Source organism: Gossypium raimondii, chromosome 8 (assembly GCF_025698545.1).
Source record: "Gossypium raimondii isolate GPD5lz chromosome 8, ASM2569854v1, whole genome shotgun sequence".
In the NCBI taxonomy this organism is placed as follows: Eukaryota; Viridiplantae; Streptophyta; class Magnoliopsida; order Malvales; family Malvaceae; genus Gossypium; species Gossypium raimondii.
In genome coordinates, this window is record NC_068572.1 from 15,247,508 (window position 1) to 15,319,596 (window position 72,089).

The following is a 72,089-nucleotide window of genomic DNA, read 5'->3' on the forward strand; positions in this document are numbered from 1 at the left end:
AGTGACGGTGATGTTAGTTTGAAAAATCACCAAAAATTAGAGAAATTGAGTTAGAGGCTGAATAATAAATGAAATTGAAGCTGAATGAGTCTATTTTCATATGGAAGAAACAGAGTAAGCAAAGGAGTTGTATATTTGGGGATATTTAAATTTTATTGAGACAGGGTTGGATTGATTTCGAAATACCCTCTTTCAAATTTGGAAAATCACCAAAAATTGTACAAAAATAATTATGGCTTGAAATTTACATTCTTGAATTTCTTAATGAGTCTATTTTTAAGAGAAAGAAATGAGAACATTGTTTGAATTTTGTACAAAGAGTTAAATAAATTTAGTATGGAGAGGTCAGAACTGTCAGGCAGTAAAACAGGGGAAGGTTTAAAGAATGAACTGTACTAATCGGTTGAATCAAAAATTCTAAAAATTTTATGATTGAAATGTATATGAGTCTAGTTTCAGGGAATATTTACAGATCTTAATTTGGAGTTCCGTAGTTCTGGATAAAAATAATTTAGCGACTTTGATGTAGAAAAATAGTTTGCTGGAAATTGAATAAATGATAGATTTATGTGTGATAGAAATTTTATTATATATGATATTATTCTAGAAATTTATTTATCGATTACATACATAATTTCTAAGCTATAAGCTTACTCCTCTTTATTTTTCTTTTGTTTTATAGTGATATTAATCAGCTCGGGAATTGGACGGAGTTAGGACATCATCCTCACTATCATCATCATCATCTTTTGGGTATTTTGCAACCAATACTTTTGAAAAATGGCATGTATAGATGACTTTATGTAATGTGGTATAAATATGTATATATATAGTATTGTTCGGTTAAATATGTTGGAGTTTATTAATGGATAAATTATGTCTGAATATATATAACTATAATTGGTTGGAAATATTGAAGTTGGTTGAAATTGTCTTTGGAAATCTACAGGGGGTTTTATGTAAAAATAAGCATAAATGCTGCCGAAATTTTTACAAAAAACAAAATTTAAGTGTTTGAGTTCTATTAATACCTCATACTCTATTTCGGTAAGGAACACGGGTAAGGGGTGTTACATTGTAGTGGTATCGGAGCCAGGTTTAGCCGGTTCTCGGATTAGTATAATGTGTGTAAAATTCTATCTATACATGCCATTTAGATATTGTGATAGTGAGATTATTTCTGAAAATTTAAAATTTTGTTTTATATAGCAAATGGATCCTGATCGAAGTGTGGCAGATGATGTTGAAAGTAACGTGTCGGCTCCCGCACAAGGGACCACGCATGAAGAAAGTAGACATGAGACACATAGTCAGGATGAGACTCGGGAAGCTTTCCTTCGAATGATGAGTAATTGGTATACAGAATTTGTTCATGCAAATCCGAATGTTCAACCCCCTCCACCCCCTCCTATTCCTCAACCGATTCCCGCAGCTCCACAAAATGTTGACTTGGTAAGATCAAGTAGGCCACCCGTTGACAAAATCCGAAAGCATGGAGCTGAAGATTTCAGAGCTAATATAGATGATGACCCACAGAAGGCAGAGTTTTGGCTACTATGGATACCGGAAAGCTTTGGTCACGTATGTAGTACTATGTGAAGGCTACTACGTGAGTTGTAAAACTTGATCACGTGTGTAGTACTATGTGAAGGCTACTACGTGAACTGTAAAACTGATCACGTGTGTAGTACTATGTGAAGGCTACTACGTGTATCGAATGACAAAAATAATATGAGTAGTACTATGTGAAAAGCTCCTAATATTTTTTTATACCGTCATGATGATGAAATATGAGTATGTGATCGGAATGTGATAAGTTGTGAAAAGTGATTGAAGTGATGAATTTTGCGTTGTGTTATAAAATAAATGGTTATAGTGCTCTGTGCATAAGGAATGTTGGAATAGAACAGATTTGGACAGTGACGGTGATGTTAGTTTGAAAAATCACCAAAAATTAGAGAAATTGAGTTAGAGGCTGAATAATAAATGAAATTGAAGCTGAATGAGTCTATTTTCTTATGGAAGAAACAGAGTAAGCAAAGGAGTTGTATATTTGGGGATATTTAAATTTTATTGAGACAGGGTTGGATTGATTTCGAAATACCCTCTTCCAAATTTGGAAAATCACCAAAAATTGTACAAAAATAATTATGGCTTGAAATTTACATTCTTGAATTTCTTAATGAGTCTATTTTTAAGAGAAAGAAATGAGAACATTGTTTGAATTTTGTACAAAGAGTTAAATAAATTTAGTATGGAGAGGTCGAATCTGTCAGCAAAGAAAAGCAGGGAAGGTTTAAAGAATGAACTGTACTAATCGGTTGAATCAAAAATTCTAAAAATTTTATGATTGAAATGTATATGAGTCTAGTTTCAGGGAATATTTACAGATCTTAATTTGGAGTTCCGTAGTTCTGGATAAAAATAACTTAGCGACTTTGATGTAGAAAAATAGTTTGCTGGAAATTGAATAAATGATAGATTTATGTGTGATAGAAATTTTATTATATATGATATTATTCTAGAAATTTATTTATCGATTACATACATAATTTCTAAGCTATAAGCTTACTCCTCTTTATTTTCTTTTGTTTTATAGTGATATTAATCAGCTCGGGAATTGGACGGAGTTAGGACATCATCCTCACTATCATCATCATCATCTTTTGGGTATTTTGCAACCAATACTTTTGAAAAATGGCATGTATAGATGACTTTATGTAATGTGGTATAAATATGTATATATATAGTATTGTTCGGTTAAATATGTTGGAGTTTATTAATGGATAAATTATGTCTGAATATATAACTATAATTGGTTGGAAATATTGAAGTTGGTTGAAATTGTCTTTGGAAATCTACAGGGGGTTTTATGTAAAAATAAGCATAAATGCTGCAGAAATTTTTACAAAAAACAAAATTTAAGTGTTTGAGTTCTATTAATACCTCATACTCTATTTCGGTAAGGAACACGGGTAAGGGGTGTTACATTGTAGTGGTATCGGAGCCAGGTTTAGCCGGTTCTCGGATTAGTATAATGTGTGTAAAATTCTATCTATACATGCCATTTAGATATTGTGATAGTGAGATTATTTCTGAAAATTTAAAATTTTGTTTTATATAGCAAATGGATCCTGATCGAAGTGTGGCAGATGATGTTGAAAGTAACGTGTCGGCTCCCGCACAAGGGACCACGCATGAAGAAAGTAGACATGAGACACATAGTCAGGATGAGACTCGGGAAGCTTTCCTTCGAATGATGAGTAATTGGTATACAGAATTTGTTCATGCAAATCCGAATGTTCAACCCCCTCCACCCCCTCCTATTCCTCAACCGATTCCCGCAGCTCCACAAAATGTTGACTTGGTAAGATCAAGTAGGCCACCCGTTGACAAAATCCGAAAGCATGGAGCTGAAGATTTCAGAGCTAATATAGATGATGACCCACAGAAGGCAGAGTTTTGGCTTGAAAATTTCATTCGGGTATTTGATGAATTGTCTTGTACCCCCGAAGAATGTTTAAAGTGTGCAATATCTTTGTTAAAAGTTTTAGCGTATCGTTGGTGGAAAACATTGGTATCTGTGGTTCCCAAAAGAAAGGGTTACATGGGAATTCTTCCAGGATGAATTTAGAAAAAAATACATAAGCCAACGGTTCATCGATCAAAAACGCAAGGAATTTCTCGAGTTGAAGCAAGGCCAAATGTCTGTGGCTGAGTATGAAAGAGAGTTTGTTAGATTGAGTAAATATGCTCAAGAATGTGTACCTACCGAAGCTGCTATGTGTAAAAGGTTTGAAGATGGTTTAAATGAAGACATTAGAATATTTGTTGGGATGTTAGAACTGAAGGAATTTGTAGTATTGGTTGATCGAGCTTGTAAGGCTAAAGAATTGAATAAAGAAAAGAGAAAAGATGCGATCGAGGCTCGAGATACAAGAAAGCGGCCTATGAGTAAACCATTTCAAACTCAGCCAAAGAAGTTTAAAGAGATGAATCCTAGAGTGACTGCTTCAACGAGATATCCACGTCGAGACCGGGGAAAATTGTATTTGGGTTCCGAAGCTCAAGCTACATCGGTATCAAGTGTGCGTAGTATGAAGCCTAGTAGACCGGAATGTCAGCATTGTGGAAGAAAACATCCTGGCGAATGCTGGTTAATTAGCCGGGCTTGTTTCAAGTGTGGTTCTCAACAACATTATATTAAAGATTGCCCTGAGAAAATTGAAGAAGAAAAATTTCAGAATGTTAGATCGAGTGATACTGTCAGCAGAGGTAGACCGTCGAGAAACACCGAAACTAGAGATAGTGATAAAAGTGGAATGAAGGGTACAGCTGCAAAATCAAAACCTCGAACACCTGCTAGAGCTTATGCCATACGTGCTCGTGAGGATGCATCGTCTCCCGATGTGATTACTGGTACATTTTCTCTTTATGATATTGATGTTGTTGCTTTGATTGACCCTCGGTCTACTCATTCATATGTATGTGTGAATTTAGGATCTAATAAAAATTTACCTGTTGAAAACACTGAATTTGTGGTAAAAGTATCAAACCCTTTAGGCAAATATGTTCTAGTTGATAAGGTTTGCAAGAATTGTCCTTTGACGATTCAAGGTTACTGTTTCCCGGCTAATCTGATGCTCTTACCATTTGATGAGTTCGATGTTATCTTAGGGATGGATTGGTTGATTTTGCATGATGCCAAGGTAAATTGTAGACAGAAAATCCTTGAATTGAAATGTGGAAATGGTGAAACTCTTCAGGTTGAAGCGGAGGAGCCGAATAAACTGCCTAGGGTGATTTCGCATATGTCTGCTCAGAAGTATATGAGAAAAGGATGTGAAGCCTATCTTGCTTATGTGTTGAATACTGGTATAACTGGGTCGAAGCTTGAATCAGTGCCGGTAGTCTCTGAATTTCCAGATGTATTTCCAAAGGAATTGCCTGGGTTACCTCCGATTAGAGAAGTTGAGTTCGCTATCGATTTATTACCTGGTACTGCACCGATTTCTATTGCTCCATATCGGATGGCCCCAACTGAATTGAAAGAATTAAAGGCTCAGTTGCAAGAATTGACGGATAAAGGATTTGTGAGACCGAGTTTTTCTCCTTAGGATGCTCCTGTATTATTTGTGAAGAAGAAATATGGTTCTATGAGACTTTGTATTGATTACCATCAGCTCAACAAAGTGACTATAAAGAACAAGTATCCCTTGCCGAGAATTGATGATTTGTTTGACCAACTAAAAGGAGCGACAATGTTTTCAAAGATTGATTTAAGATCCGGTTATTATCAGTTGAGAGTTAGGGAGTCAGATGTACCAAAGACTGCTTTCAGAACGAGGTACGGACACTACAAATATTTGGTAATGCCTTTTGTTTTAACTAATGCTCCGGCTATTTTTATGGATTTGATGAATCGAATTTTCCGACCGTATCTGGATAAGTTTGTGGTGGTGTTCATAGATGATATTTTAATTTATTCTCGGGATGAATCGAGCATGCGAACATTTGAGAACCGTGTTGCGATTCGAGGAGAAGAAATTGTATGCTAAATTCAGAAAAGTGAGTTTTGGCTTCGTGAAGTTGGATTCTTGGGACATATAGTTTCAAGTGACGGTATTCGGGTTGATCCAAACAAAGTTTCAGTAATTGTTGATTGGGAACCACCAAAGAATGTATCTGAAGTTAGAAGCTTTCTGGGCTTAGCCGGGTATTACAGACGCTTTGTCAAGGGATTCTCGATGATTTCTTCTCCTATGACCAAGTTATTGCAAAAGAATGTCAAGTTTGAATGGACTGATAAATGTCAACAAAGTTTTGAGAAATTGAAGGCTTTATTGACTGAGGCACTAGTGTTGGTACAACCTGAGTCAGGGAAGGAGTTTGTAGTTTACAGTGATGCATCATTGAATGGTCTTGGATGTGTGTTAATGCAAGGGGGCAAAGTAATAGCTTATGCTTCGAGACAGCTGAAACCGTATGAGAAGAATTATCCAACGCATGATTTAGAGTTGGCTGCCATTATTTTTGCTTTAAAAATTTGGCGCCATTACTTGTATGGTGAGAAGTGTCGAATCTTCACTGATCATAAGAGCTTGAAGTATTTAATGAATCACAAAGACTTGAATTTGCGACAACGAAGATGGCTTGAGGTAATAAAAGATTATGAGCTAGTGATTGATTATCATCCCGGAAAAGCTAATATGGTTGTTGATGCCTTGAGCAGAAAATCTTTATTTTCTTTGAGAGCTATGAATACGAGATTAACTTTATCTGATGATGGTTCAATTTTGGCTGAATTGAGGGCTAGACCGTTATTTCTTCAGCAAATTCGGGAAGCTCAAAAGAATGACAGTAAATTGCAAGCCAGGAAGGCTCAGTGCGAAGCAGGTGTTGACTCTGATTTTCGAATTAGATCGGATGATTGTCTGATGTTCCAGGACAGGGTATTTATACCGAGAAATGATGAGTTAATTCGGACCATTTTATGTGAGGCACACAGTGGTGATTTGTCAGTCCACCCAGGTAGTGTGAAAATGTATAATGATTTGAAGAAATTGTATTGGTGGCCGGGCATGAAAAGGGATATCTCTGAATTTGTATCAAAGTGTTTAATTTGCCAACAAGTGAAAGCTGAGCATCAAGTACCATCGGGTTTACTCCAATCCGTAAGATTCCAAAGTGGAAATAGGACAGCATCACAATGGATTTTGTGACAGGATTACCTCTGACCCCAAGGAAGAAGGATGCCATTTGGGTGATTGTTGATAGATTGACAAAGTCAGCTCATTTTATACCGGTACGCATAGATTACTCACTTGATAGGTTGGCGGAGCTATATGTTGCTGAAATTGTGAGATTGCACGGGGTGCCTAAGTCCATTATATCGGATATTGATCCGAGGTTTACTTTGAGGTTTTGGATAAAGTTTCAAGAGGCCCTGGGTACAAAATTGAACTTTAGTATTGCATTCCATCCGCAAACCGACGGACAATCTGCATTCCATCCGCAAACCGCTGTATTCTAGAATTTGAAGGCAGTTGGGAGAAATATATACCATTGGTTGAATTTGCTTACAACAATAGTTATCAGTCGAGTATACGAATGGCACCGTACGAAGCATTATATGGACGTAAGTGTAGAACACCTTTGTATTGGACTGAGCTCAGTGAGAATCAGATTCACGGAGTTGATTTGGTGAAAGAAACTGAAGAAAAGGTGAAAGTAATTCGAGACTGCTTAAAGGCTACTTCAGATCGACAAAAGTAGTATGCGAATTTAAAGAGAAAAGAAATTGAGTTTCAAGTGGGTGATAAAGTGTTATTAAAAGTATCTCCGTGGAATAAGATTTTGAGATTTAGCTGTAAAGGCAAATTGAGTCCACGTTTTATTGAACCGTATGAAGTTATTGAAAGGATTGGACCCGTAGCTTATCGGTTAGCCTTGCCAGCAGAGTTGGAAAGAATACATAATGTATTTCACATATCGATGTTGCGACGCTATCGATCAGATCCTTCACATATAGTTTCTCCTATAGAGATTGAAGTTCGACCAGATATGATTTATGAGGAGGAGCCAATAAAGATTTTAGCTCGAGAGGTCAAACAATTAAGGAATAAGAGTGTAGCTTTAGTAAAAGTGTTGTGGCAAAAACATGGGATGGAAGAGGCTACGTGGGAACCGGAGGAAGCTATGAAGAAACAGTACCCAAACCTCTTTTTCGATAAGATTTTCGAGGACGAAAATCCCTAAGGGGGGAGAATTGTAACAGCCCGATTCTGGGCCTAGTCGAAATAGTGGTTTCGGAACCACAAATCTGACAAGGAAAAATATGGTTATTATAATATTTTATGGTCTACAATTCAACGAAGAAATTTCGTAAAAATTTCGTTCGAAAATTTCGACGTTTGGGCACTCAATTTAGTCAAAAGGACAAAATTGTAAAAAGTGAAAAAGTTGAGTTTTACATGTTAGAAGTGTCTAATTGTTATAAAATTATAAATTGGGGGTCCTTATGTGGTAATTAGACTATTATTTAATTGATGGACAAAAATAGACATAAGAAATGGGTGAAATAGATTTTTTTTAAATGGGGGTATTTTGGTCATTTGGTAATAAAAAGAATAAAAAGGGAAAAAGATGACAAAAATCATCATCTTCTCCATAGTGAACGAAATCAGCAAGGGGGAAGCCATATTTAGGGTTTTCAAGCTTCCAAGATCCATAGTAAGTGATTCCAAGCCCCGTTTTTAATGTTCTTCGCATTTTTGGAATCCTCGTAGCTCGGTTTAGCTTATTTTATCAATAATTCATGTTAGGGTTCATATTTGGAAAAATACCCATAGGTGAAATGTGTTTATTTTGCTATTTTATGGTGGAATATGAAGCTAGAATTTATGTTAAACAACTTTTGCTAAGTGATTTTAAGCAAAAACGAGTAAATCGACATAATCGGTAAAAATATTTATTGTTCATAAGTGTATGTTAGAGTGAGAATTTGATGTTTCCATAGAAGGTAAAAGTGTTCAGCATGTTGTAAAGCATAAGACTAAGGTGTGAAATTTAATTTTTGAGCTTGGGGACAAAGATGTATTTATGCAAAAGTTTAGGGACAAAATTCTAATTTTTATAAAAGTTGAGTCGAAGCTTGTTTTAATAAATGTGAATATTAAACAAGCTCAATTTGCTGTTATAGATCAAGAAAGACGAGAAATCAACCTTAATCGGGGAAAAGAGAAGAGTGAGGATTAAATTGCAAAATCTTTACATTTTGTATCGAGGTAAGTTGTATGTAATTAATGCATTGTTATAATTATTTTTGTTATATTTCTTGAAAATATACGTGAAAGGATCGATATTATAATGTGTTTTGGACAAATTGTAAATATATTTGGAAAGTAAGAATCTTTGTGAAACTGTCGTAATACTAAAAAAATTTGAGTAAGGATATCGATGAACACGTGTGTAGTACTGTGTGAAGGCTACTACGTGTATCGATAAATAATGGTCACATGTGTAGTACTATGTAAAGGCTACTATGTGTACCGAGAAATTTTGAGCTAGTATGTAGTACTATATGAGGGCTACTACGTAAGCCGTAAAACTTGATCACGTGTGTAGTACTATCTGAAGGCTACTACGTGTATCGAATGATAAAAATAATATGAGTAGTAATGAGTGAAAAGCTCCGAATATTATTTTTTTATACCGTCATGATGATGAAATATGAGTATGTGATCGGAATGTGATAAGTTGTGAAAAGTGATTGAAGTGATGAAGTTTGCGTTGTGTTATAAAATAAATGGTTATAGTGCTACGTGAATAAGGAATGTTGGAATAGAACAGATTTGGACAGTGACGGTGATGTTAGTTTGAAAAATCACCAAAAATATTGAGTTAGAGGCTGAATAATAAATGAAATTGAAGCTGAATGAGTCTATTTTCATATGGATGAAACAGAGTAAGCAAAGGAGTTGTATATTTGGGGATATTTAAATTTTATTGAGATAGGGTTAGATTGATTTTGAAATCCCCTGTTCCAAATTTGGAAAATCACCAAAAATTGTACAAAAATAATTATGGCTTGAAATTTGCATTCTTAAATTCTTTAATGAGTTTATTTTTAAGAGAAAGAAATGAGAACATTGTTTGAATTTTTTACAAAGTGTTAAATAAATTTTAGTATGGAGAGGTTAGAATTGTCAGGCAGTGAAATAGGGGAAGGTTTAAAGAATAAAATGTACTAATTGGCTGAACCAAAAATTCTGAAAATTTTATGGTAGAAAGGTATATGAGTCTAGTTTCAGGGAATATTTACGGATCTTAATTTGGAGTTCCATAGCTCTAGATAAAAATAATTTAACGACTTTGATGCAGAAAAATAGTTTGCTGGAAATTGAATAAATGATAGATTTATGTGTGATAGAAATTTTATTATATATGATATTATTCTAGAAATTTATTTATCGAGTACATACATACTTTATGTAATATTAATCAGCTCAGGAATTGGATATTAATCAGCTCGGGAATTGGACGGAGTCAGGACATCATCCTCTCTATCATCATCATCTTTTGGGTATTTTGCAACCAATACTTTTGAAAAATGGCATGTATAGATGACTTTATGTAATGTGGTATAAATATGTATATATATAGTATTGTTCGGTTAAATATGTTGGAGTTTATTAATGGATATATTATGTCTGAATATATATAACTGTAATTGGTTGGAAATATTGAAGTTGGTTGAAATTGTCTTTGGAAATCTACAGGGGGTTTTATGTAAAATAAGCAAAAATGCTGCCAAAATTTTTACAAAAAAAAATTTAAGTGTTTGAGTTCTAGTAATACCTCATACTCTATTTCGGTAAGGAACACGGGTAAGGGGTGTTACTGGAATAGTAAAACTTCCTCGATCTTTCAATTTTTGGGAACCTGTCTTGAGATAACAGCACTACAGGAAGCACTTATATTAACTTGTTCACCTACCTTAATCTTCCTATGCCTAGATATAATTTCTTTTTAAAAAAGTTGGCATATTTAGGGACTCTATCATTTAATTCAATTAAAGGCATGTTAACGTCTAACATTTTGAACAAGTTCAGGATACTTACAAATTCATCTTCATCCCGGTTTGCTTTTCTTCTAGTCTTGAAGGGAATGGAACATTTGCAATGGTAGAATCTTTAGTTGTTTCTTTTTCTGGCTCAACTATTGGTGCAATTACCTCCTCTAACTTTGTTTCATCTTCAGCTTCTAGGGATCTTTCCTGAAGATCATCAGTATTCTCTATATCCACCTTCTGAGTTGGGTGTTCTTGGCTACTCAATACTTTGCCCGATTGGAGCGCTATTGATTTCACGTGCTCCTTTCCTTCCCTACGAGGATTATTTTTTGTATTGTTGGGAATACCTGTGCCAATTTTTCTTTTAGTGTCACCCATCATGCTAATCAATTGGCTAATTTGATCTTGAAGTTTAGTCAATGTTCTTGTTGAGTTAGTGCACTTAGACTGCACTTGCTTCACGTCCGCTCTCATTGACTACACCTCCCCTTCGATTTTATCTAGGCATTAACCACATATAGTATGGTCACTTAGGTTGGTCCTATGCTGAGGTTTCTACAAATAACAAGGTTGATAGTTAGTGTTTTTAACTTGATTTGAGCTATTACCTCCTCATTGGTTTCCTGCCCATCTCAACTTCGGTGATCTCTCCATCCGGGATTGTGTGTATTTGAATAGAGATTTCCACCCCTATCTCTGATGTAGTTCACATCCTCGTTAGGATTATTAATATATTGAAGAGTAGTTTGTCTCCTCCATAGATATCTGGTGGACACTTTACAGCATCTATTCGGTTGATTCTGTCCAATAATTGTTGGTATCTGTCGTCTTACTATAAAACCTTCACTGTAGATGATCTTTGGCTATATGTATGAAGTTCAGTTGGCCACTCGACGGAAGTCATTGCCATACTTTGTATTAATTTGTATACATCCTCATACATTCTATTCATCAAGTCTCCTCATGTTGTTTCGTTTAATCCTGACCTCGAATGCACATCCAACCCATTGTAAAAATTTTATAGTTGTAACCACTCAGGTAATCCGTGGTATGGGCACTTCTAAATCAACATCTTGAAATGCCCTCGTGCTTCGATAAGGATTTCTCCTTCTAACTATATAAACATCAAGATTTCTCTTTTTAGCTAGACCATTTTGTTGATGGGGAAAAACTTTAGCATGAATTTTCTTATGAGTTCGTTCCATGTCGTGATCGATCCTGGTGCCTGTAAGTCAAGCCAAGAAAAGACGTTATCGATTAATGAAAAAGGGAACAACCAAAGAAGAATAGCGTCATCAATGACCCCATTTAATTTGAAGGTATCACAAAGCTGGAGAAACTGTTTTAAATGTTGACTCAGATCCTCTATCATTGTTCTTCGAAACTGCAAATTATTTTGGATCCTCTGAGTCATGGTTGGCTTAATCTCAAAATTATTGACCATGATATCTGGCCTCGGTATGCTCCCTTGAACCATATCTAGATTTGGTAGCCCATATTCTCATAGAGTCCTCTCATTACGTGCCATGTTTAGATTTGTAGGTAACTGTGGTGGTGGTGGTAAGTTTGGTGGGTTAGTGTCGGCTTTGTCCAATAACGGGTTTTTAAGAGGTGCGTTTCCCAGATTAGCTAGTGGGTTATGCATCTATCATTGCTATTGCTACTGTTGTTGTCGACAATTCCTTTAGATAATTATTTCTGGATCGGTAGCTGGCTCTATAGGTGTCCCTCTACTACGAGTCATACACTAACCCAAAAATATAAAATTAGTAGAAAAGAAAATTAAATTCCTAACTATGACCTCAAATTTCCTAATTATTCTATTAAAATGCAAAAAACTAATATAGTTACGTTGCCTCCTCGATAACAATGTCGACAAATTGATCGCCTCCGAACGTACCAACGTTTAGAGTAGAAATCCTGCACAAAAGGTGTGAACAAACGGTATCCACAAGTATACAGGTCAGGTTGTAATATAGTTACAATAGAGTAGGTAAGTACTTCGAGGATCGTACCCAAGGGAGGTGAGCTCTAAATTAATTCTGATTTAAACATAAATAGATCTAATTAATACCTTAATCAAATTATAGTACAAAAGATCAAAAATAAGAGTTTTAATAAACTATGCTAAAAACTTAAAAGGAAATTAAACAAGCGAGAGGTAAAAAATAAAAAAAAAGGAAAATATGTATGAAATCTGGGCATGGATGATTAGCTTGTTTAAGTGATCATAATCAACTATCATCTTGGGCTTTCTTGTTCAATCAACTAGCCAATACCCAGCAGGATCTTTTGATACATCCACTAAACTGCTGAGTCGGCAAGAACGGCTTATCTTTTGACCTCACAGTCTAGATTGATTTAGGGTTAAGGTGTTCACAGATAGGCCATACCAATTTTGGGTTAATTCCACCTTGATGACTTCCTAGGGTTGTAAGGCCTAAGGTTTATGTTGTTCCTTTCCTGGACAACTTATCCGTTAAGAAATCCCTACAAAATAGTTAATTATTCATACCTCCACTTGCTAATCCCCCACAAGAGGATTAGTTCCTCATGAATCTAGTAAACAATATAACCTTAAACAAAAGAATGAACATAAAGAATAGTTTCAAAAGTAAATTTAGAAGAAGCCCGATTGTATTGAATTTAAGCACAAAATCCTCACAGAGTTTGAGAACAATTCTAGAATCTAATTTCTTGCCAACGAAAAATAACAAGAAATAAATTTAAAACCTAAAAAAAGAGAAAATCTAAAATCTAGATCTATAGAGAAAATTATACAGAGTATAAAGTTGTCCATAACATGTGCTAGCTGAGCCTATTTATAGGCTTAGAATGGTTGTCGTCATAAAACCTAGGTCAGTTGACGTTCCCGAGCTTAAAGTTGGATTATGCAGACCAAAACGCCCCTTGCTTCTTTTAATTTTTTGTACAGATGTGATGTCACGACACACTAGGTTCTTTGTCGCGACATTGAGGGCAGTATACTCATCTTCAGGGTATCTTCAAGGGTATGCTGCGACATCCTCAGGCTTTGTCGCGACATCGAAGGGATTCTTGGACTTTTCTTATTTTGCTCCCTATATTGCAACATCAAATGCTTCGTGTTGATACGTAGCGACCTGTATTGAGTTAATACACCTTCTAATGGTCTTCTCTACACTTGTAACGTATATTAGCTCACCTTTAGGCCTCATTCAACCTCTAAGGTCAACAAAAGACTCAAATTACATATTTATTACACTTAACCAAACTCTACTAAAATATAATTAAAATGCAACTAAAATGCTTATGTTCAAGCTCTTAAAGTGCGAAAACTAGTTTAATTTGCTACATCGAATTACGGTAGAACAAATATCTAGATTGGATATAAGTCATGGCATAGTCACACTTGTATAGTCCAATTTCATATTTCTTAATTTTCTAAGTAGGCTACAATAAACAAATAAGTGTGATATCTCATATCAACTTATCCGAGTATGACCTTGCATTTCTAGTCTCACTCCATCAAAAGGCCTAAGATATTGCTCCCATTATGTAGGAGAGGTAAATCCTATCTTGATCAACCATATCCCACTACATGGCCTGTGGTATATCCAACATCAGTCTTTGTAGTACACTCTGTTATTGTAGATGTTTTTATTGCATCAAAATATACGACTCACGATGTTGGGACAATAATGATCTCAAGTCTGAGGATCATATACGTAGTTATCACTATGAGTAATATTGTGAATATTACATAATAATCCAAGAAACATACTCATAGCGGGTCAATCCAATATGTTGTTCTCTAACACATACTCATGGATTGATTTTGACATCACATGTCAATGACAACTCTTTGTCATCATTCAACTACACATTAGTCTCAATGCATTATTTTTTTCCAAGCCCACAATAATACTTGACTAAGGACCCTTTAAGAATAATCATATTTTCTTAGGACTTTATTAAAATTTAGTTTATTTATATATACAGAAAAAAGAAACTGAAACAATAATGGCAATGCCTTATATTAATAAACAAGGTAAAACATGTGATTACAATCATCTCATGGTTGGTCTTTGGGCATAGTCTAACAATCCCCCACTAGCACTAAACTAATCAATCATATATCTAATATCGAGTGACTTAGTGTGACTTCTACTATGTTAGGAGCTTCATCAGTGGATCAACAATGTTGTCATCTATCGGTACTCTACATATGTACACGTCTCATCAATCAATGATTTCTCGAATAAGATGAAAGTGCCTAAGTATATGTTTGGATCGCTAGTGAGATTTGGGTTCTTTTGCATGTGCAATAACTCCGTTGTTGTTACAAAAAAGTTCTATAGCATTTGATATGCTAGGCACAACCTCTAGTTCATATATGAACTTTTTGATCCTAAAAGACTCTTTTGCAATGTCACTAGTTGCAATGTACTCGGCTTTAGTTGTAGAATAAACTATTGTATCTTGCTTTGACCTTTTCCAACTCACTGCACCACCATTAAGGAAAAACACAAAATCTGATTGTGTTTGTGAGTCATCCTTGTAGGTTTGGAAACTAGCATCAGTGTAACTTTTTACACTCAGCTCTTTCTCACCTCTATATATAAGGATTGTATCCTTAGTCCTTCTCAAGTACTTAAGGATATTTTTAACTGCGACCCAATGACCTTCATCGGGATCTACTTGGTACCAACTTATCATGCTTAAAGCATACAATATATCTAGACGAGTACATAGCATGAAATATATGATAGATCCAATAGCTGAAGCATATGAAATCTTACTCATATGTTCTCTCTCTTGTGAAGTTGAAGGACACATTTCCTTCAAGAGTGAAATGCCATGTCTCGTAGGTAGGAATCCTCTTTTAGATTCTTCCATACTGAACCTTTTCAATACTTTATCTATGTATGTACTTTGGCTTAGACCTAGGAGCTGTCTTGATCTATCTCTATAGATTTTGACTTCTAATATGTATATAGCATCACCTAAGTCCTCTGTAGAAAAACAACTTCCTAACCCAGTCTTAACAAATTGTAGGGTAGGTATGTCATTTCTTATAATAAGTGTGTCATCTACATACAATACCAAGAATACAATATTGCTCCCACTAATTTTCTTGTAAACACAAGACTCGTGTTCATTTTGATCGCACAATTAAAGCGAAGATTACAAATTCAAAAAGCTTACTTTAATCCATAAATGGATCAACATGATTTATTATTGATCGAACCATGTCTAACAGTTTTCAATTTCTCCTTTCAGAAACTCCATTCCATTATGGAGTACCAGGAGGTGTAAGTATTCGCCTCCTTGATCTGATCGAAGTGCCTTAATACTTTTACCCAGTTGGTTTTGTATTCTATTTTTAAATTCCTTTAACTTTTCAAGGGCTTCAGATTTATGGCGCATAAGATAAATATACCCATATCTACTGAAGTCAGTAGTGAAAGTAATGAAGTATTGAAAACCTTCTTTGGCTTGTGTGTTCATTGGTCCACATACATCAGTATGTATGAAGACCAATAAATAACTAGCTAGCTCACATTTACTATTAAAAGGAGTTTTAGTCATTTTACCAAAAAAGCAAGACTCATATATATCCACCTGTTTGAAAACAAAAGAATCGAAAATCCTATCTTTATGGAGCTTTAATATGCGTTTCTTACTTATATGGCCCAAACGACAATGCCAAAAATAAGTTTGATTAGAGTTTTTTTTTATCTTTTAGTATTTATGTTATAAATGAGTTTATCTTGATCTAAAATGTAGAGGCCACTTACTAATTGTGCCGAACCATAGAAAACATTATTACGATAAAATCAACAACAATTATTCTTAATAATTATCTTAAAACTAGCTTTGTCTAAACAAGAAATTGAAATAATGCTTCTAGTGAAATTGGGCACAAAATAACAATCCTCCAAAATTAAATCAAGTCCACTAGGCAATGATAAAATATTTGTTAATACAACTAATGCAACAAGTTTTGCTCCATTCCTAACTCGCAGGTCCAAATTTCCTTTAGCCAAATTCCTACTCCTTTGCAGTCCTTTGTATAGAGGTACAAATATGAAAACCAAATCCAGTATATAATACACAAGAATTAGATGTTGAAAAATTAATATCAATAACATAAATACCTACTGCGGACGCTCCATTTTCCTTTCCCCTCTTGACCTCTTCAAGATAGGAAGGGCAGTTCCTCTTCTAGTGTCCGATCTTACCACAATGGAAACATTTTCCTCCCTTAGCAGTTCTTCCTTTAGGTTTCAATACAGCTTTTCCTTTGTTGGGCTTGGCCTTGCCAATGTCCTTAGCCTTTACCTTAGCCTTAGCCTTTCCTTTGCACTTGTCCTTACGGACCATCAGAATAGGCTTAGGCCCAGCCTTTTTCATGATACTTTTAGCAGTTTGTAACATGCTGAGCAACTATGGAAAAGTCCTATTAATCCCATTCATGTTGAAATTAATGACAATTTGGCTAAAAATATTTGACAACAATTGCAAGATGACATCAGTAACCAACTCCACACCTAGATGGAATCCTAGTTTTTCAAAGCTTTCAATATAACCTATATTCTTGAGAACGTGTTCCCATAGGAGTTCCCTCCACCATTTTGCATCGAAACAAAGCTTTAACAGTCTCGTACCTCTCTTGACGTGCTTGCCCTCATATAATTCCTTGAGGTGCTGGATCATATCATAGGCAACCATATCCTCATGTTGCTTTTGAAGCTTAGGTGTCATAGTGTCAAGCATTAGACATCCTATGTCTAAAATGTCATCTATATGCTTCTTATAAGTATCCTTATCAACTCTAGAGGCTTTAGCTACTAGTTCATAAGGAATGGGTTCTTCAATAACATATAATTTCTGCTCTTGTTTGTATACAATCCTCAAATTACGGAACAAGTCAAGGAAGTTCAAGCCATTCAACTTGTACTTCCCAATGATTGATTGCAATGATAAAGAATTTGTGTTGTTTTCCATAACTAATCTATAATAATAAAATATGCTCAATAGTACATTTACCATGTTTATTATAATCATTAAAAGGACTTCATTAAATTATGCTCCCACAATTTAATTCAAAATTAATAAACCTCATTTTAATTTTGAAAAGACTTTCTCTAAAGTTTTCTAGTGGGTAAGGATCCATATTTCACCTCTTCTTAAGTCAGATTTGTCTTTACTCTCAAGATTATGGTTATTTAGGTAAGCAAAATTTGCTAATTACATCACATGTAACTCCTCTATTTTGCTCCAATCATCTCATGATTTATCCAAATCTCTTGCCTTTAGGTATCTAATCCTATTAGAGTAACCTAGTTAAGTTATTAACCAATATCATAATCGAAAAATATTACATGCTTATTCTTCGCATTTGACCAAGATAGATACATGTACTTCTCTTTAGAAGAACCCACATTCTATCGACCAAGGCTTTAATGAGGGTAAATATTGGAAGACAATCTTAACATAATATTTTATTGAGGGGTTTTTTAATTAAATTAATCTCACCATTAATTGTCAACATTTGTTCATTTAATCCTTTAATTGATCTTATCAATATCTTATAACATACATGCTAACATATCATCAAACTGTATCATATACAACAAAAATATAAAGCAGTAAATAAATGCAATGGTTATAGCCATTAAAACAAATGTGGTTCCTCCCAAGCCAGTGGGAAAACTGTAGGGAATCTTAAGGGTTTATGTCGCTTCTCAAGCTTCCTTTCCACTTTAGGTAGCCTAACCATATTTTCCTTTAGTTCGTATTAACTCCTACAATTTACAATTATGAAAACTCGTTTTACATACAAGGGAGTAAGATGAGATGAGAAGTACAAGAGAAATATAGAAATGTACGACATGCATGCTGTATGTATAAAATTACAACCTTTGCAAATAATAAATTAGATGGGTTATCGAGCTATAACCATGCATTTCCAAACACTGTACATATCTAACAGAGTATACAACATCTCTCTCATACAACTGCATCAACCAATAAATTTAATCTCCAATCTATATCGTACAAGTGGCTGTGATACCACTATTGGGATCGGCGTTTCGCCCCGTGGCGCAACGAACAAATTATTCTAGTGATCCATAGCCAAGGATCTATGTACGAGGAATGAATCGAGTTGAAATAGGATTGAAATTATACCTTCTTTAGTGAAAACATTGAAAGGATGATGCTGATTCGATGTTGATTTTAAGCCACAACGAGAACATCTCGGCCTCTATGTAGTCCACCCCGTCAAAAATGAACAGCCACTTTCTCTCAAACTTTTTAGAGATAATTAAAAATGGTTGTTAGACCTTTTTAATTATTAAGTTGGTAAGCTTAACACTCTAAGGGATTATTATCCTTTTGTCCTCTTTGATATCACATATTAAAAAGGAAAATAAGAATTATTCTCTTATTAATAGAGAAGGCAAATGGAAAGTTAGATAAAAGAATTATATTATTTCCAAAAGAATATTAATGTTCATGTCTTTTATATTTTGACCGAAATTAATTAATATAATTATTTATATTAATAAATTTAAGTAAAATATATACAATTAATATTTTTATGAATTAAATTCATATATTAATTATATTCTTTCCAAAAGAATATTAATTTTCATGTCTTTTATATTTTGATCGAAATTAATTAATATAACTATTTATAGTACTAAATTCGATAAAATATATACGATTAATATTTTGTATGAATCAAATTCATATATTAACTATATTTTTCCAAAAGAATATTAATTTCCATGTCATTTATATTTTCATTTGAAATTAATTAATATAAGTGTTTATATTAATAAATTCGGTAAAATATATAAATTACTATTTTGTATGAATCAAATTCAGATATTAATTATATTCTTTCTAAAATAATATTAATTTTCATGTATTTTATAGTTTGACTGGAATTAATTAACATCACTTGTTTATAGTAATAAATTCAATAAAATATATACAATTAATATTTTGTATGAATCAAATTCATATACTAATTATATTCTTTCTTCTCTATTTGTGTACAAAAGTTTGTACATATAATGTGTTTAATTTTTAACTATCAAATTAAATTAAATTAAATCAACAATTAATTTAATTCATGTGACAACTAAATACAACACCAAATGTATTTGAATTCTATTCGTTTCAACTATAGGGTGTTACCGTATATACTCATGTAACGTTGGTAGTAATACTAGAACGTTTCTAACATTACAAGCAATGAGTGGCATCTAGCAATGCATCATTGCCACCCAAGTTAGAAGAAGTCGTGATTCGACATAACCTTTCTGTGATGATCCTTTCAAGTATTATATCATTTTATTCTTAATATCTAAATTGGACACAAGTCATGGAATAGTCACACTTGTATAGTCCAATCTCATATTACTTATTTTTCTAAGTAGACTAAAATAAACAAATAAGTGTGATATCTCATATCAACTTATTCGAGTATGGCCATGCATTTCTATTCTCACTCTATCAAGAAGCCTAAGATATTGCTCTCATTATGTAGGAGGGATAAATCCTATCTCGATCAATCATATCCCACTACATGCATTTTGGTATATCTAACATCAGTCTTTATAGTACAACCCGTTACGGTAGACATTTTAGCTATATCAAAATATACAATTCACAATGTTGGGATAATGATGATCTCAATTCTGAGGATCAAATACATACTTATCACTCTGAGTAATATTATGACTACTACATAATCATCTAAGAAACATTCTCATTGCGGGTCAGTCCAATATGTTGTTCTGTAACACATACTCATGTATTGATTTTGGCATCCCGATGTCAATGACAACTTTTTTTCATCAATCAACTACAAATTAGTCTCAGCACATTATTGTTGTCCAAGCCCACAATAATACTTGACTAAGGACCTTTTAAGAATAATCATATTTTCTTAGGACTTTACTACAATTCAGTTTATTTATATACACAAAAAGAAACTAAAATAATAATGGCAATGTCTTGTATTAATAAACAAGGTAAAACAAGTACGTGATTACAATCATGAAATGATTGGTCTTTGGACATACTCTAACAAAACCTCTCTTCCATTATATCAATAATCCAATAAAGGATGTGAACTACATCAGGAATAGGGGTGGAAATCCTTATTCAAAATCTTGGATGGAGAGGTCACCTGAATCTGAGACCGGGTGGAAACCAGGGAGGAGGTAACAGTTCTAGCCCTGTTAACAATATTAATTACCAACCTCCCTATTTATAGAAACCTTAGGAAAGAGCCAACCTGAATGACCATACTGTATGTGGTCAACGTTTGGATCAGATTAAGGGGGAGGTGTAGTCAATGAGGACCGAAGTGAAACAAGTGCAGTCTGATGACACCAACACTATAAAAACATTAACTAAACTTGAAGATCAAAAGAGCCAATTGATGAGCATGATGGGAGATATCAATAGGAAAATTGGCATTGAAATCCCAAGCAACACCAAGAATTCTCCTCAAAGAGAAGGAGCACGTAAAAGAATTACGCTCCACTCAAGTAAAGTACTGAGTAACCTAGAAAACCTAACTCAAGAGGAAAACGTAAATGATTCCGAAGATTTTAAGAGAACCCTCAACAAGCTAAAACTGTACCAGAACCAAAAGAGGTAGTCGAGCCGACAATTGAGCTGGTGAAAGAGCCAATCAAGGAACCTACTCTAATAAGGGTACCATTCCCTTCATGGTTAGAAGATAAGCAAACAGGACAAAGTAGAGTTCGTAAGCTTTCTAAACTTATTTAAACCTCTGAATGTTAATCTGCCTTTAATGGAGTTAATTGAAAATTTTCCTAAATATGCCAAGTATGTAAAAAAATTATGGTTAGGCATAGGAAAGTTAAAACAGGAGAGCAGGTTAATATAGACGCATCCTGTAGTGCGATAGTATCTAAATAAATTCCCCCAAAACTAAAAGACCAGGGGAGTTTTACGATACCTATAGAGATAGGCGATATTCATTTTAGCAAGGCTTTGTGTGATTTAAGAGCCAATATTAATTTAATGTCCTTTTCTATATATGAAAAACTCGAGTTAGGAGAGCTTAAAAATACACAAATCACATTACAGTTGATGATTGGTCTTCATTACAACCCGAAGGGGGTACTTGAAGATGTGTTGGTTAAAGTGAAAATTTTATCTTCTCGGTTGATTTCATAATTTTAGACTTTGAAGAATATTGTGAAATACCTGTTCTACTGGGTACACCCTTTTTAGCTACATCAAGGTCCATTGGAAAATAAGGAATTAACCATGATAATCAATGGTGAGACAAAAATTTTTAATTGTGGTCACCAAGAAAATGAGGTAAATAGGGAGAAATTAGGGAAACAATTTTACGAAATATCTATACAAAATCCTAATTACCTTGAACCAGGAAAGGTTTTTTGTGTGATTAGTTCAGGTCAAGAAAACAGTTCAAAGAACGAGACAAACGAGGGAAGGTGGCACCGCAAGATGGATGCTGGACGAACACCTATAGAAATGAAACCAAAGGATTGTCCATGTGCACATTAACAAAGTTGACAGATGAATCTGATAGAAAAACTTAAAACTTTGAACTGAATCAAAAACATATGTATATTATTGTATTTTTTTAACTAACAAGTAGTCTAGAATTTAGTTTTTCTTTAAATTCATGTTTAATGTAAATCAAAACACTTTGAAAATTAAAAATCAGGGCTGAAATAGAGTCGTTGTAGTAACACGGCACCACCATGTCGCAACATTGCTCACAGACTCAAAGAATCTAAAAAATCATCCCAATGTCATGACATGAAACCTCTATGTTGCGACATTGAATCCTGATGTCGTGATATAGACATTCTGCCAAGGGTGTTGCGACACGAAACCCTTGTCGCGACGACATCGCTCCAATTTTATACAGGGCCAACCTAACCCATGGCGCAACTCATCGATTTTAAACTTGTTTTAACCCGATTTTAAAGCTTAAAAACATAGAAAAAATTAATCTAAACTCATTCCTTCTTAGCCCTAAACCCTTATTAACATATAAATTCTCTTAAATTCTCCTAAATCTTATAAACCTTAAAATCTTTTTTCTACTAAATTCCTATTTTTGAAATCTTCTCTTCCAGCTTGTGCAGGAACGAATGGGAAACATCAAAAGGAACTACAACAGCAATAGCTCTTTAAGGAATTCAAAGAAATTCATCGAGTTTGAGAGTTCCTAACTTATTTTCACTGCTCCATTGGTTACATTGCTTGATATTTTGCTAGTTCTTGGAATATGATTACATTGAATATGCCACCTAGTATATCTAGAAAAAAAAACCCAAAAGCCACTGACGATCTCGAATCCTTTAAAATTTCGAAATCATAATGCTTAAAAAATATTTTCTTGTACTACAAGGTAAAACATTTTATTCAGGAAAGGGGATTCAAACCATCGATGGTTCTTTGCAATGATATTTTGGTCCCTAGTTTGGTATCATAGATGGGAGTGCTTTTGTGTAACCCCAAAGGAAAATGTTGTTATTCCACATGTCCAAGTATTTTATGCTGCTCTTAGGGACGAAAAGACCAGGATGCAATATAGTGTCCGATGGAAACTGTAATGGTAAGAGCTAAGGATGTACCATTCACCCCGGAAGAAATTTGAGAATTTTAGGATGATTCTTATTATGAAACTGGTTTTTTAAGAAATACTGATTTAAAAAATTTAAAGGCATAGATAAGGAAAGCATCATAAAATATTTGACTAAAAATTGAGGTGAATGGAAACTCCTACCAGATACAAGACTTCCGACGAATTTCAATCAAGCCATAATGTTTTTAATAGCTAAAATGTGGATGCAATTTATTTGCACTAGAATCACACCTATTCTTAATGTTTCTAATGCCAATACATTATGATTTATTTTCTTATATGGCATTTTACAGAAGAAAAACATATACATAAGGGAATAGATACATCAAAATATGAAGCATTGCTTTAGTTGCTAGAAGCTTGGGGTTTTCTTTCCCCATCTCGTATGACACTTTGCAAGAGTACAGGAGTTCTAATGGAGGAAAACGGGCCGATCATGTGCCCAGTGAATAGCTTAATAGGTGATTCTATGTACACCCAGTATGTAGAACTCAACCAGAAACAAATCATAGATTGGAACTAGAGGAGAATAGAAAAGATGGATGTCCCGGCCTCGCTCAAACGAAAAGTAAAATTGACACAAAGATAAGAAATGGGCAATAGCAGTACTGCAAAAATAGACGAGATGATTAGATGGATGGAAGAAATAGGGCACAGTGGAACAACATACGAGTACCTAACGTCCCATCAGATATGTTTGGCCCGATGTATAGCCATTATGAGACAAAAGAACAAGGAAATGAGGAAGGAGAAGAGAGTGAAGAAGAAGAGGAAGGGGAGGAGATAGACTCTGAGGAGGAAAAGGAGGACTGAACAAAAACTTAACTTCTAATTTTCTTTTTAAGGATTGTAATTAATTTTTGGATAATTTTTATTTTCTTAGGACTAGGATTAACAATAGGTTTTTATACGTGTTCTATTTTCTATTTCTAGTTTTCTGTGTAGGAACTCCACATGAAAGAAGCACACCATTTTTGAGCTTATAACGCAGGAGGAAGGAAGCACCCACCATTAGACAACATCACCACCACGATCAATCGGGTAACTTCTTTCTTTATCTTTTCAAGGCTACACATTAGGTACAATGTGCTATCTAAATTGTGAAGGTAACATAGGAAATTTGTTTTTAATGATTATGCTTTTCCTTTAATTTTTATTGTCAAATGTGTGCTTGAGCTTGTAGAAATACAAGTGATTGGTCAAGAGCATGTATTTAGGTTGATTATGTTTACTATAAGTTTGGTATGATAGTGAATGATTTTCAATTTCCAATTTTTAGACTACTAAGTTCTATATATTACACTGTAAATAAGCATTGAGTAACTGAATATACCAAATGACATAGAAAAAATAGGCAAATGAGCATGCTAGTATGTATGATAAATTTTTAAATTTGTGATTGTTTGATTGATTAAATTTTTGAATATTGAAATATCTAGGGATGACATAAGGCATTGTTTGGTATACACCTAGAGCCAAAAAACTAACCTAGTTTTTCAATCCTTGGTACTTATTTTGAGCCAAAAAAACACTTCTTGATGAACCTTCGTATAAAACCAGAGCGAAATCATTAATTTGTACTTACCCTTTTTTCCTTGGTCTTAAACTGCATGAACTTAGACATCTGGCCATACATATTGAAGGTTAAGTAGATACATCATGGTGAATTTTGTAAAAATAAGAGTGAAATAAGAAGAAGTGTGATATAGTGATTATAGGTTAGCCAATATATGAAAAACCAAAGAAAAATTCAAAAAGAAAAATAAGGAAAGAAAGTATGTGAAAATCAAAAGCATTGTGAGTGAGATGTATGAAAAAGATCAAAAAGTGACAAAGTCACAAAAGTTGTAACACCCTTTACCCAGCCTGGTTGCTGAGCCCAAATATCAAGATGCCACACCGTCGTCTCACATCATACACAATATATCTACTCACTTAAAGTAGGAAACATATTTATTTCAACATTCTCATAGTTTTTGATTGAACATGTTTTTAATTATCGATTATACATGTTGAATATACATCAAAAGGTCTTCACATAATAATTAAACATGCATAAAGAACATTTAGAAAAATTTACAACATAAGTACGTAGGTATTGATACTGGCACATAGCTATCGATATTTCCTTCATTTGGTATCGATACCGAATGGAAAATCGATACCAAAGTAGCATTATGTTTCTTGCAAAAAATAAACACCAGAAATTATTAGTACCTTTCGAAAAGTACCAATAATTTTACCCCAAGTATCGATACTCGTGATATGGTATCGATACCAAATTACAATTCCGACTTACTGTGCCTTTCAAAATCACAGAGCTATTGCGTTTGGAACATGAATACCGTTACTTCTGCTCTAGACCGGAAAATTACAATAGTTCAAAGCATGCAAACCACTGCAATTCAAGTCTAATCAACATGCATCTTCCACCATATCGAATAAACCTCGGTTTCAAACATTGAAATTAAGTCTGAGCAATAATCAACATAATATGAATCAAGTCCTTAAGATCTTAAGGAATAAATAAACTATAGAAACATCCAAATATCATGGCGAATACTATCTCTAAGTCTACCACATTGCCGTATTCCCAAAACATAAACAAAAAACAATAACACCTACAAAATGCTGAAAATGGACTTGCTTGGATCACCCATTGAAACCAATCCGCTCACACCGATACACAACTAATTTGCAATGGTTTTAAAAAGAGTGGGTGAGCTAACAAGCTCAGTGAATGCCTAGAACAACTACCATGCAAACATATCATCAAACATTAGTGGAACACATGCATAACATAATTAGGATAATCTCAACTTATTGTCATATTTCACTTACTCATGCACAATTAACAGTTTATACACTAAGTCATCGCGTACATTTTCATGCATACATCACAATACATACAAATATATTTTATAGATAATTTGGCACTTGAGCTTATGAAACGTAAAGGTTGGCATTGCCACCACTCAACAGATACACGGATATCCAACACACCACATAGACTCATAGAGTCAAAAATGTCCCAAAAGTGAAGCATACAACTAACACTCTCCAACACACCAAACATGCCCCATTGAATGGAGCTTAGCTCACATATCCTTATCTCTCCAAACATGTCCCAGGGCCTCAATGCCAAAATTACATATACATATAGGTGAGTACTCACAATCCTATGGCATGCCAACTATATCCAACGGTCTCAAGAATCACAAAGCCAAAATATATGAATTTAAAAACACATATTACTTATTGATTTCCGTCTACTATCACTGCACATTTGTATCATATGCACAATATTATCACTGTCACTTAGCATGTATGACATGCCTACATATACTCAGTCACAACAGTAATCATGAACATATAACACACATATATAGCATCTCATTTCAGTTCACAATTTCACATTAACACAAGCACATATTTCACAAGATAAACATGAGTACAAGGAAGCTTACACTCGAAATTTAGAGTAGGGGTGTAAGCTACTACTAAATTCCAAAATAAAAGCATTGAATTGTGTCTAAAAGTAATTACTCCAAACACTCACCACTATGCTTTCGTCGAAAAGTAGAAAGCTCAAACTAGCCTTTCCTAACTCGTAGATGGTCCTAGCAAATCCAAAGCTTCAACAAAATAATTCACACAACAATACATTCAAAAATCAGCTAAGGACTCACTGCAAGCAATAAACAAGCATAAGCCTAATGCTATGTTCTCATGGAACCAAAACTTTTAACATGACAATCTTTACATTTGACTATCTTGGTCTATACTCAATCTTTTCACCTAAAACTAATTTTGTTCATCTTATAATTCACCTACATCTAATTCCCAACTTCAAACTACATACAATTACTCAATTCATGGTATCGACTTTTTCGACATGTTTATGACTATTTTACGAAAATTCATTTAAACACAATAAACCTTTAAGAAAATTGTAAAGCAAGTTTAGAAACCTTTAATCATGTCAAAACCTATGATTAACACTTTGAAATTACATTTTTACTCGAAAATACAAAATTCACCATTAACTACTCTATTTTTGGCTTTTATTTAAAACATGCAATTTAATAACTGAAAACTCAGTTTCAAAGGCCAATTACCATTAAGAACTAATAAGAAAGTGAATTGTTACCTTTGATGGAAGAATAATCGAGATTTTAATGCAAATCTGAGAAACCCACAACTGAAGAAGATAAAAAAGAGATTAATGGTATTTTAGGATGTTTTCTTGAAGATTTATGGAATACTTGGGGAATGATAGAAATCAAGAGGATTATGCTTGGAAATCAAAATTGAGTTCTTTGAGTTTGTGAAAGCAAGGAACGATAACACTAAGGAGAAAGGACAAAACTGTAGATGGGGTTTTTAAGTTGAGCTTTAAAATTTGGTAAAATTGTAGCAGAAATGCTCACAGTTTTTGACCTTGTTACAAATCAGTCCTTTTTCTAAAATTAAAGGTTTGTAAAACACTTTTTCAAAATTTGCTTTGTTTTTCTAGAAACCTTAGTCGAAAACATCTACGATGTACCATGTCACAGAATTTCGAGCACTATAAGGCAAAAATACCTAAAATACCTCTAAAACTCTTAGACCCTATTTTAAGGTGTTATAATTATCTCCCTCTAAAAAGAATTTCGTCCTCAAAATTTACTTGAGTAAACAAATAAGGATATTGTTATCTCATTACATCTTCGGCTTCCTAGGTAGCCTCTTCAGTCTTGTGGTTGCACCATAAAACTTTAACCAACAGAACCCTCTTATTTCGCGAAACTTTCTCTTCACAAGCTAGAATTCCAATCAGCTTTTCCTCATACGATAAATAGGTTCAAACCTCAATCTCTTCTATTGGCACAATGTGTGGCAGATCTAAACGATACTTTCTCAACATCGATACATGGAAAACATCATGAATTCGCTCAAGTTCTGGCGACAACTTGATACGATAAGTTACAGAACCAATCCTCTCAACAACTTCATAAGGTCCAATATACCTTAGGCTCAATTTATCCTTTCTTTCAAAGCTCAAAACTTTCTTCCAAGGCAAAAATTTCAAGAATACCTTTTCACCAACTTGAAACTCGATATCTCGATGTTTCAAATTCGCATAATATTTTTACCTATCAGAGGCTACTTTCAACCTCTCACAAATCAACTTTACCTTCTCCTCAATCTCATAAACTAAATTTTATCCAACAACTCACCTCTCATCTAATTTTTTCCAACACAAAGGATTTCTACACTTCCTACCACACTATGTTTCAAACGGTTCCATACGAATACTTGCTTCAAAACTATTTTTGTAAGAAAACTTTTCTAAGGGCAAATATTGCTCCCAACTACTGCTGAACTCAATCACACAACTTCACAACATGTCATATAAAACTTGAATTACCTTCTCGGATTGACCATCTATTTGGGGGTGATAAGTCGTACTAAAACTAAGCTTCAACCCCAAAGCCTCTTACAAAATCTTCCAAAACCTCGAAGTAAACTGCGATTCCTGATAAAAAATAATTGAAACTAGAACCCTTTGAAGATGAACAATTTTAGCCATATACAATTTTTCCAACTTTTGCAAAGAATAGTTAGTACGCACCACTCAGAAATGCGCACTTTTCAAAAATAGATCAACAGTTATCCACATTGAATCCTTTTTTGATGGAGTCAAAGGAAAACCTGAAACATAGTCTACAGTAATTCTTTCCCACTTTTGTTTAGGAATCACAATTGATTACAGCAAACCTAAAGGAAACTGGTGTTCTTCCTTAACCTTTTGACAAACAAAACATCGAGTCACAAAATCCATAATATCACACATCAAACCAGGCCACCAGTAAATCTCTCAAAGATCATGATACATCTTACCACTATCGGGATGCATAGCGTAAGGGATACTATGCACCCAGATAAGAATCACTTGCCTCAAATCTATATCATGCGGCACAAACAACCTACCTAAAAAATTCAAGATACCATTATTGTCTACATCAAAGTCTCATTTAACACCTTCCTCAACCTGTCAAATCCTCATTAACAACTCTCTATCTAGCAACTATTTCTCCTTAATTTCTTAAGCCAAAGTCGGCCTCACTTGAAGTTCAGCTAACAAACCACCATCACTAGCTAAACTTAAATGTGTAAACATAGTTCTCAACTTCATCATCGACTTTCTATTCAAAGTGCCAACAATAACATTTACATTTCCAAGATGATATTCTATCACACAATCATAATCCTTAAAAATCTCAATCCAACACATTTGCATTAAATTCAACTCCTTTTGGGTGAGAAAGTATGTAAGGCTCTTATGATCATTGTAAATAACACACTTCTCACTATACAAATAATGCAGCCAAATATAGTTAAGGGAGGTGTTGTTTCTGACAGATTGACTTAGAATTTCTTTCTTTAGGTCTTTAAGAGGAAGTTTATGGGCGAGCAATATATGGAGGCTCGTAAGCATGAGTTTATGTATTTTTTTCAAGGTGATTTATCTATGGCTGGTTCTGAGGTAGAGTTTGTGCGACTTAACCAGTATGCTCTTGAGATGGTACTTTCCGATAGAGATCATTGTAAGAGGTTTTGATTTTGGGTTAATCATGAGATTTGGGTTTACTTGGTAGCTTAGAATGTAGAGATGTTTGATGAGTTAGTGGAGATAACTAAGGCAGTGGAGGAGACTTTAGATGAGCCACCTCGTTCCTTGATTATTGATTCTGGTAAGAGGGCTTCTGATGGTGTTTCTGTTTGACTGCGTAAGAGAGGGCATGATGGTCATAGTATTGGTAGGGGTGTGAGACGTGGGTCTTGACCAAGTCAGTCTAGGCAGTAGAGTAGTGCTGTGGTTAGTACTGGTGGTTCAACAGGTGGTTCTAGATGGTCACTTTGTGCACATTGTGAGCTTAGTCATTTTAGCAAATGTCATAACTTGACAGGTGGATGTTTTAAATGTGGTTTGAAGGAACATTTTCTTAGGGACTATTTGAATAAAGTTAAGGTTTTACAGAATCAGAGTTTGGCACCTGCTTCTGCGTCTACTAAAGATCATGGTCACGGTAGAGGTAATAAAAGACCGGTTAGATAGAAGATTGTTGCTCATACTGTTGCTATACAGGTTGAGTCTAAAGGTCCAGCTCGAGTTTATGCTGTTAGGGAACCATAGTCTAGCCCAATTTTTTTATTTGATTCTGGTTCGATGCATTTGTATATTTTGAGTGAATTGGCATGTAAGTTAAAAATTCATGTTAAGAGTATTGGTTTGGGTATGACTGTCATTATTTCTTTCGGTGATAGTGTAGTAGTGAAAGAAGTGTATCGTAGATGCCTCCTTATGATTCAAGGGAACATTTTCTCTGTTGATCTTATGAAATTTCTATTCTATTGTTATGGAGTGGTTAACTGAACATATGACTCAGGTAGATTTTGAGACTAAGTGAATTACTATGAGTTTTTGGTGATGTCATTTGGTTTAACTAATGCCCTTGTTGCGTTCATGGATTTGATGAACCGAGTATCAATTCATACTTGGATCAATTTACGGTTGTCTTTATAGATGATATTTTGGTATATTCTCATTCTGATTAGGATCACGATGCACACTTAAGGGTCGTTTTGCAGATTCTGCTAGATAAGCAGTTGTATGCGAAGTTGAGTAAGTCTGAATTTTAGCTTAAGGACGTGGCATTCTTCAGTCATGTTTCGGCAAAAGGGATTTGAGTGGATCCAAAGAAGATTGAGGCAATTTTAGAGTCAAAGCTGCCTAGGAGTGTTACCGAAGTTAGGAGTTTCTTGGGCTTAGCTGGCTATTATTGTAGATTTTTCGAAGTGTTTTCTCTTATTGCTGCACCTTTAATGAAAGTGGGTTAGAAAGATGTGGTGTTCGAATGGAGTTATGAAAGCAGAGAAGTTCTTAAGAACTGAAGGCAATTTTGACTGAAGCACCAGTTTTGATTCAACCAGAGCCTAGAAATGATTTTTTGGTTTCTAGTGAATCCTCACATTTGGGTCTCGGTTGTGTGTTGATGCAAGAGGGTAAAGTTATTACTTGAAGACACATGAGAGTAATTACCCCACTCATGACTCGAAATTAGCTATTTTTTTATCCGCGCTTAAGATTTGGCGCCATTACTTGTATGGAGAGAAATGTTATCTATACGGATCACAATAGCCTTAAGTACCTCCTCACCCAAAAAGGATTTGAATTTAAGGCAAAGGCATTGGATTGAGCTTTTAAAGGATTATGATTGTGTGATTGAGCATCATCCTAGCAGAGTGAATGTTGTTGTCGATGCTTTGAGTAGAAAGTTAATGACAGAGCTGAGAAATATATTTGTACACTTGATTTTAGTTAGTGATGGTGGTGTTTTAGCTTAATTTCATGTAAGGCGAACTATGTCAAAATTTATTAAGGAGAAACAACCTTTAAATAGATAATTATTAAAGATGATTCAACCAATTGAGCAAGGTACTTAGGGAGATTTTGATGTTGATAGTGATGGTATCTTAAATTTTTGAGGTAGGTTGTGTGTCGCAATGTGTGGATTTGAGGCAAGCGATTCTTACTGAGGCGCATAGTAGCCCTTACGCTATGCATCCTGATAGTGGCAAGATGTATCATTATCTTAGAGAGGTTTATTGGTGGACTGGTTTGAAGCATGATGTTACATATTTTGTGACTCAATGTTTGGTTTGTTAAAAGGTGAAAGTTGAGCATTAGTTTCCTTCAAGGTTGTTGCAACCAATTGCGATTCCTGAATGGAAGTGGGAAAAGATTACTATGGATTTTGTTTCGGGTTTCCATTTAACTCTGATGAATAAGGATTCTGTGTGGGCTATAGTTGATCGGTTCTTGAACTCTGCTCATTTATTGGCTGTGCATACCAACTATTCTTTGCAAAAGTTGGTTGAGTTGTATATTGCTGAAATTGTTCGTCTTCATGGGGTTCCAATTTCTATTATCTCTGATAGAGATCCACGTTTTACTTTAAGGTTTTGGAAGAGTTTGCAAGAGGCTTTGGGGTCAAAGCTTAGTTTTAGTACGGCTTATCATCCTAAAATTGATGGTCAGTCTGAAAGGGTGATTCAAGTGTTAGAGGATATGTTGCAAAGTTGTGTGACTGAGTTCAGTCATAGTTGGAAGCAATATTTGCCGCTGGCAGAGTGTTCTTACAACAATAGTTATCAAGCGAGTATTGACATGGCATCGTTTGAGACGTTGTATTGTAGAAAGTGTGGAACTCTTTTGTGTTGGACAGAATTGGATGAGAGGAGAGTAGTTGGACCAAATTTAGCTCGCGAGATAAAAGAGAAGGTAAAGTTGGTTTGGGATTGTTTGAAAGTAGCGTTTGATAGGCAAAAATCTTATGTGGATTTGAAACGTCGAGATATCGAGTTTCAAGTTGGTGATACGATATTCTTGAAAGTTTTGCATTCGAAGAAAGTTTTGAGGTTTAGAAGGGTGGGTAAATTGAGTCCAAGAAGTTTTTGAGAGGATTGGTTTAGTAGCTTATCGTCTAAAGTTGCCGCCAGAACCTGAGAAAATTCATGATGTATTTAATGTGTCTATGTTATAAAAGTATCGATCAGATACGTCACATATAGTTCCAGTTGAGGAAATTAAAGTTCGAGATTATCTTACTTATAAGGAAGAACCAGTTGAAATTTTAGCTCATGAAGAGAAGGTTTCGAGTAATAAGAGGGTTCTGTTGGTTAAAGTTTTGTGGGGAAACCACAGGACTAAAGAAGCTACTTGGGAAGCCAAAAAGGCAATGAGACAACAATATACTCATCAATTTATTTTAGGTAATATTGAGGAAAAAATTATTTTTAAAGAGGGAGAATTGTAACACCCAAAATAGGGCGTAAGAGTTTTAATGGTATTTTACGAATTTTAGCCTTAGAGTGTTCAGAATTTTGCAGCATGGTTTATCGATAATGTTTTCGACTACGATTTTTAGAAAATCAAATCAATTTTTGAAAATGAATTTTAAAGACCTTTACTTTTATAAAAAGGACTGATTTGTAAAAGGTCAAAATTGTAAGCATTTATGTTGTAGTTTTACCAAATTTTAAAATTGAACCTAATAAACCTCCCAATCCCAGTTTTGTTTCACGATAGCACTTCTCCATCCCTTGCTTTTTTGTTCCTCACTCTCCTAAGTCTCTCGCAATATTTTTTCATTTCCAAATCATTCCCAAAGCATTAAACCATCATAAATCTCCAAGAAAACACCATAAAATTCCATAGACTTCATCATCCTCTTCGCGTGTGGGTTTTCTGGGTTTTCGATAAAAGTCTATTTTTCTTCCATGAAAGGTAACCAATCGTCTTCCTATTAGTTTTTAATGTTATTAGGCCTTTGAAACTAACTTTTTAGCTATTAAATCGCATGTTTTGATTAAAAGTCGAAAATAGAGTTGTTAATGGTGAATTTTTTTATTTTCGAGTAAAAATGTGATTTTGAAGTCTTGATAAATAGGTTTTGATATGACTAAGAGGTTTCTAAACTTGTTTTGAAGTATCGTTAAGGATTTCTTGGGTTTCAATGAAAAATAACCATTCTGAAAAATAGCCATAAACATGTCGAAAAAGTCGATACTATGAACTGAGTATTTTAGTGTAGTTTAAAGGTTGAGAATTAGTTGTAAGTGAATTAAAAGATGAAAGGAATTGGTCTTAGGTGACAAGGTTGAGTATAGACAAGGATACTCGAATGTAAAGATTGATATGTTAATGGTTTTAGTTATATGGGAACATAGCTTAGGCTTATGTTTTTAATTGCTTGTGGTGAGTTCTTAGCTGATTTTTGAATGTATTATTGTGTGAATTGTTGTGTTGATGTTTCGAATCCGCTAAGATCATCTACAAGCTAGGAAAGGTTAGTTTGAGCTTCGGCATTTCGACAAAAGCTTAGTGGTAACTATTTAGATTAATTGCTTGCGGACACGATTCAATGCGTTATTTGAGAATTTAGTGATAGCCTAAACCCTTACTCTAAATTCCAAATGTAAGCTTTCCTGTACTCATGTTTATCTTGCGATATATGTGCTTGTGTTATTGTGAAATTGTGAACTGTATTGAGATGCTATATATGTGTCATATGTTCATGATTACTGTTGTGAAATAGTGTATCTGTAGGCTTGTCATACATACTAAGTGACAGTGATAATATTATGTAAATGATACAAATGTGCAGTGAATGTAATCAAAAATCAGTAAGTAATAAATGTGTTTAAATACAAATATTTTGCCATTGTGATACTTGAGACCATTAGGTATAGTTGGCATGCTATAGGATTGTGAGTACTCACCTATATGTATTTGTGATTTGGGCGTTGAGGCCCTAGGACATGTTTGGAGAGATATGGGAATGTGAGCTAAGCTCCATTCAATAAGACATGTTTGGTATGTTGGACAGTGTTAGCTTAATGCTTCACTTGCGGGACATGTTTGACTCTATGAGTCTATGTGGTGTGTTGGAGATCCGTGTATCCGATGAGTGGTGATAATGCCCACTTTTATTTTTCATAGCTCAAGTGCCAACTTTTCTCCAATTATCTTAAAATATGAATGTGTGTATTGTGAAATGTGTTTATATCACATGTGATTAATATGGAAATTGTCTATAAATACATTTGTAAGTATTGTGGTGTATATATGATAGTGTATGCAATGACTTAACCAATAAATTGTTAACATGCATGTGTAAATGTAGCATGTCGAGAATGTTGTGATTATTCTAATCATACCATGTATGTGTTGTAACAGCCCGATTCTGGGCCTAGTCGGAATAGTGATTTCGGGACCACAAATCCGACGAGGGAAAATATGGTTATTATTATATTTTTATGGTCTACAATTTCACGGAAAATTTTCGTAAAAATTTCGTTCGAAAATTTCGACGTTTGGGCACTCAATTTAGTCAAAAGGACTAAATTGTAAATAGTGCAAAAGTTGAGTTCTACATCTTAGAGGTGTCTAATTGTTATGAAATTTTAAATTGGAGGTCTTTATGTGGTAATTAGACCATTAGTTAGTTGATGGACAAAAATAGACATAAGAAATGGGTGAAATAGATTTTTTTTAAATGGGGCATTTTAGTCATTTGGTTATTAAATAGAATTAAATGGGAAAAAGATGGCAAAATATGCTCATCTTCTTCATGGTGAACGAAATCAGCAAGGGGAAGCCATATTTAGGGTTTTAAGCTTTCAAGCTCCATAGTAAGTGATTCTAAGCCCGCTTTTAATGTTCTTCGTATTTTGGAGTCCCTTAACTTGGTTTAGCTTATTCTACCATTAATTAGTGTTAGGGTTCATATTTGGAAAAATATCCATAGGTGAAATGTGTTTATTTTGCTGTTTTATGGTGGAATATGAAGCTAGAGATTTTGTTAAACAACTTTTGCTAAGCAATTTTAAGCAAAAACGGGTAAATAGACATAATCGGTAAAATAATTAATATTCAAAAGTATGTGCTGGAGTGGGAATTTGATGTTGCCATAGAAGGAAAAATGTTCAGCATGTTATAAAACTTAAGAATAAGTGATGAAGTTTAATTTCCGAGCTTGGGGACAAAAGTGTAATTATGCAAAAGTTTGGGGCAAAATTGTAATTTTCAAAAAGTTGGGTGGTGGATTATTTTAATAAATGTGAATATTAAACGAGTTAAATTTGCTATTATAGATCAAGAAAGACGTGAAGAGTATATCAAGCGGGAAAAGGAAAGATAGTGGAGTAAAGTGCAAAATTACGATATTTTGCACCGAGGTAAGTAAACACGTGACTTAATGTATTATTTTGATATTATTTGATATATGTTGAGATTTATTTGGAATTAAAATAAATGTTTGGCAATATCCTAAAATGTTGTTAAATCGGAAAGGTGATAAAGGGTTGCAATATATGGGTTATGGGTTGAACACTCGGAATAAGTCGTAGTATGTTGTATATAAAAGGGTTGTTGTGTCTTTGATTCCCCGAGGGTTGCTAAGTCGATATCCACCATATCTTTGAAATGAAAAGGGGGGTTGCTATGTGCTGATTCCTCCGAGGGGTTGCTAAGTGCTGATTCCCGATTCATTGGTGGTGCTAAGTGCGATATCCACATATCTTTGAAATAAAAGGGGTTGCTATGTCTTTGATTCCCAGGGGTTGCTAAGTCTTGATTCTCCGATTCAGTGGTGGTGCTAAGTCTGGGATCCACCAATAACGGCTAACATTCCAGTGTTCAACGAAAAGTGTGGAAGATGAATATTGCCATATGGTGGAAAATTTTATGGGGTAAATATTGAGTTGAATACTAAATCGACCCATGTATGAGATGGGAGAAAATATCAAAAAGCATAAAAGGAACGATTTAATTATAAACTGTGTTGAACAACAGCAATTGGGTAACTTTGAAAAATCACCATAAATGGTGGAAAATGAATGGGAAGCTGAATAATATATGAAATTGAAGTTGAATGTATCTATTCTCATATGAAAGAAATAGAATAAGCAAAGGAGTTGTATTTTGGAGATATCTGAATTTTACTGAAACAGGGCTGGATTGATTTCGAGATCCCTGTTCTAACTTTGGAAAATTACCAAAATTGTAAAAAATAATTATGGCATGAAATTTATATCCCTGGAATCCATATTGAGTCTATTTTTATTAGAAACAAGCGAAACCATTTTTCAAATTTTGTATAGAGAGTTAAGTAAATTTTAGTGAGGAAGGGTCAGAACCGTTGGGCAGTGAAACAGGGGAAGGTTTAATGAATAAACTGTACTAATTGGCTGGGTTAAAATTCTGAAATTTTTATGATGAAATGGTATATGAGTCTAGTTTCAGGAAAATTTACGGAACTCAATTTGAAGCCCTGTAGCTCCAGATAAAAATAAATTAGCGACTATGATGCAGAAAAACAGCTTGCTGGAAATTGCCTAAACAATAAAGTTATTCATGAATAAGTTTATATTTTGGTGTAGTTATGGGAGTAATTACTTATTTATCATGTGTTTACTTACTAAGCTATATGCTTACTCGATTTTATTTTTCTCTTGGTTATAGTGACTTCCAACAACTCGGAAATTGGAACGAAGTCAGACAATCATCTACACTATCCTTCACATTTGGGGTATTTTACTACTAGTGTTCCGAAATTTTATGGCATGTATAGACACTTTATGTAATGTGGGATCATCATGTAAATATATGTTATGGTTCCCTTTTAAATGTAGTGTTTATTAATAGTTAAACTATATGTGTGTTTATACAAATGAAATTGGTTGGTATATTGGAATGTGTTCTAAATTTGCAGGAGGTTTAAGCAAAAATAAGTAGGAATGCTGTCGAAAATTTTTAAAAATTTAGTAATACCTCATACTCTGTTCCGGTAAGGAATACGGGTAAGGGGTGTTACATGTGTTATACTAATTCTTGATGACATGTCTACACTGTAGTTGATACAAACTCACTTACGGAAGTAATTAAGTCGTTAAAATGCCCAATCGTTAAATTAAGTAGTTCTCATTTTTAATTCAACAAAGGTTAAGGACCCAATTCTTAAACGTTTTAAGGTGATTGGCGGAAAGCAGGATAGAATCGAGACCCGCTATCTAGGGAGATAGGAACCTATGATATAGGCGAACGCCACACTCGAAAGTCATAAGTTCAAGAACGGAGATAGGTTGACACCACTAGCAATGCTAGATAAGTCAGATCAAATCACAAAGAACAATGAGAGTGAAAACTCACAAAGTATGAAATATTTCATAAAATATCAAAATGAATAAAGTTGAACAAGTAACCTTCAAAAGGTGTACAAAACAGATATTTATAGGCTAAATATGTTCCATCCAAATGGACTCAAAGCAATCAGCTTAGTTACACTTAATTGAACTCAAATGGTTGTTGAAATAACCAAAAAAGTCATTTGGAAAATTTTATGCATAAGTGATGCAAATGCGCAGGTTGTTTAGTCTTCCAATTCAGCTAATAATTGGCACTAATGAGTTGAAATGAGTTTGTTCAATGTTTGATAAGCTGAAGACATTATGAGAAACTATTAATTCCTACTTGGGTAGCCAAATAAGCAGCAGCCAAATTAATGGCAATTTAAGCACACGAACAGCCCAAATGTGTGAACACTTGAATTCAATCAGCCTCCAAGTGTGAACAAACAAATTTAAAAAGCTTCCATGGTGTGAAATCATTTTGTTAGCAGAATGGACTAATTTGAATGTGTATTTGTCCATTGAACTCCACGAAGAGACTTTTGGAGAAGCTCAAAACTGTAGCTGAATTATTTCCACTTAATGCTCCAGCCAAATACATACTCCTCTTTAATATCGTTCCATGCACTTGAGCTAGCTGAAATCAGCTTGCGTGAACACCTTTCAGCACCAAATAAATTCAGTTAAGGCACCTTCAATAGCTCAATTTAAGTTGTACAAACTTAGGACATCTTAAATTGCTGTAGGACCTAAGACATATTAAATGGTTGTAGTAATCAAAACATATTTAATTACTTAGACAAATTAATGTCGAATATTCTTAGACATGTTAATTAGCTTAAGACACATTTAATTACTTAAACTAAATATTATTTAAATTTATTCCAGCAACTAAGTGAGCTGAAAACGCATAGATTAAGTAAATATAAATTTGAGCTGAAACCGAGTTAAATGTTCCAGCAAATTGATGCACAAGCTAAAACCGAATAATATTGAGCTCAATGAGCTTGGATGAGTTATGAACGAGCTGAATGAGCTTGTAGCAAATTGCATAGAGCACTTAAATCGGACTTCTTTGATTGTTCGATTTTTCTCGCAATGGTTTCCAACCCAAACTTGCTTAATTAAGGCCTGCACAAAAATTAACAAATTAAAATTAAGCTTTATTTTGCACTTAGGCCCTTCGAGCTTAAGAAATCTCGTTGGCGACAAGTTGCATCGTATCATGATGCGACCGGGTCTGCATCATACCCTCCCTCTTGAAAACTATTTGTCCTCAAATTGGGCCAATTGCTCGAAGAAGAATTTTCATCGTCCCAAACCTGGAAACTACACAAAACTCAAAAAGGAAACAGATTAGTTGCTTTCCCTCCCTCTTTAGAAGGAATCCATTTCAAAGTGTCACCTTCGTGAAAATGAAAGAGGTTAGTGACAACATGGATGATGAACTCGAAGGAACTTTTTGAAACGTTATGCACAGAGTGAACATATGCTCCTATGCTGGGATCAAAAACATGAGTTGGCAAGACAAAATCGCAAGACATTCGCAAATTATAATCTTGGAAAAGAAAAATTCTTCGTTCAAATACCTTGAACAAAAACATTGAAGAATAATCTCCGGGATAAAAAAAACAAAGCATTCTATTAGCTTCTCAATATGACATGAAGATTTCATGGCTCGTAACAAAGAAGGAATTTGAAGTGATCAAAAATTATAAACATGCAAGAGAAGCTTAAATGTTGTCGACCACAATGTAGAGCAATGGTTTCCGCAAACAAAGAATTGATTTTTTCTTTGTACACCAGCAAAGTTCACATACTTTGTGTTTGAAACTAATGATAAAACATGAAAAAAATAGAAAAGGCCAACATATCTATACAAATTAAAATGATAGTGCTTACCTTCTCTCATCAACAATTTAGAAAAATATGATCCAGGTTTAAAAACATGATTTGGGTCACTTATGTTCAAAAACAATGCAAAGACATAGTCCATAAACAACGCAATCATGCTAGACAAATAGGATTTAATCGTATGTATGTACAAATAATCATATCTTCAAAATACCTTCGAACAAACAAAGATATCCACAAAATTTCATTGCATCGATTGAAAGAATTCATGTAGCAATCAAAACCAATCAGATTAAGCATTTTACATGAATACTTTTTATCACAAACGACAATCATGTCATGCTGACTTAAAATCAGAGCAATGTCATCAACAACCAAATCAACTTGCAACTCGAGGTTATTTGAATCAACATGGAACAAATGATGAGAAGAACATTCCAAGACACTGATCAGATCAAAATCAGTAAATCGATTCAACTTATAGCAACCAAGCAAAGCATTATAAGGAATTTTTTTAAGATTAACAACATGAGAAGTTTTACCAATGCAAATCAACAAGTCGCAATCGGATTGAATCTCAAAAGATACCTTACCTTGCTTACCTTGAAGGATTGGAAGAATTGCATCTGACTTACCTTCGAAAATTTGAAAAGTATTCACACCATCCAACTTACCTTTTTCAATTAATCAAAAACATCTTTTTTGGAAAGGTAATGAAGTTGGAACTTGTCTTTAGGTGGAATTTTACAAACCTGAAACGAAGAGAAATCACAAGGCAATCTCAAACGGGGGTTAGAAAAAATATTCCTCACTTTTCATTGATTACTCTCTTCACTCATTTCTTTTGCAAATTCTCTCTCTTTTTTCAAACTCGTTTTTGTTTCTTCGATCTCATTAAAAATCTCTTCTTTCACATTTTCTTTCTCGTTTTCCTCTTTTTCAATTTTTAACTCTTTTTCAAAGCTCTTTTCTCAATCACATTCTTTTTCTTTTTCATTTCTTTCAATTTAAGTTTATCCTCATAGACTTGCGTCGGAGTGAGCGGTAATAAAGTTACTTTCCTTCCTTGATGCTTAAAAGAATACCTATTGGCATGGTTGTCATGAACGACCTTTCGATCCAATTATCACGGCCTTCCTAGTAACAAATGGCAGCTGTGAATAGGCACCACGTCGCACATGACTTCGTCTTGATACTTGCTTATTGAAAAGGCAACGCGCACTTGTTGAGTGACCTTAAATTCGCCTTCGTCGCTCAGCCCTTGCAATTCATAAGGTCGTGGATGCTTGGTAGTGGTTAAGCCAAGCTTTTCCACTATTCTAGTGCTGGCCACATTTGAACTACTTTCATTATCAATAATAACGCAACAAACTTTATCATGGACACAACAGCAGGTGTGAAATAGATTTTCGCGTTGTGGTTTGTTCTCCAAACTTTGAAGGGTTAGACTCATCTTGATGTCGAAAGCTTCGTCAACGACAGCATGTGGCAAGTATTCTTTGTCTTCGTCGGATGGTACTTGGAGTTCTACTTCTTATATTTGTCGAAATTCAAACCATACAATCCGTTCCATTTCTTTCTCCCATATTTAAAATTCCAAATCTGAAAGTTCTTGGGACATGATTCAAGAAAATGTTAGAAAACAAAAGATAAAACAAATAGTAAATGAACCTCACCAATTCAAAATCCTCACCAATCTCTCGCAAAGAAAAATAAAGTAATAGACACTCCACTCATGTTTCACTCTTATTTTGGCTTTCATCTTTGATGTATTTTCACTCGTGCCTTTTACCTCTCGAATCCACCTCTCGAATTTCTTAGCAATTTCGTTAGACCTAATAGCACACTTGTGGGCCGGCTTCAAAAAGGCTAAGAAACAAAATATTGATGTTAAGATAATTAGGTAGGCTAAAAGAAAAAAATTTAAAGAGTGTGGCTGCAAAAACGGTTGCTTTCACGAACAAACACAAAGATCGAGAGTTAAATCACTTTTGAAACTAGCTTTTCTTTTGATTGCATTCGAACTCTCACTTTGGAAAATTTGCAACTTATACATACAGCATCTTTTTTTTACACGAATTTTTTTTAGACACAAATCACAACTCCCTTATTGTATTTTCAGAATTGTAATTGCAATTTTTTTAATTTCAAATTTTTTTATATTTTTTTAAGTTCGGGAGTATTAAAATGATAGAAACGTACATAATTTCAAAAGCTCTGATACCAAATGATACGAACTCACTTACGGAAGTAATTAAGTCATTGCAATGCCTGATCGTCAAATTAAGTAGTTCTCTTTTTTAATTTAACAAATTGGCAAAGTTATAAAAATAGTTATTTAGGCAGTGGATAAAACAAAGTAAATATGATGGAAGGATGGTAAATTGAACTCAAAACAAGAATGAACCCGTAACAAAGGTTAAGGACCTGAACCAGTAACAAATGTTAAGGACCCGATTCTTTAACGTTTTAAGGTGATTGGCAGAAAAAAAGATAGAAAAAAGACCCACTATCTACGGAGAGAGGAACCTACGGTATAGGTGAATGCCACACTCGAAAGTCATAAGTTCAAGAACGGAGATAGGTTGACGCCACTAGCAATGCTAGATAAGTCAGATCAAATCACCAAGAACAATGAGAGTGAAAACTCACAAATTCTGAAATATTTCATAAAATATCAAAATGAATAAAATTGAACAAATAACTTTCAAAAGGTGTACAAAACAGCTATTTATAGGTTGAATATGTTCCAGCCGAATGGACTCAAAGCAATCAGCTTAATTACACTTAACTGAACTCAAATGGTTGTTGAAATAACCAAAAAAGTCATTTGGAAACTTCTATCCATAAGTGACGCCAATGCGCAGGTTGTTTAGTCTTCCAATTCAGCTAATAATTAGCACTAATAAGCTTAAATGAGTTTGTTCAATGTTTGATCAGCTGAAGACATTATGAGCACCCGTTAATTCCTACTTGGGTAGCCAAATAAGCAGCAGCCAAATTGATGGCAGTTTAAGCACACGAACAGCCCAAATGTGTGAACACTTGAATTCAATCAGCCTCCAAGTGTGAACAAACAAATTTAAAAAGCTTCCATGGTGTGAAATCATTTTGTTAGCTGAATGGACTAATTTGAATGTGTATTTGTCCATTGAACTCCATGAACAAACTTTTGGAGAAGCTCAAAACTGTAGCTGAATTATTTCCACTTAATGCTCCAGCCAAATACATGCTCCTCTTTAATACCGTTCCATGCACTTGAGCTAGCTGAAATCAGCTTGTGTGAACACCTTTCAGCACCAAATAAATTCGGCTAAGGCACCTTCAATAGCTCAATTTAAGTTGTATAAACTTAGGACATCTTAAATTGTTGTAGGAGCTAAGACATATTTAATGGTTGTAGTAATCAAAACATATTTAATTACTTAGACATATTAATGCCCAATATTCTTAGACATGTTAATTAGCTTAAGACACATTTAATTACTTAAACTAAATATTATTTAAATTTATTCCAGCAACTAAGTGAGCTGAAAATGCATTGATTAGGTAAATATAAATTTGAGCTGAAACCGAGTTAAATGTTCCAGCAAATTGATGCACAAGCTAAAACCGAATAATATTGAGCTCAAGGAGCCTAGATGAGTTATGAACAAGCTGAATGAGCTTGTAGCAAATTGCATAGAACACTTAAATTGGACTTCTTTGATTGTTCGATTTTTCTAGCAATGGTTTCCAACCCAAACTTGCTTAATTAAGGCCTGCACAAAAATTAACAAATTAAAATTAAGCTTCATTTTGCACTTAGGCCCCTCGAGCTTAAGCCAAACTCGATGGCGATGAGTTGCGTCACAACATAATGCGACCGGGTTCGCATCAGTAGTTGTTCTAGGCTTTCTTTGAGCTCATTAAGCTCAGTCACTCATTTTAAAACTATTGCAGAGTAGTAGTGTCTCGGTATGAGCAGAATGGTTCGGAGCTGTGATTCCAAGCAAGTCCATTTCAATTATTTTGTAACACCCTATACCCAGCTTGGTCACCAAGCCCGAATAAAGGATGTCACACCACCGTCTCATGTCAAATACCTTAAGTAGGAAGCTCATTGTAAATAAAATGTCCATCATTTTATTGTTCGTATAGGTTTTAAGTCAATCATGCAAGGTAGTTACCATTGCTACATGTTAAATTTACGATAATTAGTCTTAAAAACAATTTAAAACATGCATAAGGTCCATTTAGAAAAATTCCCAAAACATGTCCGTAGGTATTGATACTGATATTGTGGTATCGATATTTTCTCTATGTGGTATCGATACCACCTGGAAAAACAATACCAAACTTGCATTCTATTTCTCGATTGAAAATCAACGTCCCAAAAATTATCAGTACCTGTCGTGAAATATCGATAAATTTTCTTCGAGTATTGATACTCATGAAAAGGTATTTAAACCAAATTTCTATTCTGATTTCCTTCACATTTCAAAACATAGAGGTGTCGTTTTTAAAACACGAATATCGATACCTCTGCTCTAGACCCAAAAAATACAACATTTTTAAACATTTAGGTCATTCCCACTCGTACTAATTCAACATGCTATCATGTCATCCCCAATAAACACCGAAACAACCATAATAATAGTTCCAAACATCAAAAGAAATCCGATCAATAGTCAATATATTACAAAACAAGTCCCAAAATCCTAAGAGCAATTAAGTCATAATGAAAACTCAAAATATCATATCCAATATAAGCACAAAGATTACCACATTGCTTTATTCCCAAAACATAACCAAATAATAAACACCTACGGATAACTAAAATGGACTTGCTTGGATCATCCCTCAGAAGTCCACACCACTCACACCGACACACAGCTAATCTCCAAAGTTTAAGAAGGGATTGGGTGAACTTAACATGCTCAATGAATGATCAGAGTAACCAAAATGTACACACAATATCAAAGGTCAATCAAGAGCATACTACAACACATTCACGACCATATTTCATCCAAGTCAGAATTACATGTTCACTTCATTAATTCATTTAATAATAATTCGTCAAGATTAAAACAACATATACATGCTTTAATAACTCACAATTTTAACTTATATATGCACAGGCATTCACAAGTTATATGAAAACATCCTAATCTGCAATTACATATGCAATTTACCATGAGAACATACTAACGTTTTCATGTAACATAAATCAACTCATTTAACATATTATTCACAATTAAAAGCATTTGTCTCTTATCGTATTATCATAACATATAAAATCATATTTAAACAATAAATTGGCATAGCAACCATATCCTCATTTAGGAATACATCCCATTGCACATATAAACATTTTAAGATAATTTGGCACTTGAGCTATGAAACATAAAGTGAGCTCTATCATCACTCATTGGATACGCGAATCTCTAACACACCAAACATAGACTTATAGAGTCAAACATGTCCCAAAAGTGAAGCATAAAGCTAACACTCTCTAACACACCAAACATATCTCATTGAATGGAGCTTAACTCGCATTCCCTTATCTCTCCAACATGTCCTAGGGCCTCAACACCCAAATCATATAACACATATAAGTGAGTACTTGCAATCCTATGTCATGCCAACTATATCCAATAGTCTCTTAAGGTCACAAGGCCAAAATATGCATATCATAAGTTTAGAAACCTTCTAATCATGTTAACACTAATTGAAAAACACTTTGAAACCACGTTTTTATGCAAATCTTGAAATCCACCATTAACGACCCAATTTTCAGCTTTTATTCAAAACATGAGATTTAATGGCTAAAACCTTGGTTTTAAAGACTAAATAACATTTAAAACTAATAGGAAGATGAATCATTACCTTAGTTGATGAAAAACCGAGCGTTTGATCGAAAACCTAAAAAACCCGAAAGCTTGACAATGGAGAAACTATGGTATTTTTTGGTATTTTTCTTGGTCTTTTATAGAGGTTTAAGGTTTAAAGGTGATAGAAATCAAAAAAGATTAGGAATTGGTGTTCAAAATTGATTGAAATAGCAAGAGAGAATCATGGGACGACAACACTAGTTTTGGGGAAGAGTTAACGTGAAAAACTGTAGGTGGGAAGAAGAAATAGGTTGGTTTTTAAATTTTGGTCTAATTACTCCTCAAAAACTCACAATTTTGACTCTTTTACAAATCAATCCTATTTTCAAAATTAAAGGTATTTAAAACACATTTTTAGAAATTGATTTAATTTTCTAAAAACCATAATTGAAAATATTACCGGTATATCATGTCACAAAATTTCGAACATTCTAAGGCTAATATTCCTAAAATACCCCTAAAACTCTTAGGTCCTATTTTGGGGTGTGACATATGTTTTGGGAATAAAGCAATGTGGTAGATTATATGCTGGTTTTTACTATGATTTTTAAGTTGTTTACATGGTTATTTTGCTTAGGACTTATGGACTTTCAGTTTGAATTATTGTTTTCTTGCTCAGTAATGATTATGATGTTTTGGACTATTACTTCAAACATTTTAGTGACCATTTAATGAAGTGAATGATACTTGATGATTAGACATTAGTTGGTATGAATTATATGTTTGTAATTGTTGTATTTTTATGTCTGGAGTAGAGGTATAAGTATTTGGGTTTTAATATTGATACCTCCATGTTTTTTTTTGAAAGTGCAAGAAGTCAGTAACGTAATTAGGTATCGATACCTTATCAAGAGTATCAATACTCAAGGTAAAATAATTGATACTTTTCAAAAGGTACTGATAATTTTTTAGACTGCAATTTTAGACAAGAAACATAATACTGAATTGGTACCGATTTCCCAAGCGGTATCGATACCACTTGAGAGAAATATCGATACCTATATTCTAGTATCAATACCTACATAGTAAGTTTTAAGATTTTGCTAAATGAACCTTATGCATGTTAAAATATTGTTATAAGACTATCTGGTGTATGTTTAGCATGTACCAATGATAGCTTAAGAGTAAGATTGACTTAAAACCTATACAAATACTAAATGGAATATGTTTCTTTGATAATGAGCTTTTAATTGTTGTGTATGACATGAGACGGTGGTGTGGCATCCTGATATTTGGGCTCGACGGTCAGGTCGGTTATAGGTTGTTACATCAACTTTATTCAGGCAATCCCTCAAAAAATGTTCATTCGAACCACACTTGGAATAACCACCTGTCAAATTACGACACTCACCAGAATGCCTACACTCACAATGTGCACAAAGAGGCCATCTATAACCACCTTTCAAACCACCAGTACTAACCACAACACTACTCTATTGTCTAGACTAAATCGGTTGAGACCCACGTCTCGCATCACTACCAGAACTATGACTATCACGCCCTTTAGATGGTTGACTAGATGCACCATCAGAAGCTCTCTTACCAGAATCAGTAACCACAGAATAAGGGGGCTCAGCTAAAGTCTCTCCAACTGCCTTAGCTCTCTTAACTAACTCATCAAACATCTCAACATTCTGAGATACTAAGTACACCTTAATTTCACAATTAACCCAAAACCAAAACCTTTGACAATGGTCCTTCTCAAAAAGTATCATCTCAAGAGCATATTGACTAAGTCGCACAAACTCAACCTCATAATCAGCCACTGACAAGTCACTCTAAACCAAATCTAGAAATTCCCACTTATGAGCCTCCATATATTGCTTTCCCATAAACTTCCTCTAAAGCACCTTAAGAAAATATCCCCAAGTCAACGGATCAATAGTAATACCTCTCCTAATCGTATTCCACCAATAATGAGCCTCACCATCGAGTTAGGACACAACCCAACCCAACTTCTCCTCTTTAGAACAAGACATTTGCTCGAGAATCCTTTCTAGTCCCTCCAACCAGTACTCAGCTATGGTCAGATTAGTACCTTTCACTCAGAAAAATTCCTTACCACCCAACGCTCGAAGACGGTCAAGCAGCAAACCTCAGTTAATAGGCACAGGATTAGCAAGTGCAGGAGTAGGGTTAGTACCAACAATCTGCTGAAACGTTCCAATCATAGCTTCCATCAGAGGGCTTACACCCTCATCAAGTATATTCACTCTACACGGTAGCACAGCAGGTGAAAAGGATGTACCATCCTCTTGAGCACTAGTTGTAACACCCCTAGCCCGTATCCGTCACCAGATTAGGGCTACGGAGCATTATCAAAAGTTTACATTTTACAACAAAAATATAATCAACATAAGCAAAGCACAATATAAACATGTCAATTTTGTTCAAACTCAAGCATATAGTCCCTTATACGAGCCGCCGAGGCCCTAAAAAAACATTAGAAACAAGTAGGGACTAAATCGAAAACATATAGAATTTTTTTGAAAAAGATGCAAACTTTGAAACTGCAGGGGTCACACGACTGAGACACACGCCCATGTGGACATTCGAAGTAGGGACACACAACCATGTCCCAGCCCGTATTCGTGCCAGCATAACTCTCTAACCTGGGTCACACGGCCAAGCCACACTTCTATGTTTAGGCCATGTACCCCTCGAAGTGGTCTCAAACGCCCGTGTGCCAAGCCGTGTGCTAGGCCGTGTAACAGCCTAACTTGCAACCCTTTGTAAGCTGTAGGGGACACATAGTTGTGTCACATGGCCGAATCAAAGTCTAGCCAGTTACACGAATAAAATGTACATATTTTCATTCATTCAAATGGCACCTATCATATGCATATACCAAAATGGCACCTCAATCTCAACAATCAAACTTGATTAAATACTTACTAAATTCATCCATAATATAATCAACCAATTGAAAATCCTAAATACTACATTTACCATAATTTTCACATACCATTCTCATGCACAACAAATACCATTATAACCATTTCCATATCTACCATCTACCTTAATAAATTTACAAAATGCGAAACATATTCAAGGCTACCAAAACTAGCTATTAACAACTTTATGTACTATCTCATTCCATACCACCAACATTTCATAACATACCATTATACTCACCATTTCACTTCCATCATTTTAGTACCTAGATGCCAAAATAACAACCATTTAAAGTACCATATATACATGATATCATATCAACTATCTCATCAACCAAAATAAAATATTTACAAGCCACACATACTGGCTAATTTCATCAAACAATATACATGACATTATAACCATGACTCAAACTCATCAAAATGTATCGATATAGCCGATAGATAGTATGATGGATCTCCGACAAGCTTCCAAACCAAACGAGTTGTCAATTATCTAAAAACATGAAAGAAATAACACAGTGTAAGCATATATGCTTAGTAAGTTCGTAAATCATAAACAATGCTTACCATTTCAATATATAAGCTTAAAAGTAAGTTTGAATTAATCCAACATAGCTTGGCACAAGCCTAAGCAACAACAACCATTCAAGTTAGTGATAACCACATAACTTAGCAAATTCTTTGTATAACATAATAGCTTTTATAAACATAACATATAAGCATTCATATTTTCATGAACATGGCTAAACAAATTTAATCATCATCAACTCATACCTATCTCATGCTTTCATAGCATTACTTATCGAAATATTTTGTCATTCCTTCCCTTTGTATACTCGTTGAACGACTAAAATAATATCGGATAAGCAGGAATCTCACACACTGTGTGCTAATATATGGTCGAAACCATTTCTTTCTATTTTCTCATATAAATGCTCACTCTCGAGCCATAACTGGGTTTGCTCACACAAGTTGTCGATCGAAACATAGCTATATGGTGCTACTCACACAAGCTGTCACCTAACCGCAACACATGACGAAAACTTAGCCACCGGTAGGAAGTTCAGGACCAGCACCCGAAACACGGTAACCCCTAATGATATTTCATTTGTATTCTATATATTCCTAAGGTTCAAACGAGATCCGAAAGTTGTCAAAACTTCGTTGGATATTTTCGTAGAGTCATAATATCATAATAAAACATAATAGCATTTAAATCAAGCTATTAAAGCGCTAACTAAATGTACGAACTTACCTTGATTGCAAATAAAGAAATACAATCAACTAATCCGACACTTTTTCCTTTCCCCAATCTAAATCCGTACAATGATTGTCTTGATCTAAACAATCAAATTTAACTCATTCAAACTTCATTCTATTCAATTCAGTCCAAAAATCATATTTTGGAAAAATTATGTTTTTTCCCTTATAATTTTAAATTCATTACAATTTAGTCTTTAAGCTTATAAAATGAAATTCATGCAATTTAATGCTAACCCACAATAGCCGAATTTTACTTAAGTCCTTAGCAAGCCCTACATTTCCAAACCTTTCAACTACACAAAATTACTCAATTCATGATATCAACCTTTTTGACCTATTTATGACTATTTTTACGAAAATTTATTAAAACTTAAGAAATCTTTAACGAAATTACAAAGAAAATTTAGAAACCTCTTAATCTTGTCAAAACCTACTAATGAACACTTTGAAATCACATTTTTACTTGAAAATCTAAAATTCACCATTGCCGACTCTATTTTTGACTTTTATTTAAAACATACAATTTAACAACTTAAAACTCAGTTTCAAAAGCCAATCAACAATAAGAACTAATAAGAAAGTTAATGGTTACCTTTGATGGAAGAATAAACCAATTTTTGGTGTAAATTTGAGAAACTCACAAGTGAAGAAGAAGATAAAGAAATTAATGGTATTTTTGGATGTCTTTTTGAAGATTTATGGACGTTTACTACTTAGGGAATGATAGAAATCAAGAGGATTGTGTTTGGAATCAAAATTGAGTTCTTTGAGTTTGTGAAAGTAAGGGACGACAACAATAGGGAGAAAGGAGAAAACTATCGTGAAAATAAGCTGTAGATGAGGGTATTTAGGTTGAGTTTTAAAATTTGGTAAAATTGTAGCATAAATGCTTACAATTTTGACTCTGTTATAGATCAGTCCTTTTTTAAAAATTAAAGGTTTCTAAAATAATTTTTCAAAAATTGATTTTTTTCTAAAAACCTTCGTCGAAAACATCTACAATGTACCATGTCACGAAATTCTGAGCACTCTAAGGCTAAAATACCCTTAAAACTCTTAGGCACTATTTTAGGGTGTTATAAAAGTAGAAAAACTCAATCATTGATGCACAAAAACTCGTGAGCTAGCCTAGGTTATGCATTATGTTGTGACGTATTATGTTGAGAAATAAGGAATGTGAGAGAAGGAGAAATAAGACGATGAGGGAATTAAGGTTATTAAAGGGGGGAATATGGAAAAATACGATGTGTCAAAATATTTTCATGATTGAAACCATTTAGATCCTTCTTGTTCTTAAATTCCATACCTACCCTAAGCCTCAGAACATTACAAGCAGAAAAGCCCTATGTGACCTAGGTAAACTTATTCATGAATTAACATTATTTTGAGCAATTACATTAACGAATGTTAGTATTCTTCTAGGATAATCAAATTACCTATATGATTTATGGACAGATTCATATATTTGAAAACCTTAACGTTTGTATACTTTGTAATATACTGAACTTAGGTGTTTGATGTTGAAAGCGGTAAGTCATTTATATATCATGACAGGATTATGTGTAAAACTGAAAATACCTAGTTATGCACTCTGAAACCAATCTTTGTATTATATTTGCTCAAGTGTCATATTTTTTTTATGTTTCCTTGTTTAAGGACAAGCAATGACTTAAGTGTGGGGGAGTTTGATTTGTCGTAATTCAATATATCAAATTAAACTAGTTTTCATACTTAAGGAGCTAGAATACGAGTGATTTTAGTATGTTTTAGTTATGTTTTTTGTAGTTTAGTTTAATTCCAATAAAAAGTGTATTTTGAGTCTTTTATTGACCTTCGTGGCCGAATTAGGCCTAAAGGCAAGCTAACATACTTAGTTAGTGTGTAGAAGACCATTACAAGTCATAGAAACCCAAGGTTGGTTGGTCGCTGTCGTTTACGACTACCGAATTTAATCCGCTATTGAACCAAAATTAACTGGTAATATAGAGTAAATAGGGAATCGTCCCATGAAGAAGCTTGCGTCAAATATATTTGAAGAGATGAGTAAAAAAATGCATGCGAGAAAGAAAATAATGGGGGGGGTTTTGTTTTTTTTTTTAAACTGATCTAAGTTGTGAATAAGTTTTGGCTCAAACTGTGTATGCTGAAAAATTATCAAGAGAAAGAATACTTAGTTAGCAACGCCTTAATCCACCAAGCACAAGTTCTTTGTGACTTTAAATTATTTTAATAAACTAAATTAGCAGCAAGACTGAAAAATCACTTACGAAGCGACTTCCTATCTCTAGTAATTTTTTTTCAATTAGAAAACATTCATAATTGAGAATCTTCCTTTAATTACCTATTTGTTAACCAATTAAAGGTGCATTAAGTATTTTAGAGACACCACCTTGCATTAATCAAAGAAAAATCCTCCAGCGGTTTCTAAAATTAAATCCGTAATTGCTCTAATTAGCTGCACGCCAATTAATCATCACCAATTCTAAGTCTAATTAAGAAATTCCATTACTCAATTTTCACATAAATGATTATCAGAAAATTCCTAAATTAAATAGCTCATCAATCTAATTGATTTAGAAAAACTTCTCTGAACATTAAAACGAGCAATTCAAGAATGCCAAATTCGAATTTAAAACAAAATAAATTTTCAAATTCCTTGTGCGAGGTTTCATAAGTGTCTAACTAAGCGTAGTAATTTAGCCACTCATACCAAGTAAAACAAAACCAAAATCAATTGTAAACAACATGAATTACAAATTGAATCTTGGAAAGAAAAAAATTCCTCAAGTCGTCGAGCTTCCCTTCTCTCAATTAGCTGAAACTTTGGGCTGCTACTCCAACTGCTTGATAGGCTTTTGCTGGTCCAATCTGAGATTCTGCTTGCTCGAGTTCTACGCCCTCCTGCTCTGTTCTCTCCCTTTTTTTTCTTTTTCAGTTGTCGATCACCTCTATTTATGGAATAATAATAACCTCCAATAATTCAAAATAAAATTTGATCTTATCCCCCTTTATCCTAGCTGAACTCGTCACATAAAAATAGCTTCAGCCTACTAGAGTTTTACTTTAATTAAACTCTTTAAGGCTGATTTGATTCCCTTGTTTCTATTAGAGTCGGCCACCGCTAGTAAGAAGGAAATTGAGAGAATTAATAATAATTCCCTTGCTGATTTTGTCGCATGTTTGGCCTGCTGTACTTCTAATTGGACCGAATTTTCCTCTCTGTCCCAATGACTTTTGTGGTAAATTTGGTCACTTAGATTTTATATTTTGATCATGTCAATTTAATTCTTCCAAACCAGCATGTCATCAACCTTCATCCAGCAGCTTTATTCATGAAAATTAATTTTAAATCGAGCTCATACGGACATCAAAATGTTCCTTACCTGCACATGAATTAAAATTAACAATAATTTGTTAAATTGGAGTGAAATTAAATTATTACGGCATGGCATGTACTTAATCAATTTAAGCTAAATTATAACTTAATTGACCAAAGATTAATCAACAATTTAAATAATTTAATTGAATAAGTTAAGCTCAAATTTGAACTTAACAAACTCCCCCATACTTAAGTTATTGATCGTCCCTGAGCAATTAAACCGAAAAGTCAGGAATCGAAGCCCATAAAAGCATGATAAAATCTTAAAACAAACTCAAGTCGACTCATGAATTGTTGCATCTTTCATGCTTTGGAGCAAATTTTGGATTCATCAATCTTGAATTTTGGTTCGTAAAGAAAAAAATATGCTTTAAATCCACAACTAAATCCAAAGTTTAATCAAAATTTAAGAATGCTTTCTTAATCAATCCCTTCCAGAAAAAAAATCTTTAACTCATATCACTCAATGTGTTTAGGCTAATATGCTGCTCTCAAATTGAAATCGACAGTAATTAACCACCATAGGCTTGCTTGTCCATCTTACCTTAAACATAAAACATAAAATGTCATAAATATAATCGAGGCTAAATAAAGGTTGTAATGGGGCCGAGGTAATGTGCAGTGGACAGAAAGAATTTATTTGGGTGGTGGAACTAATTTTCTTAAGCTAGGTAATCGTCTGGAAGTCATCAATTCTCTTATTTCTCTTCTTTTTTTTTCTTTTTTCTTTAGTAGATAACTAATTCAATCAGCCTTTTATCGTTTCCATATCACTTGATTCGGCCAATCCACCTCATTGTGATCACATAACGCTTCGTTCATTTAATTCAATAGGAAGGCTGCAACTTGTTGATTCTTTCTCACGAAAATCAGCCCTTAATTTCCAGCTAAGAACCACCCCAAATTGGCCAACATATGTCAAAATTAATATCATCTCCCAAACTGACTTAACTAGCCTAAGAAGGTGAGTTGATTTCAGTCTTTGGTTCAATTTCTGGAGGTACATAAAAATTGGGAAATTAAGGCTTCAAATTGGCTAACTAATTGGAATAATGTCAAGGTTGTCTTTTATATGTAATCGTGGCTTAATTCCTAATGCCTCTTAAATCATATTAATGTAAATCAAATGTATTACTAGACTTAATAAGATCTAAAGCAAGTTCTAGAGTAATTGACAGTCGATAACAATAATCACACATGAATGAATAATAATCTCTCAAGTTGGCATGGATGTCCCAACTTACTCTCTAGGCTCAAACTCCTCACAAGAACCACATGATTGATCAATTAAACAGACTAACTTTCGATCCAACTCCGATTTAAGAGCATAACTTAGAACATGGAATTCGTCTTTTTTCCTTCGAACCAAAATCATTCAATTTGAAAACACAATTTAACCCAACCAGTCTACACGCAACAATCAAAAATCAACTTGAATTCGGAAAGTACAATTTATTCAAAATTTTATTCATGAAATTTGTTAAAAAAACAAACATCAAATATGTTAGAAAATCAATGAAATGATTCTCCCCCATACTTAATGTTTGCATTGCCCCTAATTCAAAAGAAAATTAAATTTTAAAATTTACTTAATGGAAAGAAATAATAATAATGGAAAAGATAAAAGAAAACTTCCCTGAATATTTGGGTTGCCTCCCACAAGCGCCTTTGTTTTTAAGTCGTTGGCTCGACATTGCAATTCCTCATGGATCCTCAAGATTGATCTCCTCCATCCAAGCTGCTTGCTCCCCTTCATAAAAATGTTTCAACCTATGACCATTTACTTTGAAAATTTTATTAGTATCGAGGCTCCTAATTTCGACTGCCCCATGATGGTGCACCTCGGTTATTATAAACAGTCCAAGCCATCTTGATTTCAACTTACCGGGAAAGACTTTAAGCTTAGAATTAAATAATAATACCTTTTCCCCTACCTTGAATTCTTTGCGAATCAGCTTCGAGTCATGAAATGCCTTCGACTTACCTTTGTAGATGACTGAATTGTCATATGCCTCCAAGCGCAGCTCCTCCAACTCCTGTAGCTTCAATTTGCGTTCTTCACCTTCCAAACTATAATCCAAATTGCATTGCTTAACAGCCCAGAATGACCTATGCTCAAGCTCCACGGGAAGATGACATGCCTTCCCAAAAACAACCCTGTAAGACGACATCCCAATTGGCGTTTTGTAAGCCGTTCGAACAGCCCAATTGGGTTTAATAATTTTCTCCAAAATTCCCTTAATTTCCTTGTTACTACTCTCGGCTTGCCCATTTGTTTGAGGGTGATAAGTCGTCGATACTTTGTGGGTGACACCAAATTATGAAAACAAAGCTTTCAAGGTTCTATTACAGAAATGTGTTCCCTTGTCACTGATTATAGCCCTTGGTACTCTGTATCTATTTAAGATGTTAGTCTTAAGACACTTCACCACAGTTTTAGCACCATCGGGCCTAGTTGGAAATGCTTCTACCCATTTCGATAAGTAATCAACACACACAAAAATGTATAGATAACCGAAAGAAGAAGAAAAAGGCCCCAAAAAATCAATACCCCATACATCAAAGATATCACAAACATAAAAATTATGTAATGGCATTTGATTTCTGCTACTAAAATTACCAGTTTTCTGACATGAGGCACAGTTTTTGCAAAATGCGTATGAGTCCTTGTGAATAGTCGGCCAAAATAACCCACACTCAAGTATTTTCTGAGCTGTTCTCTTAGGTCCGAAATGTCCCCCACCTTCTCGAGAATGGCAAAAATTAAGCACCGATTCTATTTCACTATCATCGACACAACGCCTAATTATTTGGTCACTACAAAATTGCCAAAGGTATGGTTCTTCCCATAAGTAAAATTGGGCTTGACTTCTAATTTTTTCTCTCAAATGTCTAGGTCCATTCGTAGGAAACTGTTTAGTCACTAAGTAGTTCACTATGTCGGCATACCATGGCAAATTACTAGACACACTGTAAAGTCTCTCATCGGGAAATAAATCGCTCGGTTCACTCCTCATGTCCCCAGTCTCTATCCTACTCAAATGGTCAGCCACAAGATTTTCTCTACCCTTCTTATCTTTAATCTCTAAGTCAAATTCTTGCAAAAGCAAAATCCATCTTATTAATCTAGGCTTAGCTTCTTTTTTATGCTACAAATATTTAAGAGCACTATGATCAGAGAAGACAACGACTTTGACTCCTAACAAGTACGCTCTGAATTTCTCTAAGGCAAAGACTATGGCGTAGAGTTCTTTCTCGGTCGTAGTGTAATTGCACTGAGTTGGGTTTAATAGCTCGCTAGCATACCTAATAATATAAGACTCCCTACAATTTCTCTGTCCTAATGCCGTACCAACAACCCTATCACTAGCATCACATAGAATCTCGAAGGGTAATGCATAATTCAGTCCTTGAATGATAGGGACCGTGATCAATTTCAATTTCAATTCATCAAAAGATTTTTTACAACTCTCATTAAATTCAAATGCGACATCCTCACCTAGCAATGCACACAAAGATGACGATATTTGCAAAAAATTCTTAATGAACTGACGGTAAAAGCCTACATGTCCCAAGAAGGATCGAATTCCTTTCACAGTACTTGGATAAGGTAGATTTTTAATTACCTCAACTTTGGCTTGGTCGACTTCTAAACCTTTAGCTGAGACGACATGCCCCAACACTACACCCTTCTCAACCATGAGATAACATTTCTCAAAATTCAATATCAGATTAGTCTCAATGCAACGCCTAAGAACTAACACAAGATGATGCAAACATTGATCAAATGAATCACCATAAATAGTAAAGTCATCCATGAACACCTCCATTAAATGTGAAATAAAATCTGAAAAAGTGCTCGTTATACCTCTTTGAAAAGTGGCTGGTGCGTTGTACAATCAGAAAGGCATTCTCTTGAAGGCGTAAGTTCCAAACAGGCAAGTGAAAGTGGTCTTCTCTTGATCCTCAAGCACGACGGGTACCTGTAAATAACCTGAATAGCCATCTAAAAAACAAAAATGTGAGTGACGAGCTAGCCTTTCTAACATTTGGTCCATGAATGGGAGGGGGTAGTGGTCTTTTTTAGTGGCTTTGTTCAATTTCCTATAGTCTATGCAAACTCGCCAACCATTCTGCACTCTAGTAGGAATTCCTAACCCTTCTTCGTTGGTGACTATTGTAGTTCCTTCTTTTTTAGGGACAACATGAATCGGACTTACCCATTTTGAATCGGCTATAGGATAAATAACATCAGCTTCTAACCATTTTAAAATTTCAGACTTAACCACCTCCATCATCGGTGGATTCAATCGGCGTTGGGGTCTCTTTTAGGGACTGAATCTAGCTCTGAGGCTATCTTATGAGTGCATAAAGTCGTACTACGCCCCCTAATATCGGCTAGTGTCCAACTAAAGGCTTCTCTATGCTCTTTAAGAACTCTAAGCAGCTTGGATTCTTGGATTTCGGTTAAAGCATTTGACACTATTAATGGCAAGGTTTGATTTTCACCTAAAAAGATGTAGTTTAAATTTTCAGGCAGCTCTTTTAACTCTAATTTAGGTGGCAAAATCAATGAAGGAACTTGCTTACCAGTCACCGTAAGGTTGGGGAGAATCGACTTGAATCGTGTCAATTTGGGCAAGTCTAATGCACAAACTGAATCAATTAAAGAATCAGAAACGATAAATTCATGCTCATCAATATCGAAAATGCCTTTAGCTAGAACACTTTTCAACTCGTCCTCATCCCCTAATTCATAAACATCTTGAACAAAATTATCAATTACATCAAGACTAAACACAGAATTAACATCAGTGGGATATCTCATAGCATCAAATATATTAAATTTAATTATCTCACCATCAAATTCCATAGTTAAATTCCCTTTATGCACATCAATTTTTGTTCTAGTTGTCTTAAGAAAAGGTCTTCCTAAGAGTAAGGGCACATTAATCGAATTATCATTAAGTCTCATGTCTAAAACATAAAAATCAGCTGGAAAGACTAACACATTTACTTGCACTAGAACATCTTCTAAAACACCATCAGGGTAGGCATTACTCCTATCTGCAAGTTGAATTATCAGTCCTGTGTCTTTTAATGCACCTAATTGAACCCTATCGTAGATACTCCTAGGCATGACATTTATAGAAGCTCCTAAATCAAGCATAGCTCTATCAAGTTTAAGGTCTCCTATCTTACAAGGTATCGAAAACATTCCCGGATCTTTACATTTAGTAGGAAGTTTCTTTTGAAATACCGCAGATACATTTTCGCCTAAGCTAATTTTCTCATTTCCAATTAATTTCCCTTTAGATGTGCATAATTCTTTCAAAAACTTAGCATGTCTAGGCACTTGTTTAATTGCATCAATCAATGGAATATTAACTTGTACCTTACGAAACGTCTCAAGGATTTCAGCATTGACGTCGTCTGATTTTTCCTTCCTCCAGTGCTGTGGAAAAGGAGCTTTCGGCTCGTAAGATCGCTGCTGGTCATTAACGTGTAAACTTCCTTCTATTTGAGGCTCAAAGGTTTGCGCCTCCCGCTCAAGATTTGTTGCATCGCGCGAAACAGTGGACTGTGGTGGTGCATTTTTTCTGTCTTTCTTGGGTCGGCTTGTGATGATTGTGAATCAGCCTTTGGCATGGCTAAATTCTCCTCTATTCTATTACCAAATCGAACCCTTTTTACCTCAGTCTCACTCTCCCCCTTGCTGTTTTGGACCTTTTTCAATATAGGCCTTAATTCCTTCCCACTACGCAAAGTTACAGCACTAACATTATCCCTTGGATTCCCCACTGACTATGAGGGCAACCGGTTATTTACTTGTGCTTGCAAATTCCCAAGGTTAATGTCGGTTGATGAGACTCTAGTTTGCAATTGCTTAACGGCTGTTTTTAAAGCTTGGAATCTACCATCGGTCTCCTTCTTTTGGTCGGATATCATCTTCATCATTTGGTCAAGCATGGTATGGGTCTTGGTTTCAGCACTAAGGTTTTGATGGTTTGGTTGTGACATATTATATGGTCGGGAATTTTACTGCTCAAATCCCGGAGGTGTGGCTCTGTTTTGATATCTATGATTTGGGTGATCTCTCCAACCCTCATTGTAAGTAACCGAGTATGGATCATACCTTCTCTGATTTGGAAAGACAGCGTTAGCTTCCCCTTCTTGTAATGTCGGACACATATCTGTGGTATGTCCTTCTAAACAACAAATGCCACATAGTGAAGCTTTCGCATTACCTCCAGTCATTAACTTACTTACCATAGCTGTTAAATTAGCTAATTAAGCCTCCATCATACTCGACTGGCCCTCATTCATTCGTTTACTCAAGTCGGACCTCCTGAGACCGAATTGCTATGTATTTTGCGCCATATTAGTGATCAAATTTTGGGCTTGCTCCAGAGTTTTATCAACCAGTGCACCTCCGCTCGCTGCATCAATCATTCCTCGATCTTGTGGCGTCAACCCCTCATAAAAATATTGTACTAAAAGCTGCTCACTAATCTGATTCTGTGGACAGCTCGCACATAGCCATTTAAATCTTTCCCAATACTTATATAGTGACTCGCCTACCAGTTGCTTAATTCCACAAATTTCCTTCCTAATTGACCCTATCCTTGATGCCGAAAAAAACTTCTCAAGAAAAGCTTTATGTAACCCCATCCAAGTGGTGAATGAACCTGGCGGCATATAATATAACCAGTCCTTCGCCAATCCTTGTAACGAGAAAGGAAAAGCTCGGAGCTTGACTTGTTCCTCTTCAATGCCATCTGGCTGCATAGTTGAACAAGTAATTATAAATTCATTAATATGTCGATAAGGGTCCACACCTGGTAATCCATTGAATTTTGGCAACAAATTCAAGAATCCCAAATTAAGCTTTAATGGCCTATCAAGGGCGGGATAAGTGATAGATGGTGGTTGTAAAGCCAAGTTAGGTGCAGCCAATTGCTTCAAGGTCTGGTTGGCCATGTCGATGTCCTCTAAATCGTTAGGTTCAATGTGTGATTCGGCTTGCTGATCGGTAATGTTAATAGGGAACTTCGATGTTCATCGTCCGCTCCTTAATAACATATACTAAAGGGACTAATCTACCTACATAAAAAAAACAAGAACACAAAATGAGTTCTGAAAATCAAATAGATTTGACTACGTCGCTTCCCCGGCAACGGCGCCAAAATTTGGTAGCTGTCGTTTACGACTACTGAATTTAATCCGCTATTCAACCAAAATTAACTGGTAATATAGAGTAAATAGGGAATCGTCCCATGAAGAAGCTTGCGTCAAATCTATTTGAAGAGATGAGTAAAAAAAATGCATGCGAGAAAGAAAATAATTAGGGCGTTTATGTTTTTTTTTTAAAACTGATCTAAGTTGCGAATAAGTTTTGGCTCAAATTGTGTATGCTGAAAAATTATCAAGAGAAAGAATACTTAGTTATCGACACCTTAATCCACCAAGCACAAGTTCTTTGTGACTTTAAATTATTTTAATAGACTAAAATAGCAGCAAGACTAAAAAATCACTTACGAAGCGACTTCCTATCTCTAGTAAATTTTATTCAATTAGAAAACATTCATAATTGAGAATCTTCCTTTAATTACCTATTCATTAACCAACTAAAGGTGCATTAAGTATTTTAGAGACTTCACCTTGCATTAATCAAAGAAAAATCCTCCAGCGGCTTCTAAAATTAAATCCGTAATTGCTCTAATTAGTTGCAGGCGAATTAATCATCACCAATTCCAAGTCTAATTGAGAAATTCGATTACTCAATTTTCACTTAAATGATTATAAGAAAATTCCTAAATTAAATAGCTGATCAATCTAATTGATTTAGAAAAACTTCTCTGAACATTAAAACGAGCAATTCAAGAATGCCAAATTCGAATTTGAAACAAAATAAATTTTCAAATTCCTTGTGCGAGGTTTCATAAGTGTCTAACTAAGCGTAGTAATTTAGCCACTCATACCAAGTAAAACAAAACCAAAATCAATTGTAAACAACATGAATTACAAATTGAATCTTGGAAAGAAAAAATTCCTCAAGTCGTCGAGCTTCCCTTCTCTCAATTAGCTGAAACTTTGGGCTGCTACTCCAACTGCTTGATTGGCTTTTGCTGGTCCAATCTAAGATTCTGCTTGCTCGAGTTCTACGCCCTCCTGCTCTGTTCTCTCCCTTTTTTTTTCTTTTTCAGCTACTGGTCACCTCTATTTATGGAAGAATAATAACCTCCAACGATTCAAAATAAAATTTGATCTTATCCCCATTTATCCTAGTTGAACCCGTCGCATAAAAATAGCTTCAGCCTACTAGAGTTTTACTTTAATTAAACTTTTTAAGGCTAATTTGATTCCCTTGTTTCTATTAGAGTCGGCCACCGCTAGCAAGAAGGAAATTGAGAGAATTAATAATAATTCCCCTGCTGATTTTGTTGCATGTTTGGCCTGCTGTACTTCTAATTGGATCGAATTTTCCTCTGTGTCCCAATGACTTTTGTGGTAAATTTGGTCACTTAAATTTAAGCTCATACGGACATCAAAATGTTCCTTACCAGCGCATGAATTAAAATTAACATTAATTTGTTAAATTGGAGTGAAATTAAATTATTACGGCATGGCATGTACTTAATCAATTTAAGCTAAATTATAACTTAATTGACCAAAGATTAATCAACAATTTAAATAATTTAATTGAATAAGTTAAGCTCAAAATTGAACTTAACACTGGTCACTATGTTACAACACGGGGAGCTCAATGTTGCAACATAGGGAGAAGAATGCAAGAATTGTCATACTTCCTTTGGTGTCGCAACACACCCCTGAACCATGCATACTGCCTTTAGTGTCGTGACACAAGCACTAGGGTGTTACGACACTAGCCCTGTACAAGATTAATTACGACCCATGGGTGTTTTGGTTCATACAATGGAAATGAAACACAAGAAAGTCACCTGATCTAGGGTTGAGGTTGATGGCTACCCTTTTTCAATACATAGGCTCATTTAGCACTTGTTTAAGGATAGCTTTTCATATTCTAAGTTTTTCACTATAATTTTAGTTTCAGATTTTCTTTCTTTTTGGCTTTAAGTTTATTTATAGTTTTTATAATTTGTGTTCTTCAGAGAACGTGATTTCTAAACACGATCAAACGCTAGTGGATTTTTTACACTTTTTCTATCAAATACAAGACATGATTCTCAAAATTTTATTCTTGATTTACTTTTGATGCACATCTTTATTGTCAAGTTTGTGATGTTTCCTGATTCCATGAGGAACTAATCCTCTTATTGGGGATTAGTGAGTGAGGGTGTGATTAACTAATTGCTATGTGAGGTTTTCTTAATGGATTAGCTATTTGGGATAAGAAGAACTTAAACCCTAGGCTTGATGACCCTAAGAAGACATTTAGGTAGGAATTAACCCAAAACTGGTATGGATTATCTGTGAACATCTTAGCCCCGAACCGGTCTAGAAAATGAAGTCAAGAGATAAGTAGTTCTTGCTGACTCGTTAGTTTAGTGGAAGATTGAGAGATCCTACTAGGGTAACAACTAGTTGATTGAATAGAAACCCAAAATAGGAATTAGTTATGACCATTGAAGCGAGTTAATCACCTATGTCTAGATTTGATTAAGTTTATAAGTTAGTTTCTTCAAAGTTTCTTTTATTTATGTTTTTTTTTTTTTGTTCTTATAAAAACCTAAAAATATTTCCTTTATGTTTTATCATAATAAAATTTATTTAAATTACTAATTACTTTTATTTGCATTTAGGTTAACTTTAACTTAGTACATGCCTCCCTCGGGTACGATCCTCGGTGTACTCATCCATATCGTTGTAAAAACTATATTACAACTTGACCCGTATACTTGCGGACATCACCTCAGTTCCATACATTTAGTTCCAGTATTCACTGGACTTTAGTACATCTGGAGGCGTCAAACATTCACTTGGATGTCTCTTGCCACAGGTAGAAAAATTCTTGATCCTACCCCCATCACATAATTCCATAATATTCTGTCGATGTCTATCATCCTTGGCCGGCTTAATGGGTCGCGGAGCCTGAACTGTAGGACTAACATATCTCTCAGTAGGTGCCCTAGCTTTATCCCTCCTATCGTATTCCACATGCTTAACTTCCTCAACGATCTTGGTTTTCTCTACCAAAGTTTCAAAAACCCTCTTTTGGTGTGGGGCTACCTGCACAATCAAATCATACCTCAACCTATTCTCAAACTTGGCACATTCATCCTGCTCAGTCGCGACCATCCCCTAAGCATATCGACTAGGCCTTAAGAACTCAGCCACGAACATGTCTCCTTGTTTTAGCTCAATTAATTCCAACCTTCGAGCCTTAACATATCTAGTGCCCATGTATTTCTTCTAGAAAGCTTCTAGAAAGTAGTCCCTCGTCAGTCTTTCCACCTGAGTACCTCTCATAATGGCCTCGCACCAATGCTAAGCCTCGCCCCTTGGCAACGATAATGTGCCTTTTAATTTCTACTCAGGGCTACACTCCATATCATCTAGAATTCTTCTCGTAGCTTCCAACTAGTATTCAACTACAATAGGGGTCGTCCCAGCAAAGCCCCTGAACAACTCAACTCCATTAGATCAAATTCTCTCAGCAATAGTCCCACGACTACTATATCCAGATTAGGCTCTAGCCACCTGCTGTAACACCCTAAGCATGGCCTACGATACGAAATCATCAATAGGCTTCTGATGGCTATCATCAACAGTAGGTGCATTCTCAACATGCTCAGCCACTGGCTCAGGAGTGCGTACTAGAGACGAAGGCGAATCGAATTGGGCCCATGACCTTGCTCTCCATGAGCTCTTATACCCCGGGTTCGTACTTCTTAAGTATTCATTTTGATATCGTAGTTCTAATTTTTATGTGGCCATCTGACAATTTAAAAATGAGTTCTCGTTATTAACCCTGAATGTTTTCAATATAATAGTTTTACTACAGTTTCACAATCCATAGTTTTAGTTTTAAAAGTATTAATCTAGGATTGGCTTCAAACTAACAGATTTTTGTAAAAAAATACAACTTTTGTAAAATAGATTTTATCTATGGCATGTTCTTCCCAAAATACCCTTCATTGAAATATGCATGCCAAATTTTAAGAAAAACCACAGTTCGAGTTTTGAACTTGGGTTTGATACCACCAAATGTAGCCTCTCAAACCCGGCCTGGACGTTATGACCGAATCTTGAAGATTATATTGGCCATTGAGTTGGCACGGAAAAACATTTTAATTATTTTTTTTAAAATCGTTGCCTTTTTAATTTAAGAATAGTCTTTTTGATTTGTTTAAGAAAACTAACAATAATCCCATTAAGCATTTTTGGAGTTTTAACAACAAATTTTGAATATCTTAGGAAAATTACTACCTTTGAACATTTGAAGAAAACAAGAGATTTAAAAATATTACAGTGCAATTTGAAAAAACATATTTTTCTTAAAATCATTATTTCTTTATTTGTATAAGATGGATTAAAGTCTTATAAAATAATAGCCTTAACTTTATAAAAGAGTCATTATGTTGAAATCATATATTTAGTGAAAATCGGTTTTCATGTTAAATTGATAAATCATTTATAAGATTGTTTAAAACTTAAATCATGTAAAAATAATCAAAAGTTCCCAAGAATAATGCCTCATGTCATAGTCTGAAAAATAATAATAAAACTATCCAAAATACCAAAATAATAAAGTATAAAGCTATTATTTTAAAACAAATCCTAGTACTCTTCCAACGGCCGCATCCATGTCTTAACCTTAGGGGTTGTCTGAAATGTCAGAAAATTATAGAGTGAGCTATTTAAGCCAAGTTTGAGTACTAAATTAAGTAGCAATAGAAATTAATTTGAGCATTTCATAAAAATAGTAGATATTATATAAACAATTCAATTACACAAATAGCAATATTCATGATTATGTCAGTGCAGAGTATTTTAGAAATCGGTGCAGAGTTTTCAGAAAACGTTCCTACCCAACTCTGCTACACACTATAAAGGGTTCCCTAGAATTCATCCATCCAATAACATACCAAAGTTGTGGACAAGCCACCAGATAGTGCAGATAAGCTGCTAGATACAGATATTTGTGTCAAGCCACCATAACTGCAGTTATACTACCAAAAATGTGGTAAAACCATCAGAATGTGCAGATCATTAAACTACCAGAATCTTCCTCCTTTCAATATCGTCCCAACCCTATGCATGTGATATGACATACAGAAATAGAAATTTTCAGTTGGCATGTTTAACATACGAATTAGATTTTATTACGGAAACAATACAATGGGCATGCTTAATATGCAAATAAGATATTAATAGAAATAGTAGGCATGGTTTTGTTTTCATGCTTATCAAAATAGAATACAATGTCCACATAATTTCACTATGATATCATATTTTGTTTAATCAAATCGTGCCATTAAATCACATGGCGTGAGTGTCAAAACATACACAAATTTCATCAATCAACGAACAATTTAACAAAACGTTGGAAGTTATGGAAAATACCTTAGCTTATTTGAATATTATATTGGCATACCATCACAGATTTAAGCCAATGTTTAGTTACTTATGTAAACTTCACTCTTTAATAAATAAATATTTAAGAAAAGAAACACTTCTATTCACTTTGTCCAAATCTCTAATCTCAATCGTGGTACTAATAATGATCCAAATCTGAATATTAATATTTTATTAATATTTTAGTTCTCACGTAATAAGTCTAACCATGTGTGATCTGAATACAAATTGATCATTTCAAAAATACTTACGTTTTATGATTAGGTAAAGTTTACACCCTTAAATACACATAAGCGAAATGTTCTTATAACGATCCTTCAATCCAAAATAACTCATGATTAGAATGATCATACATATGTTTAGCCACCCCAAGAATTTGTAATCACAAAAAAAAAATTGAAACTTAAAACTTTAAAATCACTTACACTTTCTACTAACAAGATAGGAAAATCTATGATTCAACGGTGGCTCAGTTATGGAGGAAGGATGGTGAGTAAAGAAACAAAATAAAAAGAAATAGATTAGAGAAAGAATGAAAATAACTCTTTTCTAATCGAAAATATATATGTTAAGATGGATAGATATCATTTACAACCAAAGAGATGAGTAGAGGAGGAGAAACTGAGGAAAAAAAGAGATGGAAGAAGACGATGGCAGTGCGACGGTGGTGAGGCGACAATAAGGAAAGGGAGAGGTGGAAGAGGTGGTGATGTAGTAGTGTTGGTTTGGTGTTGAGGTGGTGGTCAACGGTGGTGATTTTGTAGCGCCCTCAACCTAACCCGATTCATTGGATCCGAATTTCGAGTGTTACCACTCTAATACAGACTTAAACTTAAACAGAATATCTAAACTTTTTAGCAATACTATACCAGCCAACTTACAAGTTAATGTACTATAGATGGTTACAATCATTATGGTAAACTTTACAATTACAAGGACTTACAAGTGATTAACATCACTCAATTATAACACTCTACCGTCAAATAATATTACTTGACTATGTTAAACTTCCAGATCATTTTGTACATGTCATAAGGACCTATGAATAATATCTCATGGTATGTTTACATTTTCCTATAGGACTTGAATGCACTACCAATCTCGCTCTGTATGCATAAATGCACAACACACCCCTTCCTTAGGCGTAGCCTTTGTTTTTTACCTCCTGGCATAGTCTCAATCAACTTACCTGTGACATAGAAACACAAAGGTAAGTTCAATGGAACTTAGTGAGTAAACCCTCTTTACATAAATTTTATTTGAGATATCATCATCTATCTCATTGTTCTTATCTCCCAACTTGGATCGTGTGAATATGATTCTAACATTTTAGTTATTATACCCTAATTGACACACCTCGCACTAAGATCATAACTTGCCTTTCAAACCTCATTCATATTCTTCGCCTTACTCTTTCATGACTCCTTAACCATACCTTTTTCAGAGGACTATACAAACGTGATATTGTTAATATATACATTCCTTTGGCACATATCCCAGATTTTTCACGTACTCGGGTGTGTTCTAGCTTCATTATTCAAATCTTGTTTTTATACAGAGTTTGCCCTAACATTCCATTTAACGCCTTTCTTTTAGGCTTGCCATACACATTAAATTTCTAGAGTACCGTATACGTCATTCTTTCAGACATTACCATACTTACTACTCTTTCAGAGTTAGCCAAGGTTTTTTTTTCTTTTCATTCAGGGTCATCCATCAAGGCATTCCTTTCAAATAGCCATCACGAAAGCCATTCTTCAGACTTCACGAGATGTGCCATAATATTTTAGATGGAACCTTTACTTCAGAGTTCTTTATCAAATTATTTCTTCAGTGTTAACCAGACATATCATTCTTTCAAAACCCGCCACAAGGGCGTTCCTTTCTTATAATAGCCATAGAGGCCCTTCTATAGAATACTCCACAAAGGTGTTTCCCTTTCAAAGATAGCCACGAAGGTTCCCTTAAACAAATATTACCATAAAGGCTTCCTTTGAAAGAGATTGCCACGGAGGCTTTCTTCACTGGTGTTTTAAACGATAGAGATTTGCCTAGACTTAAATTTCGTGAGGTTTGTGGCTCATAATCTAGGACACACAAAGAACCACATTTGTTAATAATATTCCTTTAAATTTACCATATGATGCCATAGCTCAGCCATGGTCTTACACGATATAGTCATTTAGTGCCATGGCTATGGCCATAGACTTTTTCTTTTAGAGATTCATGTTTATAGTCTTGAAAGACCCTTTTAGACGACTCTAGAGACAGACACAAACTCATCATACATTGAATCACTCATAATAGACATTTTCATGCTTATCAAACACACATACACATCATAATTATTTAGGCGCAAGCATCCTTTGACTGCAAGACACATATTTCAGACTTGGACCATCAGACTTCATGCAATCCATACACACAAGTTCATGAATCGTATTTTTCCCATCGATATTTCATAGTTTTATTTTTTTCATGGGAGTTTCTAAAATGTATAACACACATGCAAGAGTCAGTCTAGGGGCTCACCTATCAACCATGGACAATGACTTAATCTCCAGATCCTGACATCAAGTCTAGAAACTGTAACGTCCACTGCTTAGACAATATAAGATAGTTATTAAAAACCTAATCGTACTACCTTTATCATCATCAAAGACCCAAATAACCATTATGTAATGACTTTACTTCTTCACTTCCTTATTCTCACAGACTTACTCTCTCAAGGGCTATATGAAACTCTAAGATACTTACCACAGCTTACAACATTATCGACAAGAACCTCTATCCTTAATTTAGCTTATCAGGACAAATCCTCGATTTTCTTTTAGTAAGTCAGCTATCGTGTTTTCACAAGAAGGAAGAAGATAACTCTTCCCACATATAAAATCCTATATATATAACCCATTTCCTCTTAGTGGAGTCAACATGTGTCACTAATTTTTAGAACTGCTCTTATTAGTGGCTTGCAACTATTGGTATGTAACTTACACATTAGCTAGACAAATTAGGCGTACCATAATTTTGGCAACATTCCTAAGAACCCTTAATATCTCTACCAATCTATCCTTCTACACATATACTCACACCACTCAGAGAATATCACTTGCTTTAAATATTATCATTACCTAAGTGCCCTATGAGTGCGCCGGGAATATAAATTGGATGGATAGGATCATGCTAATCAGATTTCCTTCAAGCTATTCACCCAGACTCAAGACCGGCCAAGTCTGGGTGTTACAGATTTGGTGGCAAAAAAGTGGAAGAATGGTGGCTAAAAATGGAGGATAAGAAAATTGAGAGGAGAGAATGGATGAGAAGAGAAAAAAAATATTTTTATTTGTCTCGGTGCATTGGATGACAAGGCCAAAGAGGGAACGAAAGAAATGGAAATGAGTAGCTTAAGGGGAAGTAAAAGAAGGTGAGGAACAATGGGAGCAAAAAGTGGTCTAAAGAATGAAATGGGAGCAAACTAATGAAGGCGTGAATCTTTCCTAAATGGCAACTTAGGGGGACGGCCAAAGGGGTGTTGACCAAAAATTTTAATACCAAAAATTAAAAATATATATATGAGGGAGTGGGGAATTGAACATAGTACCTAGGGGATATTCATGATGCTCTTAACCACTATGCTAGATTAGTTCCTTGTTCATGAATTAAAATTTGAATCAATATATGAGGCGTGATATTAATTGAATCCAAGCCATGCTTGAACTTTAAAACTGGAAGACTTCTAGTCTTTGACTTGTGTACTGTCAAGTCAAAATTGACTTAGGCCTATTTTCCACAAACATGGTGCTCTTTCTTTCCAAATCCTACACCCAAAAGAGAACTTCTCTTATTCAAACCAGTCATACCTTTTTCCCTCCTATGACCAAATTGCCTCTGCTCTAAACAAGTCGACTCCAACTCCTTAATAGATGAGGGGCTTGCTTTTTTACTAGTCATCGTTGAACCTTGAAGAACTTATAAACCGCCAGTATTTCAACTTTTCATGAGAACGAGAGCCCTACAAAAAAATTTATTGTTGCTTGACTCGATGTTAATTTTACAACCCTTCGAGTTTAATATAGTTAAGGAGATGAGATTCTTCCTTAAATTAGGTACATGCCTGACATCTGACAGTGTCTTGATTGTTCCATCATGCATCCTGATCTAAACAATACCTTCACCGACTGTCTTACTAGACTAGCCATTCCCCATACATACAACTCCATCTTCAACTAAACAGTATGTGGAGAACTAGTCTCTATTGGGACACATGTAAAAAAACACCCCGAATGCAGGATCCACTTGGACGTAAACTTAGACCTTTCAATCATAGACACCAATAACCAATCATCACCCTTGTCGTCGGCCAGATTAGCATCAATTAGTTCTTTTTTGTTGCTTTCAGCAGCACTCTTATTTCGTAGTTTGTAACAATCTGCCTTAATGTGACTTAGCTTCTTACAGTAGCGACATCTTTTGCCTCGATTCCTTGATGCTATCAAAATAGAGGCTTGCCTATCTGGCTTGCTACCCGAATCAAACTCATTGTTGAATTTTTCTTTGCTCAACAAGTGACCCTTCACATCCTTAAACGAGAGTTTATCTCTACCATAAATCAGGGTCTCCCTAAAAGACTTGTATGAAAGGGGTAAAGAGCAAAATAATAGCATAGTTTTATCTTCTTCATCAATCTAAACCTCAACGCTCTTTAAATAATTCAAAAGAGTAATAAATTGACTAACGTGACCTCTAAGGTGTTCACCTTCGTCCATACGGAACCTGTATAGCCACTATCTCAACACTAATTAATTAGCTAGAGACTTTGTCACATAAAGGGTTTATATCCTTTTCCACAAGGCCGATGTCGTTTTCTCTATCAGCACCTCATGCAATACACAACTGAATTGCAGACAAGGCCTTCTCATCAAGCTCTTTACATTCTAACCTATCTAGATTATCAAGTTTTTTTTCCTGATAACGTCCTTTTTCAAGTCATTTTGAACTAGAATTTGTCATCATCTGAACTTGCCACAGATTGAAATTTATGATGTCATTGAACCTCTCAATGTCGAACCTTGTTGATGTCGTCTCTAAATGGGTTGAATGCGAAAACGAACCAAGCTCTTATACTAGTTTGTTAGGGATAAACTCGTGTAAGCAACAAACAAGAATGAATAAAAGAAAAAGTAAATTTGAATAAATAGGGCACACAAATATTTAAGTGGAAAAACTCCTCAAAAGATGATAAAAAATCATAGGCAAAGATAATTTTACTTAACTGGCAGAAATGAAGACTACAAATAGGGAGATAAAAACCAAAACCCAAAAATAAAAACCCTCAAAACTCTAACTCAAAATTTCCTAAAAACTTGTAGAAGCTAATACTTAAATGTGTTATGGGTTAATCTTTCTAGGTTTATAGAAGACCTATTTATAGGCTAATTTCATAGGTCAAATATTCTTAAAATAACCTACATTAATAAGAGTTTGACTAGGAAAAATAATCAGAGTTTAACTAGAAGAAAAAATCAAGAAAATTGCATGAAACGTCGCCACATTGCGACATCCCCTATCGTGTCTTCACAATGTTGTTTCTGCTTCTCCCTTGTTTTTGTCGTCGTGACATCGCATGGCACCTCGTCATGATGTCGGTCTCTGTTTGTGCCTTAATTTGATCGAAATGAGAGGCATACTCCACACAATATTTATTATGAGTTTGAATAAAAGTGAAAGAAGAACTCTATTTTGAAATTTTATGCAAATATCTTAAAAATTAAATTTCAAAAATTAAAAAGTATGTTGAGAAATGAGATTAGAATCTGATTTAATTTTTATATACATACTAATGATAGATAAAATTAATTATGATTTTAATGTATTAAAATTACACAATTATATTTTTATTATTTAATATAAAATTTATATTTAAATGTATTAATGTTAAAATATTAATTTCATTTTTTAATTTTAGTATTAAAACCATTTTAGTATTTTATTTTTTCTAATTTAAAACAAAATAACAATGTTATTAATTAAAAAATTTCAAATTGTATAATACATGATCAAACTAAACTTTACAAATCATAATACAATTTCTATTTTTCCAATAGTTTATTTTCATAAATGAAACAATTATTGAGATTAATAATATAATTGTATTATGAAAAATTAAAATTGAATAAATTAAACATCGAACTTAAAAATTAAATGGAATTTAACTTAAAAATAAATACTAACAATATTACAAATATGTTTAAATTTTTGTGTTAATCTTCTACTTCAGTCCATTCTTTTCATC

General features: G+C 34.5%; 1 protein-coding gene across 1 annotated transcript; it reads right to left on the reverse strand.

The window, feature by feature from the left end:
* Positions 1-14,848: 14,848 nt before the first annotated feature.
* LOC128043001 (secreted RxLR effector protein 161-like) lies at positions 14,849-16,969 on the reverse strand. The gene is made up of 2 exons (XM_052634794.1): positions 16,798-16,969; positions 14,849-15,291 (listed from the first exon to the last, which is right to left on the reverse strand). Exons 1-2 carry the CDS (start codon positions 16,967-16,969, stop codon positions 14,849-14,851), a joined length of 615 nt encoding a protein of 204 aa, XP_052490754.1.
* Between the last annotated feature and the right edge of the window lie 55,120 nt (positions 16,970-72,089).

Bases quoted from the DNA above. Each gene is read 5' to 3' on its own strand.
- LOC128043001 (XM_052634794.1), bottom strand. From the start codon at position 16,969: ATGAAAAAGGCTGGGCCTAAGCCTATTCTGATGGTCCGTAAGGACAAG. The intron at 15,292-16,797 runs GTAAGATCGGAC...GTACTCGTCTAG, and splicing joins AGGAAAATGTTTCCATTGTG to ATATATTGTATGCTTTAAGC.